The sequence below is a fragment of the Nicotiana sylvestris genome, chromosome 3 (genome assembly GCF_000393655.2).
Source record: "Nicotiana sylvestris chromosome 3, ASM39365v2, whole genome shotgun sequence".
Lineage (NCBI taxonomy): Eukaryota > Viridiplantae > Streptophyta > Magnoliopsida > Solanales > Solanaceae > Nicotiana > Nicotiana sylvestris.
The window spans coordinates 56858884-56930972 of NC_091059.1; the positions used below are offsets into that span (position 1 = coordinate 56858884).

Below are 72089 nucleotides of genomic sequence, written 5' to 3' on the forward strand. Positions count from 1 at the left end.
TTCAACATAGTAAGAACAACCCTATCATGTCTCAAACAAATAAGAGAATAGCCTAGACATGATTCCTCGCATGAAAATTAACTCATGTAGTCATACAAATGGACAAAATATGATACAAAGAAACATGATAGCAATACAACGCATATAAAGCCTAAGATCTATCCGGATTATGAATAATCATGGTGCACGCATATACACTCATCACCTCGCATATATGCTACCCCAAACACATAACAAATATCATAGCCAACGGGAAAATGACCTCAAAGCAAACTTAGGCAATGCACCTCATTCGGGCTTGTCTTCAACCTCGAATCGCATCAAAACCTCGATCAAGCCCTCAAATCGCACAAATCCAAGCCAAACATCATCCAAGGAAGTCCACAATGTTATAGGAAGTGATCCCAATCCATAAAGTTTCAATCTTTGAAGAAATTTCCAAAAGTCAGCCCTGGCCCACGTGCCCGAAATATGAAACCAATACCAAAATTTGATGACCCATAACCTACCGAGTCCAAATGTGAAATTATTTTCCAAAATCGGGTCCAAATAGGTACTCAAATACCTAACATACACTCTCTTAAAGTGTAGGCAAAAACCCCAAATGACCAGTCGCGAACGCGAAAGGCTGTTGACCAGCCTTCTCCAACACTTTGCGAATGTGAAGTTATCTATGCGAACACGATAGCCATCATCTACAATACTCTGCGAATGCGATGAAAAAATTACCAGCATCCTAGAATACTCTACGCTGAATGCGCTATATTGATCGAGAACGTGAAGCACATCAGAACAACACAAAAAATCAGCAATGCAACACAAACAAAATGGTCCGAGACCACCTCGAATAACACCTAAGCCCCACGGGACCCCATCCAATCAGGCCAATAAGTCCAAAACAATTATCCAAACTTATCCAAAGGCTTAAAACACCACAATTAACATCAAAACTAAGAATCATCGACCAAGATCAATCTCTTAAGTTCCCAAACTTCCATCTTCGAACCAAGCGTTTGATTCAAGTCTAATCAATCCGAAATGAATTCAAACTTGCAAAGGACAAAATGGACCTATTCTAGTTTTGGAACAACAATCTGAGCCCGATAGCCTTAAAATCTACTCCCGGCCGAATTTGTGAACTCTCAAATTCTTCAAATTTTCAACTTTCAACATAGAACCAAGACCTTCTAGAACATCCAAATTCAAATCCAAATATACGCTCAAGCCCAAAATTACCATAAACCTATTGAAACCATCAAATCCTGATTCCAAGGTCGTTTACTCAAAAGTTGGACCTTGATCAACTCTTCCAACTTAAAGCTTCTAAATTAAGAATCATTCTGTCAAATCAATCCCGAACCCTACGAACATCAAACTAATCATATATGCAAGTCACAATACATCATATGAAGTTGCTCAAGGTCTCAAATTGCCGAATGAAGTGCTAAAGCTAAAAATAACTAGTAGGGTCATTACATATACTATTGAACATCAACCAACAAAACGTCATCAAAGGTAAACATATGAACCTAGATGATATCATGAGTGGAGTGTTTACAACGAGAAGTTTCATTAAGCTTTTCTTTTAGAAAAATTGTCTTTTAGGAGAATTCATGCCGAAAGGGGTCAAAAGGGATAGTCATTACATACCTTGATTAGAAGTCCTCCAAAATAACACAACAATAACAGCAACTACAAGTTTACTCTACACAAAACGACAACCATACTAGTGTCAAACAGCCTGAAAATGTAAAGACGAATGACCAGCCCACCACCCAACTATTATGTGGCGTTTCTCTACGCCTTTCTCCTCCCAAACTCCACATATACAATAGAACAAGAGACAACCCAATGACAGCACGAAACAACCCACAAAACAATCCAAAACAGTTCACTACAAGTTGAACAACTCGAACTCACAGCTTCCGATCACCGTCTCGTGAGTTCTTATTATTATGGAACAAATTTCTCTAGTTTTCCAGCAGAAAAAAAATGATGAAAGAGGGAAGTATACTTACCTTACTTGTTAAAGAGCTTAGTTCCGGGTTTTATTCTTATTCAAGAGGAGCTTGATTTGGGGATCTTGTCTCCCTAAATAAAGATATAAACAAGAGAATTAGTATTTGTTATAGGAAACGAGAAACCATATGTACTCAAAGGATATAATTTGCTCTTATATTATAAAATTACTTGCTTTCTTTTATTCTTAACTGTAAAATATGTTACGCTAGGTGGCCACTTGAAAGAATGACACGTGGAACCTAAGGCGAGGGATAATCAGAATCGAAGGCAATTATCTCGTTTGTTACCGGAAGGAATGACACTCATAAAGAGGCAATAAATACCCTCCGCCTAGTAGCATTAAATGGAGAATATTCCACAGCATCTAGTATACTATTAGTTATAAAAGGATATGGCATTCATGTTTGTCGTTACACGTTATTCAATGGCACTCATAATTGGCATTGACGAGGGCTTGATCCTAGGTTCTTATTCCCTAGATGTAACTATAAATAGTGAGCTCTATTACCATTGTAAGGGGACAACTTTTCTGGCAAACAAATACTATAATCTATTCAAAACTCTATACAATTTTATCTTCTTACTTTTTGCTCTTATTATTGTTACGCCCGTAGGTCTCACTACCAGAATCATTATTTTCTATTATTTCGTCTTCATATCAAGGCTAAGTGTTACATACTTCTTCAATTATTTTATTATTTTAGGATCAAATTAATTTACTTATCTAGAAACCACAAATAAATTCAACTGTACCGCTTTACTAGCAAACAGTTTGGCACCCACCGTGGGCCTAGACACTCGTGTATTAAGTTGATCCTTGCCTTTATTACTAACGTATTTTGATTGTTTGTCTTAGAAAAAATCATATGAAATGGCAGATAACGGTGTTAACAGCACACATAATACTGAGGTTCGAGGAAACTAGCCTTATTTCAAGAGTTCAATCAGTGACACCCACAATGAGGGGAACGATGCCATGTCGGTCCACGACAGGTGGTACCCACGACATGTTCGAGAGGCAACTCTCGATGATGTTGAAGAAGAGCATGTTGTTGATGCGGTAAGGGTCCTACAAGAACAAGTGATGATACTAGACCACCTCACATGGCAAGATAAGGTTATGATGGAGTTGAACCGGGCATTATCGGGAGCTTCCAATAATGCAAATAGGCTATATCTAGTTCTTCCCGACGCTCCTACAACAACACCCCGAGGGGCGAGGTTGGTTCTGATGGAGCTGGGGGAAAGGGATTTGGCCCCAATAACGAAAATGATCATTTTAAGAATGAACTTTTACGGTTTATAAGAGAGGTGAATGCCCGCACGGACCAAATCTCGGGTGCACCACCGGTACTGAAAGGACCAGACTCAAAGAAGTATACTCAGTGTCCGTACAAACCAAAAGCGACACTAAGCTTAATCTCGAAGCGGTTTAAAATGCCTGACGTGCCAAAGTATGATGGAACTTCAGACTTAAAGGAGCATTTTATCACCTATACAACGGCCGTGAAGGGGAATAATTTAGCTTCTTACGAGATTGAATCTGTTTTGCTAAAGAAATTTGAGAGACTCTCATGAGGAGAGCTTTGACGTGGTATTCATTATTACCCGAGCATTCCATAGATTCCTTTGAGATGCTCGCGAATTCTTTAATTAAGGCTCATGCCGAGACAAGAAAGGTGCAAGCCTGAAAGGACGACATATTTAGAATTGCACAAGGAGAATCCGAGTTGCTGCGAGAGTTTGTTACTCGGTTCCAAAAGGAGAGGATGTTGCTCTTGGCTATTACGGATGAATGTGCGGCTGAAGCATTCACTAAGGGTCTGAATCTGAGAAGTTCGGACGCTTCTAGAAAATTAAAGGAAAGATTGCTTGAGTTCTAAGCAACAACTTGGGTGGATGTCCACAACCGGTACTAGTAAAAGATAAGAATCGAAGATGATCAAGTTGGTTTCCCATCATCGGCAAAGAGATGGGAGAAGAACAAAGAAAAATCAAAAGATGATTTTGACACGGACAGACGGTCTTCGAGGGGCCGATTTTTGCCATACGATCGGACCGAAGTCTGCGGCAGAGGCTTCCAATCAGCAAGCAGATTCGCTACCGACAGAAGGACTGATCGCGGTCGGAACTATAGATCATTGCAGGACAAAGAAGTGTCAGGTATGCGGGATCCTTCTTACCCCAGGCTATCATAATATAATTTCAACATCAATGTAGTAGAGTTGGTATCAGCTATGTCAAAGAAGCACAGTTCCCGAAGCCGATGAGATCTGATCCCAGCCAGAGGGATCCCAACTTGTGGTGTGAATATCACAGGACAAATGGCCACCGGACTGGGGACTACCGACATCTCCGGGAAGAAGTGGAAACGCTATTGAAGAATGGTCATCTCAGAGAATTCTTAAGTGACCGGGACAAGAACTACTACGGTCGTAACCGGATAATGCGGAACCCTCAAAATTAAGGAAAGATCCCCCGCGTCAGATGATTAACATGATCTTTGGGGGGAATGAGATCAACGGGGTCACCTTCTCGGTAGCAAAAAGACAAAAGTATCAATAACCCATTGCAAGAGACTTCGGGAAGTTGCCGAAGACAATATCACTTTCACGGAAGAATACATACTAGTAATTTCTTTAAGTGCTAGACTTCAAAATCAAACATGTTCTAGTGGATCCAGGAAGTTTGGCCAATATCATACAATGGAGAGTATTGGAGCAAGCTAAACTCACCGGAAGCATTATTCCGGCCACAAAACTCATCAGCGGATTCAACCTTGCGGGCGTAACAACCTGAGGAGAGATTATATTGCCCACGAACACTGAATGAGTGAGGAAAATGACTCTTTTTGAAGTGGTAGATGGTGATATGGGTTATAATATTATTCTGGGAAGACCATGGTTGCACGAGATGAGATTGTACCATCAACATATCATCAGTTGCTAAAATTTCTAATGCCCAAAGGATTTAAACAGGTAAGGGGCGACCAACTGGCTATAAGAGAGATAAATGCGGATTTCAGTCTCCGGTAGCAAAGGTAGGGAGCACACAGCATAGCAACTATAGGAACCGGCACCCGCTTCGAATCGAATGAAGTTAGTCCGGGGGTAAAAGCATCAGAATCTTATCAGGTGCCAAGGTATTTTCAGGTACCAGAAGAGACAGATGCAACAAAATCCATGGCAAAAGAGATCGAGCAAGTTTCCTTGTTTGATGAATTCTTAGAAAGGAAATTCTACTTGAGGACACGACTGCACCCCGAGCTCAGGTCTGGCTTTATTAATTTTCTAATGTCGATTTGTTTTGTGTGGTCGCATGCAGATATGACAGGTATCCCGATGGAGGTAGCCATACACAAGTTAAGTTTGGATCCCAACATACCTCCGGTAAGACAAAAGAAATGCCCTATTGTGCAAGTCAGGAATAAATTCGTCAAAGAAGAGGTAACTCGCTTACTTGATATCGGTTTGATCCGAAAGGTAAAGTATCCAGACTGGCTAGCTAATGTAGTCATAATTCTTGAGAAGAACAATAAATTTTGCATGTGCATAGATTATAAGGACTTGAATAAGGCGTGCCTAAAAGACTCGCTCCCACTGCCAAATATCAATCAAATGATCGATGCGACAGTCGAGCATGAGTTAATGAGTTTTATCGATGCTTATTCTAGGTACAATCAAATTTAGATGAACCCGGAGGATCAGGAAAAGACTTTGTTCATAACAAATTTCGGCACATATTGCTATAATATGATGCCTTTCGGGTTGAAGAACGTCGAAGCCACTTATCAGTGGCTCACAAACAAAATGTTTGAAAAAAACAAATAGGGAAAACTATGGAAGTTTATATAGACGATATGCTCGTTAAGTCTTTGAATACTAGTGACCACCTTAAGCATCTACAAGAGACCTTTGACATCCTAAGGAAGCATAACATGAAGCTTAACCCTGAGAAATGCGCGTTCGGGGTCAGTTTTGGAAAGTTCGTGGGATTCCTGGTATCACAAAGGGGGATTGAGGTAAACCCCGATAAGATCAAGGCCATCAAAGACATTTCGGTCTAGCTGTCAAGTGTGAAGGACGTCCAATGGCTCACGGGAAGATTGGCCGTTTTAAGCAGGTTCATTTCCCGGTCGTTAGAAAAAGGTCACCGTTTCTTCGCACTGCTCAAAAAAACAACAACTTCGAATGGACCTCGGAGTGCCAGCAGGACTTGAGAGATTTGAAAAGGTACTTGTCAAGCTCTCCTTTACTTTCGAAACCAAAGGAAGGCGAAACACTATTAGTCTACCTCGCAGTCTCAGAAGTAGCGGCAAGTGCACTTTTATTCCGTGAGAACGAAGGTACGCAATCTCCCATTTATTACGTTAGCAAAACTTTAAACGGGAGCAGAAACTTGCTACCCGCATTTGGATAAGTTGGCCTTAGCTCTCGTAGTCGCCGCTCGAAAGCTAAGGCCCTACTTCCAATGTTAAACGATAGCTATGGTGACCACATTTTCTCTGCGGAACATCCTTCACAAATCCAAACTCTGGCATAGGTCGGCTAAATGGGCCGTCGAAATGAGTCAGTTCGACATAGAATATAAACCAAGGACATCGATTAAGTCACAAGTCTTAGCTGCCTATATGGCCGACTTCAGTCCGAGATTGCTACCTCTAGCAACCAAAGTGGCAGTAATGGTGTCAAAATCGACATCGGGGGTTTGGACCTTATTTACGAACGGAGCCTCTAATGTAAAAGGGTCCGGGCTATTAACACCTTTGGGAGAAACCCTAAGGCAAGTCATCAGAACGGTCCCTTTAACTAACTGTCGCGCCCCCTTTTTCCTCGCGAAATCGGGTTTATGAAATTTGGAGGGACAACTCATTCCTTTTGGGAATTGGGTCTGATTTGAAGAGTTGCCACCTAATGATTAGGGTGCATTAGGACACCAAGAGGGTTTGATTTGAGTAACCAGAGATTGGGTAAGGGCTTGAAATTATTTCAAGGGGAAGGTGTTAGGCACCTCTCAGAATCCACTAGTGTGGCTCCCGGCCAGACAATTATTGTGAGTTTAGGGTACAATTAACATGTAGACAAATAAAGCTCAAATAGGAAGGGATTTCACATATAAAGGTTTGAAAATAGACAAAGTTTAAAAGAGCAATTTTAGGAAGCGGATTCTAGAATGAAAATGTTAAAGAAATAAGAGTAATGGAAAGGGGAGGTCCTAGGTTTACTAAAAATATGGATCACCCCACACAACGTCCGGTAATCACTCCTCAATGAGGGGCTACACGTGACGTTATCGCGTGGTCATCATATCCATATCTACCCTTCCCACCCCGTTAATATATTTAAAGCGCGGGTTGGTCTCGTTTACTTATTGCATGTTATTACCCGTCCCTATCTTGTCAGTCCCAGAGGCATTTAGGACTACTAATCCTAAAGGGAGGGATATTGGGCTTATTTGTAGTTTCAAAGGTAAAAACTCTAAGACGACATATAAAAACACATATTGCAAATTGGGGGAAAGCATATAACAAACAGAGGCTCAGATATACCTCCTTAAATAATGAAGCACGTAATTAGCATGACTTACACATATTGTTTTAGGTCTAATTTTAAAAGGTATTAAAGATGAGTGAGAGGAAATTGTTGAGACAATTTCAGCTTATCACATAATTCAGATAAGAAGTCTGAATTAGGCCTGCCTGCTGGTTGTAATTATTAACAGAAGCAGATTCAGTTTATAATTATTACCCTAAGGCTTGACTAAGTGTTGGACAAGGATCCTATAGGCATGGTATCTACTGGATTCAGAAAACAAGGAAACAACCAGGCTCGAAGTAAACTGTTTTGAATACATACTCGTTAAACTTGCTAAGTGATAGAATCATATTGTTAAAAGAGAGGCGGGATTTAACGAACTGATTAAAAGTCCTGCGGCTGATAGTAGACATTATTACTGGGTGAATCAGATTTTTTATTAGAAACCCCTATAGGCGTGCTTTCTATACATTGCTGTTTTTTTTTAAACCTTATAGACATAGTATCTAGATGCAGAATTTGTTTTAAACCTATGAGCATGGTATCTAGATGTAATGGAATATGCAGAATTGAACAATCTTATAGGCATGACTTCTACATGTATTTGAATATGCATAATTCAAAATACCTATAGACATGATTTCTATATGAGAATGGATATTCAGAACGACCTATAGGCATGATGTCTATATGCATTTGAGTATGCAGAATTCAAAATACCTATAGACATGGTATCTATGTGACAATTGGGATATGCAGAATTAAAAACGAACTATAGGCATGATTTCTATATGCATTTGAATATACAGAATTCAAAATCCCTATGGTATCTACCCTTTGCATACTTAGTTACCCACCTTTTTCACTAACCATCCCCAAGAGTTTATTACAAATTATTACATCCCGGAATAAAATAAGAATACATTAGAAAAATATAAATGAAAGTACAACTAGGATTGAGTGTGTCAAAGTTCCCTAAGAGCGTCAATGAGACTCTAGGCAATGCTCACACCCAAATGTATTAGAACAGGGATAAATGTAGTGTGGAAGGGCCATCCCTCAAGTGTCCAAGTTCAGAGGGAGCTCAAAGGGTCCCAAGGCAAGGCTCACAAGAGGGGAGCAGAACTTAAAGACTAAGAAAGTGTGCAAGTGAAGAACAGAACTTGAAGAACTAGGGGAGTAAAGGAAAAGGGAAAGGGGTGCTACAGAAATAATAACTTCACACAAAAGGGATTCAGGGGTTGGGTACTGATTGCAGAGAGCCTTTGTGCCTGGGCATTAATTGATTTTGAGCATACGCAGCAATAGGGAATGTTGTTATGCTCACAAAACCAACAGAATATACAACATACAATGGTAGCATGAGGTTATGATCCAGGGGATCAAATTTGAGTCATAGACAACAACACTTTAATGTTGTCATGCCTCAAACAACCATCATTATCAAACACACTTAGAATACACAATAGGGGCAGAACAGGCAGAAGGAGAATGCTAAATAAGTATTGAACTAAACACAAGCAGTAGGCAGACAGGAGGAAAAAATGTTAAACAAACACATTATTGTGGTGCTGGATCTTAATTAGAACATACCAGTTCAAAGAAAGCAAATAGAGAGAGAAGCAGGCAGCAGTATTTGCAAACATGCCAAAAGTAACAAGAGAGAATACTTTTAAGTGTGAGTATGAGTTCAGAAAACTACGAGTGTTGGTGTCAATGAAGAGCAAGTATTTATAGTGTGAAGACAGGCGGAGAGAAGGCAAGAAAATAATTAAGGAACTGAGAATCAATTAAAATCAATTAGTATGAGACTTCCTTTAATTAAGGAGTTTAAACTTAAACGATAATGAACAAAATTATTTAAGGAAAGGGATAAAAAAAGTACATTGTGCAAAGTAGGCAATTAGGGGTAGATACATAAGAGTTTACTTAAGGGAAGAATTTTGAAATACATGATTAAATAAATAAGGTAAAAATCAATTAGTACATAGTAAATCAAGGAGTCAGAGATTTGTAATTACTGGTCCATGAATAAACCAAGCCAGAAAGGCTAAGGAAAGTTTTCGACCAAGTAACAGGGAAATCAGCAAACAAGGAAAGAAATCAATCAGGCTTACACAAAGGAAGTCTGAAATTAATCAGAAATTGAAAGCCATTTTATAGGGAAGTTCAGCACATATAAAGAGCACACAAGTATGCGAGGCTGAATTTAGGACAAAGAAAAATGTCATGCAATTGCAAAATCAGTAAGTAGTAGAATATAGGAACATGATAGTCACATAGGTCAATCTTAGTAACTCAGCAATGTAGAAAAGAGAGAGTATCAAATAGCATACAAAGGGTCCAGTAGAAAGACCTTAGAAGAGTTTAATAGGGAATCAAAACCATATAAAGAAACAAAGGTTGAAACAAAGCTTTGGAAGCCTAATCGAGTAGTAGATGAGATAACTTCAGAAACTCGAAATAGGTTCAAAGAAATTAGGGCTTTTTTCTTTTGAAATCAAACAAGTTCAGAGATGAAGAACAAACAAATCACATAGCCAATGGTCTCAAAACTCGAATGAATCCCCAAATTCTAGGGTTCTTGCCATCAATCGAGTGTAGAGATGAAAGGACAAGTAATCAAGGAAAAGATACTAACGAAACAAGTTCAGAGATTTCAGAAAGGAACTGAGACCTTTAACATGCATCTTTCAGTAGAAGAAACTCATGAGAAATATAGTAAAAGAACAATATGCGAAACACAGTAAAAGAACTCAAAAGAACATAGTAGAAGAAACACATAGGAAGACACAGTAGAAGAACTCGTAAGAACACACTAGGAGAGACACATAAAAATCACAGTAGAAGAAACTAATAAGAAACATAGTAGAAGAAACACACAAGCGAAAAAGAAAATCAGAGAAGCATCTATATAACTTAACAAAAACCCTAAATCGGAAAGATAAAGGCTTTGAAAGCATAGTTTGTTGAAAGAAATCTCGAGAAACCGTTTAAAAGTTTAGGGAAAACATGGGTCTAGAACAGATCTAAAGAAATCAGAAGAACCTCAAAAGTTAGGGTTTCAGAAGAAGCCAGATGGTGAGAAAGGCTTGGATAGTCGTTGATCTGAGCAGGAGAAGTCGAGATTAGGCTCGAATAGCCATGGCTTGCCGGAGCAAGGCCGGAGGTGGCCATAGAACTCGAATCAAACAAGCTCTGGGCCAAGCTTCTTCGTGGTCAGGCCTTGAAACTTCAGTAACCAAACTTGTAGGAGTTATAGGAGGCCGGTATAGGACTTCTATGGCCTTGGAAGCCATGGATTCCGGTGGTTTTAGGGTGGAAGTGGAGGGAGGCAACTAGTGTTTCTGAGAGAAAATTTGGGAGAAGGGGAATCCGGGGCCGGCTACCGGTGAGAAATGATTAGGGTTTGGGGGTATTGGGAAATTAAAAAGGAAAGGGTGAGTATGATCTGTTGATCTAAATGATCAACGGTTGGGATTGAAAGAGGGATCCAGGCGGGTTATTAAGAGGGTCGTGGGTCAGGTAAACTTAAGATTTGGGCCGGGTAATGGGATCTGAAATTGGGTTCAATTAGGGGTGCCCAATCTGGCGAAAATTGAAATACAAATGGGCTATCATTTAAATAGCCATTTTTCCTTATTTATTTTATAAAAAATAGTAAAATAATTTTTGGAAATAATTTAAAGGTACTAAAATGATTAATAATATATAATTATAAAAATAAAAATACTGGAGTCAATTTTATAATTATAGACACAATTAAATCTTAAAATAGGCTAATATTGCAATTATATGCAATTTAGCTTCTTAAAAATACTAAATGAATTTGTAAAATTATGCAAAAATTATGTTAGCTATATTTTAGTATAAATATGAGAATATAACAAGTGAATTGCCAAAATGACAATTTTGGGAATAATTATTGGGTATTGCTTGATAAAATAGGGCAATAAATTGATCTAATTTTTTTAAAAAATTAATGAAAAATAAGAAAACCCTTAGACATACTTATATATGCATACATATGCTATTTGAAAGGTAATTTGCATATAAAAATATACAGAGAAAAATTGGGTATCAACAGCTATCTTTCTTTATGCGGGAATGATGAAAGAGTTGTCGGGTAAAGATATGATGGCCAATTTTGACCGAACGAAATGGTTCGAGGAGACTTAGGTCATACTCTGGCTTCTGAGCTGCCTACATATCCCAGGTCTTACAGGAATCGGGTCATATGTAGTTCAGGATCCGCTGACGGAGTATGCCGATGGAGATTTTTCAAATACGGACGCGATATTGAGGATGGGGTGTATGGTCAAAGTCTAATAGGGCTGCGGGAACTGGAGCGGGATCGTTCCTGCTGAGATGGTCGTTGCTCGTCGGTTTACCTGCAAATGAGCAATGCGAGCGTATATTGTGCATAAATTTAAACATGATGCAAGTTCCCGTCAGACCATGAATGCTGTCTTTGGACGGTTAGGATGACGTCCTCAGACCATGATGTCCTGGGCCATGAAGCGTATAATAAAGGATTCGTAGGTCATGAAATGATGCTTTCGGGCTATGCGAATGATGCCTCCGAACTATGATGCCTTTGAATAATGATATGCAAAAGATTAAAATGGGTCCTCAGGCCATGATATGGTGTTCTCGGGCTATGAAAATGGTGCCTCCGAACAATGACACCTTCGGATGATTTGGCGATCTTTCATCCCATGAGATGCAGTAGGTGATGATCTTTCACCCGATGGGATGCAATGGGTGGTGATCTTTCAGCCATGCAAGTGTAAAGGTGGCGATCTTTCAGCCATACAAATGTAAATAGGGCGGCGATCTTTCAGCCATACAAATGTAAAGGTGGCGATCTTTTAGTCATGCAAATGCAAAAGGTGGTGATCTTTCAGCCCTGCAAATAAGGTGGCGATCTTTCAGCCACGCAAATATAAAGGTGGCGATCTTTCAGCCATGCAAATGTAAAGGTGACGATCTTTCAGCCATGCAAACAAGGTGGCGATCTTTCAGCCATGCAAATAAGGTGGTGATCTTTCAGCCATGCAAATGTAAAGGTGGCGATCTTTCAGCCATGCAAATATAAATAGGGCGGCGATCTTTCAGCTATGCAAATGTAAAAGTGGCGATCTTTCAGCCATGCAAATGTAAAGGTGGCGATCTTTCAGCCATGCAAATGTAAAGGTGGCGATCTTTCAGCCATGCAAATAAGGTGGTGATCTTTCAGCCATGCAAATGTAAAGGTAGCGATCTTTCAGTCATGTAAATGTAAAGGCGGCGATCTTTCAGCCATGCAAATGTAAAGGTAGCGATCTTTCAGCCATGCAGATGGAGGTAGAGCTTAACCTCGGAAGGTAGAATGGTAGCCTTATGCAATGCAAGAGTGCATACGGAGGTAGAGCTTAACCTCGGAAGGCAGAATGGTAGCCTTATGCAAGAAGTAAAAGGGCAAAATGATAATAGAATTTCTTAGCTGATAGCGGATTGCGTTATTGCGACTGCTGGGGATACTGTGTCAGCTGGGGACACTGTGTGCGGATAGAAGCTGTGAGTAAGTGCACAGTTCTGAGAGTTGTATTTCTGAGCAATGTGAGTCTCGTGAGTGTATAGTATATTCGATGATTTTGCAACTCAAGTTCCTGCATCCAAAGAAAAATGGTGAGTTTTGTAAAGAGGGGAGGTTATTTCGTATTCCCGCTAGCTCTGCTTGACCTGCTCGACTTTAATCTGGTGATATTGCATGTATCATTGGGGTAGCATTGCCAAACAAGGCAATTTTGGTAATAAACATGCATGATTTAGTAAAGGCATACATAAAAACATAATCAAGAATAGTTTTCTTTTGATAAACCAACGACTGCGACGTGGTTCAAGACATTGCAACCCTTCTTGTTACGGAATTTTGAAGGTCCTCCTCAAAATTCTGCCCCAGTTTACTGGGTTGATGCTTTTAACTGTTGTTTGCGACGATTGGCTGAAATTACTTTGGAATTTTGAGGGTCCTCCTCAAAATTCTGCCCCAGTTTCCAATTTCGGGGGAAATAAAAAATTTATTGCATTGTGACCGAACCCATAGGGCTGCCTACGTATCCCCTCTTAAAGGAGAATCAGGTCAGACGTAGTTCAAATTACATCATATAGGAAAGCATAAAGATTACACATAGTAATGCTTGACTGTATCCGAATTAATTGACTTTGGCCAGACTTCTCCGTCCATTTCTGCAAGTATTAGGGCTCCTCCTGTCAAAACCCGGTGAACCATGTATAGACCCTGCCAGTTGGGAAAGAATTTCCCTTTAGCTTAATCTTGATGTGGAAAGATTTTCTTTAACACCAGCTGCCCCGGTGTGAACTGTCTTAGCTTGACTCTTTTGTTGAAGGCTCTAGACATTCTGTTCTGATAAAGTTGACCATGACAAACTGCATTCATCCTCTTTCCGTCTATGAGTGCTAGCTGCTCATAACACTTTTTCACCCACTCTGCGTTGTTGAGCTTAGCTTCCTATATGATCCTCAGGGAGGGAATTTCTACCTCGGCAGGAATGACTGCTTCTGTACCATAAACCAGCATATAGGGGGTTGCCCTAGTTGATATGCGGACTGTGGTGTGGTACCCTAGAAGAGCAAATGATAACTTCTCGTGCCATTGTTTATGCTTCTCTATCATTTTCCTCAATATCTTCTTGATATTCTTATTGGCGGCTACTGCTCCATTCATCTGGGGTCTGTAGGCTATAGAATTCCTGTGTCTGATTCTGAAAGTGTCACACATGGCTTTCATCAAGTCACTGTTGAGGTTGGAGCCGTTGTCGGTAATGATTGACTCTGGAATCCCGAATCGACAAACAATGCCGTCGCGGACAAAGTCTACCACGACCTTCTTGATTACTGCTCTATAAGATGCTGCTTCAGCCCATTTGGTAAAATAGTCAATTGTTACCAAGATAAACCTAAGCCCGTTTGATGCGGCACGTTCGATTGGTCCAATAACATCCATTCCCCAGGCGGCGAACGACCATGGTGAGCTTGTTGCATTAAGCTCATTTGGAGGTACCTTTATCATGTCTGCATGTATCTGACAGCGGTGGCATTTCCAGACATACTGGATGCAGTCCGTTTTCATAGTCATCCAAAAGTAACCAGCACGGAGTATCTTCTTTGCTAAGACAAAACCGTTCATATGTAGATCGCAGGTCCCTGCATGAATATCCTCTAATAGCTTGGATGCTTCTTTTGCGTCGACACACCTTAGTAATCCCAAATCAGGAGTCCTCCTATACAGGATTCCTCCACTGTGAAAGAAATTATTGGATAACCTCTGAAGTGTGCGCTTCTGGGTGGGATTTGCAAGTTCCGGGTATTCTCCTTTCGCCAAGTATTCTTTGATATCATGAAACCAAGGCTTTTCGTCTGCTTCTTCTTCAACTTGAGCACAATAGGCTTGCTGATCATGGACCTTTACCAGAATATGATCAATGAAGTTTTTATCTGGATGTTGTATCATAGAGGGCAGGGTTGCCAATGCATCGGCGAACTCATTCTGGACTCTGGGAACATATTGGAATTCCATATTTGTGAACCTCTTTCTCAATTCTTGTACATAGTGCAGATACGAGAGTATCTTGGAGTTCTTGGTTACCCATTCTTCCCGGATCTGATGTATAAGTAGGTCTGAATCTCCGATCACTAGCAAATCTTGAATGCTCATGTCAGTGGCCATTTTGAGCCCTAGGATGCAGTCTTCATACTTGGCAATATTGTTGGTGCAGGAAAACCTGAGCTTGGCGGACACCGGATAATGCTGACCGGTTTCTGATACTAGGACTGCTCCTATGCCAACTCCTTTGAAATTTGCTGTTCCATCGAAAAACATTCTCCAGCCGTCATAGGATTTCACAATGTCTTCTCCTATGAACGATACCTCTTCATCAGGAAAATACGTTTTTAGGGGTTCGTATTCTCCGTCCATGGGGTTTTCAGCAAGGTGATCTGCTAGTGCCTGTCCCTTGATTGCCTCCTGAATGACGTAAACAATGTCAAATTTGCTCAACAGGATTTGCCACTTGGCTAGCTTGCCAGTGGGCATGGGCTTCTAGAAGATGTACTTTAAATGATCCATCCTTGATATGAGATATGTAGTATAGGCACAGAAGTAGTGCCTCAACTTCTAAGCTACCCAAGTCAAAGCACAGCAAGTGCACTCTAACAGAGAATACCGGGCCTCATACGGGGTAAACTTCTTACTGAGGTAATAGATGACCTATTCCTTCCTCCCTATTTCGTCATGCTACCCCAGAACGCAACCGAAATCTCCATCCAATACTGCAAGGTAAAGTAATAGAGGTCTACCTGACTCTGGCGGGACCAAGACAGATGGTGTTGACAAGTACTCCTTGATTCTGTTGAAAGCTTTTTGGCAGTTATCAGTCCATTTGGTAGCGGCGTCCTTCTTCAACATCTTAAAGATTGGCTCACAGATAATCGTAGATTGTACTATGAACCGGCTGATGTAGTTAAGTCTCCCCAAGAAACTCATCACGTCCTTCTTGTTCTTTGGCGGCGGCAATTCTTGAATAGCTTTGACCTTTGATGGATCCAGTTCTATTCCTCAGCGACTCACAATGAACCAAGTAGTTTCCCAACAGGAACCCCGAATGCACACTTTGCGGGATTCAGTTTCAGGTTGTACCTTCTCAATCTATTGAAGAACTTCCTCAAATCTTCCATGTGATTAGTGGCCTTTTTGGACTTGATGATAACATCGTCTATGTATACCTCTATCTCCTTGTGTATCATATCATGGAAAATGGTAGCCATGGTCCTCATGTAGGTGGCCCCAGCATTCTTTAATCCAAACGACATCATCTTGTAACAGTATATCCCCTATGGTGTAATGAAAGCTATTTTCTCAGCATCTTCTTCATCCATCCAGATCTGATGATACCCAGCAAAACAATCTACAAATGACTGCAGCTCATGCTTGGCACAATTGTCGATCAGGATGTGTATATTCGGCAAAGGGAAGTTGTCTTTCGGACTGGCCCGGTTGAGATCCTGGTAGTCGACACAGACTCTGACCTTCCCGTCCTTCTTTGGTACTGGCACGATGTTGGCTAACCATGTTGAATATTCTACTACCTTGAGAACTTTAGCTTTGACCTGCTTAGTGACTTCTTCTTTGATTTTCAGACTCATATCAGGATTGAACTTTCTGAGCTTTTGCTTTACTGGTGGACATGTTGGATTGGTTGGCAGTTTGTGAGTCACAATAGATGTAATCAGACCAGTCATGTCGTCATATGACCAGGCGAATATGTCCTCATATTCCCTTAGAAATTCTGTGTACTCTTCCTTTTCTGATGGTGACAAATGGACGCTGATTCGTGTTTCTTTGACATTCTCTGCATCTCCCAGGTTAACGACCTCAGTCTCATCCAAGTTGGACTTAGGTCTGTTCTCAAAACTTTCGATTTCTTTAACAATCTCTTCTGGTATATCATCTTCATCTGAATCTATGTCTGTTTGTTGTGTTGTCTCGTTGCATGTCACAGTTATCGATTCATCAAGATAAGTAATAGTAATGTTGTATAAGTAAAGTAATGAGAGAAAACAATAGTAATAAGTGTTAATTCATAAGAAAAATCAAAATCCTTTGATAAATTGCATAATTGTTTTAAACATTGGAGATCTTATTGCAGGAATTGAAAACATGGGAAAATAAAATCTTTCAGTAAATTAAAACAGTGCATGTTTTAGCCTAGCTACCCCAAGGCTCGTCGGGCTCTGGTTGTCTTGATGGTCTAGTTATTGAGGCGGGCCCTTCTACTTATGGCTTGTATGGAAGGGCCTTCCTTCCCCTTCTCCTCGAGAACAACATAACAGTCCATGTCATTGTCTTCTAGGAACAAATTCCTCACCGTTGCAAGTGCTTCTTCTTCTTCTAACCCATAGATAACTCCGGCCGGTTGGAAAGTCCGCTCCAAGTGTGGTACTGGCTGCTCTAGTGGATAGTAAGGACCGCGCCATGGTGGCGACCAGTGGTTGAATTCCTCCCAGGTGCACTCATATCCCAGACTAAAGGTGGTGCTATGCTTCTTGAGTTTTATGGGCTTAACGATTCCTTGGAGGCTTTTACCGAGCCCTTTGCCAGGTTCTTACCCACACCAATTCAATATACTCTCGATCTTGTTATCCCATCATTTGTCTTTGTCAACAGAATTTACCCTTTCGATGTGATGGTAAGTTTCTCCTCCTAGCTTCCTTCTTCCTTCGATTAACGAAATGGTCTGGCAACTGTATATAGGATTGCTTCCGTCGCCGTGAATGATTACCCCTTAATGGTTCCATTCGAATTTCACTGCCTGATGCAGTGTCAATGCCACAGCCCCAGCAGCATGAATCCATGGTCATCCTAGCAGCAGATTGTAAGATGTCGGTACGTCTATCACTTGGAAGTCAACATCAAACCAAGTTTGCCCCATTTGCAAACACAGACTAGTCTCCCCAATGGTGGATCTTTGGGAGTCGTCGAAGGCTTTCACGTTGATAGCTCTGTCCTTTATTTCGTGCAATCCTTTGCCCAATTTCTTAAGTGTTACCAGTGGAAAAATGCTGAGGCTAGAACCCCCATCAATCAGGATCCTGGTGATAAAGTAATCCTCGCATTGCACAGTGACGTGCAGTGCATTGTTGTGCCCCAACCCTTCAGGCGGTGGCTTATCCTCATGAAAAGTAATTTTGTGACTCTCCAATACTGTCCGACCATGTTAGCCATTTCTCCGCCAGTAATGTTGTTTGGCACGTATGCTTCACTCAGCAACTTCAACAGAGCATTCTTGTGTGCCTTAGAATTTTGTAGCAAAGCAAGTATGGAGATCTGCGCCGGTGTTTTGTTCAACTGGTAGATGACCGAGTATTCCTTGACCTGTATATTTCTCCAAAGATCGTCTGGACCTGTCTCAATTATGGATGACCGATTGGAAGCTGCTTTCTTGACTCAGCTAGGTGTTCCGGGGTATAGATCCTACCAATTCTCGTCATACCCTATGCGACAACAGTTTCTTCGATCCTAACCTTGCCTTTCCTCCTTGCCTCAACTGTATAGTCCCATGGTATAGCCTTTGTGTGGAATGGTATCGTGGTCGACATCACCACTGGGATCGGCGTGGCTATCTTCACTCTAACGGAGCATGTTTCTTGGGTGGTAAAACTGCAACTTCGAATGGTACAGGTGCATTTGCTAGAGACACGAATTCAACCTCAATTGGCACTGGTGTCTTTGCAAATGATGTTGTTTCAAATTCCAGTGGTACTAACATATTTACCTCAGCATCCCCAGAGGGCTGAATCTGGATCACGATCGGGTTAAGAGTAACTATTGGTTTCTTTGGGTCATCACCTTCTGTGATCAAACTGATCAATCCCTCGGGATCCCAATCATCCTCTATTTCAATCATGTGAATGCCTCCACCCTTGTGGTATGGCAGCGGGTTATTGCGGATATTCGGAGCGTGTTCCTTGTCATAATAATCTTGTTGTCAATCAAAGCCTGGATTTTGTCTTTCAAAGAGAGACATTTGTCGATGGTGTGTCCTTTCATGCCGGAATGGTATGCACAGAATTTGTTTGGATTAACCCACTGAGAAGGGTTCTCAGGGGTTACCGCAGGGATAGGGGTGACGTAACCAGTAGCTTTGAGTCTTTCGTACAACTGGTCAATAGGTTCAACAATGTCTGTGTATTGTTTAGGAGGTCTATGATCGAAATTTGGTCGAGCTCTAGGAAAGTTTTGGCATGTAGGAGGTGATTGATAACGGGATGGTTGAGTATTGTAGGCTTGGTAAACATGTGCGGGTTGGGAATATCTGGGTGAAGTAGACTGATATGTGGGAGGTGGAGGTGATTGATAAGTGGGTGGTAGAGCTTGGTATGCGATGGTGCTTGGTAGTTCGGAGTTGGTTGATATGTGAGTGGAGGTATTGGGTAAGTTTGGTATTTGATAGAAGATTTGGTTCTCTGTGCAACCATTACGGACCCTACGTCCTTTTTCTTGGACACGCCACCAGACTGCAAAGCCTTATTTGTAGCTTGCAAGGCCTCGAAGTTCGTAACCATACCGCTTTTGATGCCCTCTTCGATCCTTTCAACCAACTTGATAATGTCAGAAAATTTATGGCTCTCAATCAATATTAGTCGTTCATAATATTGCGGGTCTTGAGCCCGAACAAAGAATTTGTTCATCTGTTCCTCCTCTAAGGCAGGTCTGACCTTAGCAGCTTCGGACCTCCAGCGAGTAGCATACTCGCGAAATATTTCTGTAGGTTTCTTCTTTAGATTCTGAATATAAAACACATCCGGCGTATTCTCGGTGTTGAACCTGAACTTGTCCATGAAGTTGGACGCCATGCTTACCCAATTTGACCACTTCTTCGGATCTTGACTAATATACCAAGACAGAGCATCTCCCTTCAAACTCCTCATGAACAGCTTCATGCGGATTCTCTCGTCTTTCCCTACTCCAACTAGCTTGTCACAGTAAGTTCTCAAAAGGACCCTTGGATCCCCTGTACCATCAAACATTTCGAACTTTGGAGGTTTGTACCCCTCGGGCAGTTCGACATCGGGTTGTATGCAAAGATCTTCATAGTTTAGCCCTTCAATTCCCTTACCTCCTTCAACACCTTGAATTCGTATAGTCAATTTCTTAAGTTCTTTATCCAGGTTCCTGATGAACGAGTCTTTATCATCAGACTCGGGTGTGTTTGAGACGGGTTAGGTAGAGTGTGACATAGTCTCCACATAGATGGGGGTATTATGATGGGTGTGGAAGTGGTCATTTGTGGAGTTCAAGGGTTCTGGGATGAGCAGTGAAGCGTTGTTTGCAGTATGGCAAGTGTTGCAGTGGTGGTGAAGAGCGGGATGGTTTTGTTGCTTTGGGATATTTTGTGGAGGTGTGGGATTTTGAGCATTTGGGAAGTTGACATCCGGAGTGGTGAGGGAAAATGACAGATTTGCCAGATTCCGAACCTGATCAAGTTCCTCTTGGAACTTCAGCAGCTTTTGTTCCAGTTGGGATGCATTTTCTTTGGAAACCTGAGTACCATGGGCATGAGTGACCTCTACCCGTTCAGTTGAGTTCTCCTTTCTGGTGTTGTTCGGATCTTCCATCTTCCCTTTGTTCTTGTTTCTGACAGGACTAAGAGGAGGAGTGGGTGGAGGGCCCCTGGATCTCGTGGAATAAGATGATGTTGTTAGAGTACACGAACTAACCTTTAGGGAGGGGAATAAATAAACAAAAAGGTAACAAGTTAGTGAGGATTATAAGAAAATGTTGCGATATTTAAATACATAGTGAGAATGTAAATCGTGTCCTATTTGGGAATCTCTTTGTGCCCGATGTAGGCTTATCGACAAGTTGATTTGGAGAACTTAGAATGCTAAATGCCTCATTTTATTGATAAAAAGTAGACGAATCCCAAATCGGCACTAAATAACAGGAAATAAGATATCACTAGTGGTCGTTGGCCTTATACATTGTATAAAGCAAAAGAAAAATCCTATCTATTTGGTCCCAGAAGGACCTTCCCCAGACTCGGCATCTTTGGCTTCGTTAAACAGCTTTCCCAACTCTCGAAGTCCCAACAATAGGTAGGCTCTGGCTAGATGTCCGCCCTCATTTCCCTCAGCATTATGGCAATCCTCGATCCTTTTGAGAAATTTCCTTTCTAGCTCTACTATGCACCGCTCCAAGTATCCCAGTCGCTTGTTGGCACTGATAGCCATGTCTTTCCACTCTTCAATCAGCTTTTGATTGGCTTCCTGTATCTCACGGTGTTCGCTTTCGCATTCCCGAATCCTCTTGCGCAGTTGATTGTATTTGACATGTGCCTAGGCCCTCTCATCTATGATCCTGTGGCCCCTAGCAAGTCCTAGCTGACCCAGACAATCGTGATTAGATTCTATCCAGCCTGAATAGTAGGGAGCACAACCATCGTGGTATCTATCTGGCTCGATAGTATCTCTTCCCTGATCTTGCAATGCCACATATGCTGAGCTTGACACTTATAAGGACTGTCATCAGCTTGGAAGTCAGCCCAGAAGTGACTCATCTTGTCGACCCTTGGTATAACCTGCTTCCTACCAGCCTGTCTCATAACTCGGAGAGGGACATAAAGGTAAGTTCCTCTCAGACCGATTAATATCAGAAACGGCGCATCCCTGGATCGGGCGATAAACTCCTCGGTAGGGAACCATTCGAACATCCATTGTATTTGATCCTCAATTAGGTTTTCAAACAGCTCTAACCATCCCTTGGCGTCTTCTGGTTGGGCGAACATGTTGGGCATGTAATTCATTCGCCTTGGATGATGAAAAGCTATATGATCATCCTAGTCCCTTCGCTGAATCTCTTGCCGGTATTCACCCCTTTGGAGATGCTCTATGAGCCAGAGCTGGAGTAGCAAATTGCAGCCCTCGAAGTGTTTGGCTCCTCGTTGACACTTCTCCAAGGCTCGGTATATCTCCGCAATCATGGGCACAATGCTGAAAGGTTGCCCACCAATGTCCTCCATCAGAGTTTTAATTACCATAGCCAGCCTGGTATGGATCCTTGCTTTCTTCATTGGAAACACTATCAACCCCAGGAAACAAAACATAAATATAAAAACCCTTCGGTGAATATGTCCTAATGATGTGATGGAAAATTCGCCAGGATAGGTACGGTAGGATTTGTTGTGACCGTACCTCTCATACAAGTAGTCGAAGGGGATATAAGATTTCTTCAGACATGTCAGTTCTGGATTCTTCTTCAAACCCATCATTTTGAGAAAACCCCTACCCTTGCGGTTCTCAGGCATTAACAATCTCGGTGTTTCCCATGGTATACCGGTCAATCCTCCTATTTTTTCTAGCAAGGGTGTCATTTCAATGTCCCCGAAGCGGAATACAACCCTCTCACAGTCCCAGAACAAAGTAACATCTTCTATGATCTTGCTGTTGGGTTGAATCTCCAGAAGAGAAGGTAGATTGCCCAGATATTTCCGGACAAGAGTTTGATCACTAGAGTGAAGATCCTCCCATCAGCTTAATAATTTTGGGTGGATGTTGGTGACCATGCCGAATCTGGGGACTTCGTGCCTCATTTTCTGCAAAATAAAAGGGTTAGACCTTTACCCCCACCGGACTCGACTATTTAATATCAACAATTGACATAAAAACATTTAGTTCTCCAAATTAATGCACAGAACGTGGTAGTGTCCGTTTGGGTTTTGGGGAAACCTAGTGGACTTTGGACAAGGCTATCTTAAAGAGTCATTATGCGGACAACATAACTGACTCGGCTAGGTTTGACCATGATGCATGCACAGTTAAACAGAGTAAGGTTTCTATGGGGTTTTAGACCGGTACCCTTGAGCGGACAACTCAAGGGGGAAAGGCACGAAACCGACGACTACACCGTTGATCGAATGGTTTTACCGTAAATATGCCTTTTCCGAATTTAGAGGGTGATAATATCGGAAGAGCGCAACCACTCATTATAAGCGTTGCTATGGTATTTTGTTTGACACGAGTGGAATATGATGTTGAGCATGATTATGCAATAATTAAAGCAGGTTGTCACGTATTTGCACGTTATGAAAGCAGTAAATACAACAGTTCTTCATAATTTAAAGCAGTAGTAAGGGAAAGCAATAAAGGAAAGTAATAAAGGAAAGAAACAAAAGACAAGTCAGTTTTGCAATCGAAAAGAAAATTGAATGCTTGAAAGAAATAAACAAATAATTGCGCATAAAGAAGCATAAATTCACAATAATAATTTGAAATGGTAAAAGCCTAAAAGTCCCCAGCAGAGTCGCCACGCTGTCGCGCCCCCTTTTTCCTCGCGAAATCGGGTTTATGACATTTGGAGGGACAACTCATTCCTTTTGGGAATTGGGTCTGATTTGAAGAGTCGCCACCTAATGATTAGGGTGCATTAGGACACCAAGAGGGTTTGATTTGAGTAACCAGAGATTGGGTAAGGGCTTAAAATTATTCCAAGGGGAAGGTGTTAGGCACCCCTCAGAACCCGTTAGTGTGGCTCCCGGCCAAACAATTATTGTGAGTTTAGGGTACAATTAACATGTAGACAAATAAAACTCAAATAGGAGGGGATTTCACATATAAAGGTTTGAAAATAGACAAAGTTTAAAAGAGCAATTTGAGGAAGCGGATTCTAGAATGAAAATGTTAAAGAAATAAGAGTAAAGGAAAGGAGGGTCCTAAGTTTACTAAAAATATGGATCACCCCACACAACGTACGGTAATCACTCCTCAATGAGGGGCTACACGTGACGTTATCGCGTGGTCATCATATCCATATCTACCCTTCCCACCCCGTTAAGGTATTTAAAGCGCAGGTTGGTCTCATTTACTTATTGCATGCTATTACCCGTCCCAATCCTATCAGTCCCGGAGGCATTTAGGACTACTAATCCTAAAGGGAGGGATATTGGGCTTATTTGTAGTTTCAAAGGTAAAAACTCTAAGGCGACATACAAAAATACATATTGCAAATTGGGGAAAACATATAACAAACAGAGGCTCAGATATACCTCCTTAAACAAAGAAGCACGTAATTAGAATGACTTACACATACTATTTTAAGTCTGATTTTAAAAGGTATTAAAGACGAGTGAGAGGAAATTGTTGAGACAGTTTCAGCTTATCACATAACTCAGATAAGAAGTTTGAATCAGGCCTGCCTGCTGGTTGTAATTATTAATAGAAGCAGATTCAGTTTATAATTATTACCCTAAGGCTTGCCTAAGTGTTGGACAAGGATCCTATAGGCATGGTATCTACTGAATTCAAAAAACAAGGAAACAACCAGGCTCGAAGTAAATTGTTTTGAATGCATACTCGTTATACTTGCTAAGTAATAGAATCAGATTGTTAAAAGAGAGGCGAGATTTACTGAATTGATTAAAAGTTATGCGACTGATAGTAGCCATTATTACTGGGTGAATCAGATTTTTTATTAGAAACCCCTATAGGCATGCTTTCTATACATTGCTGATTTTTTTTTTCAAACCTTATAGACATAGTATCTAGATACAAAATTTGTTTTAAACCTATGAGCATGGTATCTAGATGTAATGGAATATGCAGAATTGAACAATCCTATAGGCATGACTTTTACATGTATTTGAATATGCAGAATTCAAAATACCTATACACATGATTTCTATATGAGAATTGGATATTCAGAACGACCTATAGGCATGAAGTCTATATGCATTTGAGTATGCAGAATTCAAAATACCTATAGACATGGTATCTATGTAAGAATTGGGATATGCAGAATTCAATATGACCTATAGACATGATTTCTATATGCATTTGAATATGCAGAATTCAAAATACCTATGGTATCTACCCTTTGCATACATAGTTACCCACAATTTTCACTAACCATCCCCAAGAGTTTATTACAAATTATTACAGCCCGGGATAAAATAAGAATACATTAGAAAAATATAAATAAAAGTACAACTAGAGGAAGCCTGATTCTGACTTCCTCACCGAGTTATGAGGTAAACCAACTCCAAGAGATCATGATCCAAAGCCTTTATCCCATTTGAGAGTGTCAAAGTTCCCTAAGAGCCTCAATGAGACAAAGCTTTGGAAGCCTAATCGAGTAGTAGATGAGATAACTTCAGAAACTCGAAATAGGTTCAAAGAAGTTAGGGCTTTTTTTCTTTTGAAGTCAAACAAGTTCAGAGATGAAGAGCAAACAAATCACATAGCCAATGGTCTCAAAACTCGAATGAATCCCCAAATTCTAGGGTTCTTGCCATCAATCGAGTGTAGAGATGAAAGGACAAGTAATCAAGGAAAAGATACTAACGAAACAAGTGCAGAGATTTCAGAAAAGAACTGAGACCTTTAACATGCATCTTTCAGTAGAAGAAACTCATGAGAAACATAGTAAAAGAACAATATGCGAAACACAATAGAAGAACTCATAAGAACATAGTAGAAGAAACACATAGGAAGACACAGTAGAAGAACTCGTAAGAACACACTAGGAGAGACACATAAAAATCAGAGTAGAAGAAACTAATAAGAAACATAGTAGAAGAAACACACAAGAGAAAAAGAAAATCAGAGAAGCATCTAAATAACTTAACAAAAACCCTAAATCGGAAAGATAAAGGTTTTGAAAGCATAGTTTGTTGAAAGAAATCTCGAGAAACTGTTTAAAAGTTTAGGGAAAACACTGATCTAGAACAGATCTAAAGAAATCAAAAGAACCTCAAAAGTTAGGGTTTCAGAAGAAGCCAGATGGTGAGAAAGGCTTGGAGAGTCGTTGATCTGAGCAGGAGAAGTCGAGATCAGGCTCAGATAGCCATGGCTTGCTGGAGCAAGGCTGGAGGTGGCCATAGAACTCAAATCAAACAAGCTCTAGGCCAAGCTTCTTCATGGTCAGACCTTGAAACTTCAGTAACCAAAGGTGTAGGAGTTATAGGAGGCCGGTATAGGACTTCTATGGCCTTGAAAGCCATGGATTCCGGTGGTTTTAGGGTGGAAGTGGAGGGAGGCAGCTAGGGTTCCTGAGAGAGATTTGGGAGAAGGGGAATCTGGGGGTGGCTACCGGTGAGAAATGATTAGGGTTTGGGGGATATTGGGAAATTAAAAAGGAAAGGGTGAGTATGAGTCGTTGATCTAAATGATCAACAGATGGGATTGAAAGGGGGATCCGGGTGGGTTATTAAGAGGGTCGTGGGTCGGGTAAATTTAAGATTTGGGCCGAGTAATGGGATCTGAAATTGGGTTCAATTAGGGGTGCCCAATCTGGCCAAAATTGAAATACAAATGAGTTATCATTTAAATAGCCATTTTTCCTTATTTATTTTATAAAAAGTATGTAAAATCATTTCTGAAAATAATTTAAAGGTACTAAAATGATTAATAATATATAATTATAATAATAAAAATACTGGAGTCAATTTTATAATTATAAACACAATTAATCTTAAAATAGGCTAATATTGCAATTATATGCAATTTAACTTTTTAAAAATACTAAATAAATTTGTAAACTTATGCAAAAATTATTTTAGCTATATTTTAGTATAAATATGAGAATCTAATAAGTGTATTGCCAAAATGACAATTTTGAGAATAATTATTGGGGTTTTCTTGATAAAATAGGGCAATAAATTGATCTAAATTTTTTTAAAAATTAATGAAAAATAAGAAAACCCTTGGACATACTTATATATGCATACATATTCTATTTGAAAGGTAATTTGCATATAAAGATATACAGGGAAAAATTGGGTATCAACACTCACAATGAAGTAGAGTATGAGGCTGTGATTGCAAGACTCAAACTAGCTTGGGACTAGATTCCGAGGTCATAAAAATCAAGTGTGACTCATAGGTGGTGGTAAATTAGGTCTACGAGATCTTCGAAACCAAAGAGGAGCACATGCAATAATACGTGGTAAAGGTCCAGACTCTGCTGGCTTGATTTCAGGAGTGGTCGATTACTCATATCCCGAGGGAAGAAAATGTAGAAGCAGACACACTAGCTAACCTCTGTTCAACAATGGAAATGAAGGAATTAAAGTCCGAGATAGTAGTACAACTGATGCAATCGGTCCTGGATGCAGACAACTACTATGAGGTAAATACGACTAATTTGGTCTGGGACTAGAGGAATGAAATCATCGATTATCTCAAGAACGGGAAGTTGCCCGAAGACTCCAAGACGTCACGGGCGCTGTGAGCCAAAGAAACACGATATAGCTTTAAAGGAGCACAACTGTACAGAAAATCTTTCCAAGGCCCGCTAGCCTGATACTTGGGGGCATCCGAAGCTAATTATGTTGTGCAAGAAGTCCACGAAGGGATATGCGAAAACCATTCGGACACAGATTGCTTAGTTCCAAAGCCTTCGCACAAAAATGTGATAAGTGCTAACGCTACGCACCACTGGTACATCAACCGGCAGAACTACTGCATTTGGTTCTGTCTCCGTGGCCGTTCATGAAATGGGGATGGACATCATCAGATAGTGCTGCCGGCTCCCGGTAAGGCAAGATTTCTTTTGATTTTGACTGACTACTTTTCTAAGTGGGTGGAAGCAGGTCCTTATCAAAAGATCGGCGAACGCGAAGTGGTAGATTTCTTGTGGGAAAATATAATTTGTAGGTTCGGAATACCAAAATAAATTGCATGCGATAACAGACCACAATTTATTGGCGCAAAAATCACAAAGTTCCTCGAAGTTTTTTAAAACAAAGGATCACATCTTTACCCTACCATCCGAGCGCAAATGGTCAAGAGAAGTCAACGAACAAAGTGATTATACAAAACCTCAAGAAAAGGTTGGAAGCGGCTAAAGGTAAATGGTCCGAGGAACTAGCTGGAGTTTTATGGGCGTACCGAACAACGACCAAATCAAGCACAGGAGAAACTCCTTTTTCCTTTGTGTACGGAGCAGAAGCTTTAATTCCGGTAGAAGTAGGGGAACCCACTTTGAGATATTTCCAAGCAAATGAAAAGTCAAACAACAAAGCAATGTTAGTCAACTTGAAGCTACTCGGTGAGTGCAGGGACTTGGTACATATAAGAATGGCATCCAAAAAGCAGAGAATGGGTTTTTCTGGCAAGGTTTTTGTCCCACATGGGAAGGCCTCTATCGAGTTTCATTTGTCACCGGGAAAGGTTCGTATGAGTTGGAGAATCAAGATGGAGAAAAGTTGCCCAACAACTGGAATGTGGCATACCTCAAAAGATATTATTGCTGATGAACATCACTTGTACTGAGAGTATGTGGTGCACTATTTTTTCCTTCGTCCAGTTTTTATCGCAATTGGGTTTTTCTGGAAAGGTTTTTAACGAGGCAATAATGAAAAGCATACTACGAAGAAAGTTTCAACGACAATAATAAGACCTTTAATAACAAGGCACACAAGCGAAGAACCATGTGGATGGTTAGATAATCTTTCGCTCGATAGCGAAATTTCTATTGGGAAATTAAGTTTTCTATCGGACAAAGGTTACCCGACTGTTCACAAGTGCAAACCACTAAATAATTATTAGATAGTCTTTTGCTAGATAGCATAAATTCCTAAGGGGAAGAGAAGTTCGTTACCAAGCACAAGATTGTCTAGAAATTCATTAGTGGGGTCCTCGAAGGTGCAAAACTTCTAGTGTTCCAATTCGCATTCGAACACGGGGGGGGGGGGGATGATATGACGCATCGATAAACAAAAATCGGAAACATAGTTGTATCATCGGGATGGGGGACAATATGGCCAGCCTCGTAGAAATAAGTTGTACAAGTTAGCCACAAGTATTGGCAATTTTTTTAGCATAACAAATGCTTATGCATTTTTTGAAAATGGAAGGGATAAAATGAAGTCCTTTTATTTCTATCTTGTTTCTTATCTGAACGATGAATTAACTTTGTCATTTGAAAGTTAAATAAGCACTTCAAATACTAGTGCCATAATGAACATGAGACGCCCTCTTCAAGAGCACCATAAACATAAGAGGGCCCTCTCTTATGAAAACCTTCACGTTAAAGGGTTGATTTTGGAAGAACTTATGCCTGAAATCAAAATACCTTCAGGCAAAATGCACCCGAAGCCTTGCACAAAAAGATGCGAAAAGCAAACTTGTGCAAATACTTATGAAAAACCTCATGTTAAAGGGTTGATTTCGGAAAAACCTTTGCCCAGAATCAAAATGCCTTTGGGGAAAAACTCACACAAGCCTTACATAATCAGATGTAAATAGTAAAACTTGCGCAAAACACTTAAGCAAAAAAGAATGTAAAGGTTAAAACGTGCATAAATGTCCAAACGAAAGAACACAGAAAGACTCGTGCAATACTTGAGCAAAAGATGTGTTTATAATAAACGTGCCAAAACAGCATAGATACAAAATTTGGGAAAAGAAAGGAAAAGCTAAATTGCTGCATCTCTGGAGCCTGGAGGAAGAGAAGCATCCGCACTCCCGGGGGAAGTGGATAGATCTGTCGCCGGTTCGATATCTTTTCCTTCATTATTTGGGCCCTCAGCATCATCATCTTCCAGTTCCTCTTCAAATCCCGAGAACTCAGAACCGGAACCAGAAGAAACAAAAGCATCAGGCCCTACCGGGAGACCACTTTTAGCACCTAACTCAAGCTCACGGGCCTTAGTAATTTCAGCATCAAAGTCAGTAATACCAGCTTTGGCCTTTTCATAGATTTTTTTAATCATGCTGTACATAACGTAAGTTTTCTCAACAATGAGGGAAGCCACTCGGCGCTTAAGTTCTTCTTTGAGTTGGGTTACCTCGGCAGAAAGGTTTTCCCGGGTGGATCTAATGGACTTAAGGCTAACATTAAGATCGCGGACAGTAGAGCTGAAAATTCTGTTATGCTAAATGGTCTTCTTATACTTCTCCTCCAATTGAGCGCATTTCATCCCCACAACAGCAAGCTTTTCAGTCTTGGAATTCAAGGCTACCTTTAAATTGATCAATCTTTCAGCGGAGGCAGCCTCACAATCAGATGTATCAAGAATGGCATTATGAACTTCAACCCATTTGGCCTTAGCCTCTTCAAATTGAATCCTCAACGGGGTGGTCTCTTGGATAAGAGTCTCCATTTCGTGCTCGCTTTGCTGCGAATGAGTTTCTAGCACAACAACTTCAGCAGCTTTGGTTTCTAGCTCCGAGAGGCGAATAACGACTTGATCTCGTTCAACCAAAAGTTGATCCCGCTCGGAGGTAAGTCCCTTTTTCTCCCGGATCAACCTCTGAAGGCCCCCAGAAGCAAGAAAGTTGGCCTACGAAACAAGAGGGGAAAATTTAGGATATTTTTGGGAAAAATAGAAGAAATAACAAAAAAAAAGTAAAGAATGTACCACTGCGGCATTGTGCATAGAGTTGTTCAACAAGCACTCTCCAGAGAGAGCCTGTATCTTTCCCAATCTTTCTCTGAAGCCAAAGGCTTCAGATAGTTAGCAAGTTCCACCGGTCGGGATAGCAAATTGCATCCGGTGGAGATCGAGAGAGTAACGTTCCTCCTCCTTTGTGGATCTTCTGAGGGGGCAATATAACTTTGCCCCAAATTCCCATAAACTGGGGACTGGGAAGAGGAACATCTTCTTTTCGGATGGACGCAGCCGGTAGAGATGATGTGGTAATTTTTGGAGAAGAGTTGGTGAAGAAGGTGATGAAGCTGATGGCAATAAAGGATGCGAGGCAGTTGCGGCAAACACAGTACTGGTTGTTGGTTGCTCATCAACCGAAGACGGCAGGGGCCCAGTACTCAACCTCATGGTACCAGGCGCCACAACTGGGATTGGGCAACAAGAGTTGGCATTTTCCACCATTTCAAACTCCCCAGAGTGCCGAGACATCATCCTTAGTTGATGTAACTAACTCAATAGGTTGAGCATCTTGTTGAGATGATAAGGATCATCGTCTTCTATGTAGAGAAGCTCCATCATCACTAGCTTCTCCATCATTGTCGATCATCATGGTGTCTATGACCGGCTCAGGTGGAGGGCTCATCATCACGACTTTCGGAGATGACTCGGGGGCAGCATTATTTGCCCTCTTATTCTTTCCCCAGCAGTGGATGAACTCTTTCTTTTTGGTTGTTTTTTCTCCGGTCAGGGACTCTGTGACACAACACTTGTACCCGAAGTAGGCCTGGAGACACCTGTTCGAGTAAGTGACTCCTAAAGCAGCCTCGTCGCGTCAGCATGATCAGCCAAAACATCCTCCTCGGGGATGATAACCGAGCCCGCGGGTAGACTTGATTCCATAAAGGGGAGAAAAGAAAGATCAATCAATTTCATCACATAAAAAGCAGAAATAAGATGAGTCTAAATTACCATGATTTTTGGCCTTCCACCCGTATTTGAGGGCCAGTTCTTTCCACGTACGGGTTTTGGGCGTAGTGACGTCCAAGATTTTTTAGACCCACTTGTCCAAGCCTTCAACCCTAGGTGGAACCCATCGCGTTGCTGAAACAGGCGACGCACGGAGGATCAATACGGATATGAAAAAATTTCTTATGAAAGGAATATTAAACAAGGAACTTACGAGTTCGGTTCCACGATCCGGGAAAGGATGAAGCCGTTGCCGGAATGATATCATCAGTGGAAACTGCAACGAACCATTTCATCTACCCACGGTCGTTGTCATCACCCATGCTTGATTAAAAAACATAGTAGCCACGTTTACTGAAGTTTATCATTTCCCCGCGGAAGACTTTGGGGGAATAGAGATTTATCATATGAACTAAAGATAGCTCCTCTCCCGTCTCTTGGCACAAACGCCGAAGACAAGCAATTGTCCTCCACACAGAAGGACATACTTGTGCCAAACACACTTGGTAGCGGAGGCAGAACACTGCAATAACAGAGTCAAGCCTCTCCATTCAAAGAAAAAGCTCCCAAAGTAAAAGGATACGTGTAAAAGTATGTTAAAACCCTCATTGGGTAGGGTTACTCGCTCTGTTATATCAGGAGTAACAATATCTAGATCATGACAGTGGCAATCTTCTTTCACAATAGAAATACTGGAAGGATTGATGGAAGAAAGACATTTGCCAACCGCCCATGTGTGAGGGTTAGCCGAAGGGAATTTCTCTTCGAATTCTTTTGTTGTAACAAGACTTCTAGGGATGATGGAACCTATTGTTGGAGTAGCAGCGTCCTTAGCTTTGCTTTTGCTCTTTGAAGCACTGGTGTTCTTTGAAGAAGAAGCCATTATATGTTTCAGATGAAGGAAAAACTTTTTCGTTTGAAGGAAGTTAAAGAAAGGTTGAAGAACAATAAAGAAGGTTTTGGGAAGTTTGGAGAATTATGAAGTATGAGTAAAAAAGATTGATGCGTATAAGTAAAGATTTAGGCGTCTAAATTCGTGACTATGATTACCTCGATAATCGGCGAAAGCTATGATGAATTGTGGGATGACGTGTGTTCGGAGCATTAAATGTGGAGAGACATGCGTCTAATCAACCGCCAGAAGCTTTTCAGAAGGAATCATAGTAGTTCCCGCAAAAAATAGTGTTTCTACCAACTTTCCAGTGACACAAAGTTATGCCACCGGAAAGCAGGGGGACTATCTGTATACGGTAAAATATGTTATGTAGGTGGACGCTTAAAAGAATGACGCGTGGAACCTAAGGCGAGGGATAGTCAGAACCGAAGGGAATTATCTCCTTTGTTACCGGAAGGAATGACACTCATAAAGAGGCAATAAATACCCTCCGTCCGGTAGCATTTAATTTCCACAACATTTAGTATACCGTCTGTTACGAAAGGATATGATATTTATGCCTGCCGTTACATGTTCTTCAATGACACTCATAATTGGCGTGGTGCCATTGAAGAGGGGCTTGATCTTAGGTTCTTATTCCCTAGATGTTATTATAAATAGTGAGCTCTACTATCATTGTAAAGGGACGATTTTTTTGGCAGTTTAATACTGTAATCTATTCAAAGCTCTATATAATTTTATCTTCTTACTTTTTGCTCTTATTATTGTTACGCCCGGAGGCCTTGCTACCAGAATCATTATTGTCTATTATTTCGTTTTCATATCAAGGCTAAATGTTACATACTTCTTCAATTTTATTATTTCAGGATCGAATTATTTCACTTGTCTAGAAACCACAAATAAATTCAACTGTACTGTTTTACCGGTAAACATTAACACTATCATATTATTTCTTTCGGAGAGGCTCACCATATAACCAGGCTTGTATTTCTTTTATAATCTTGACTCTATTCTTATTTATTTCATATGTTTGGATCAGTTAATTTACGTATGCATAAATCACGTTATAAATTCAACTGTACCATTTTACGGGTAAATACACTACATTGTTTTGTCTATTTTGTACTCTTCATCCACAAGTCAAAAAATGCAATGAACGATTTCGACATTTTCACTTGGGTTCGGCAACTAGTTAAAGTAAGAGCAGCAATTACATTCGTTTCTTTTGCTTATCTCCCTTTGGTACACTTCCAAAGGCAATTCCAACAACTAGGGCTGCATATCGAGCGGATTGAACGGTTATTTATTCTTAACAGTTTGACTTATTAGTTATCGGCTTTTAAATGTATTAATTCGCTAGCCACCCGATAAGATATCGGATGGATTAGTATCGATTTAGCTCTTATCGGACGGTTTATCGGTCTAATTCAATCTATATTGGTTTCACGCAAGTCTCCACTCACAACTTACCGTAGGAAGCAGAAAATTTATTGCCCAAGCGAATGCAAAAGAGGCAATCTTTCTGGATAATGCATTGCCACAATCACAGCAATAAGTATACACACCATCACTATACCAATGACGAGGGTCTTTATCAACTCTTCCCTGTTGCCATTCGTGTTGGAGCCATTATTATGATCAAGCTCGAGGCTTATGTTCACATGATCAGGTGCAGGTTCTGTCTAAGTGACCTCATCAGATTTATTCACATGATCAGGTGCTGGTTCTGTCCAAGTATACGTATTTAGGAATTAGGCATTAGAGATAGAGTACCGAAAGTGGAAAGGTTTTTGATATTTAATATATATATATGGATATATATATATTCTTAACGCGTTAACGGATTATCCGTTAGGAAAATTGAATAATCCAGCCCCAAATCGATAAGCCGTTAATAAAAAAAATTCAATCTGTTTCCCATCCGTTGAACCGTTAACCCAATACCAATAAGCCATTAAGCTTCGATTTTGGTTCGGTTTTGAACAACCCAAATTCCAATAAAAAAGACCCGGATCGACCCCAACTAACACCCGTTTTCTGTTCCGGACCCACTTCGGGGACCCGAGAAAGAAACCCAAAACTCAGGTGTATCCGGAGCCGGTCAGTCTCGCAGAGGAAGAAGTTGAAGCACAGTGTTTGATAATGTAATATCTCTACTCAAGCATATACATACACGAAAAATGGAAGTTATTTTGCCAACCTGTTATCTCTAACTATCACTCCAATTGCAAATTCTTGTCGAAAATGAGGGTAGTGACACCTACATCCCCATCACCCGCCGATCAAAACCGCCTTAGCTCTACCCCCGTCGCCAGAAACCAAGATGCTGAATTACTCTTCCGCACAAAGCCAATTGCCGAAATCCGAAATGTGGAAGCCGCCACCAGAAAACAGATCCAAGAGAAGAGCGAAGAGCTCCGTCAACTCGTCGGCAATCGTTATCGCGATCTAATAGATTCCGCCGATTCCATTGTTCTAATGAAATCCTCGTGCGAGTCTATTTCTGCCAATATTGCCGCGATACACCAGGGCATTCTTCATTCTCTTTCTTCCACCGTCGCTGCCGGTTCCCCTAAGTCCATTGTCTCTTCTGACCCTGCAAAAGCTCGAATTTACGGGATTGCCTGTCGGGTTAAGTATCTTGTTGATACGCCGGAGAATATCTGGGGCTGTCTCGATGAATCAATGTTTCTAGAATCTTCTGCTCGCTATGCTCGTGCTAAACACGTTCACCATAGCTTGAATGTAAATAAGGATCACAGAAGTGTGCTTTCGAAATTTCCTTTGCTTCAGCATCAATGGCAGGTCGTGGAGAGTTTTAAATTTCAGATCTCCCAGAGAAGCAGAGAGAGATTGTTGGATCAGGAACTTGGCCTCGGGATAAAAGCTTATGCGGATGCTCTAGCTGCAGTTGCTGTCATTGATGAGCTTGATCCCAAACAGGTTCTAACATTGTTCCTTGATTCGCGGAAATCTTGTATTTCTCAGAAACTAAATGCATGTTCCAATGTTAATGCTACTAGTTCTGATGTGATTTTAGTTTATTGTGAAGCGTTAAAAATTATTCAGGTTACAGTGGGACAAGTAGGAGAATTATTCTTGCAAGTATTGAATGATATGCCTTTGTTTTATAAGACTGTCTTGGGTTCACCTCCTGCCTCTCAATTGTTTGGTGGAATACCTAATCCGGATGAGGAAGTGAGGTTGTGGAACTCTTTTAGAGATGATTTGGAATCGCAAATGGTAATGTTGGATAGGGATTTCGTTTCCAAGGTATGTTCAGATTGGCTGAGGAATTGTGCCAAGGACATCATGAACAAGATCAATGGTAAATACTTGATTGATGTTATCAGCAGCGGGAAAGATCTTGCATCTGCTGAGACATTGATACGGGAAACTATGGAAAATAAACAGGTTTTGGAAGGGAGCTTGGAGTGGCTTAAGAGTGTTTTTGGGTCTGAAATTGAGTTGCCGTGGAAGAGAATACACGAGATAGTCCTGGGAGGTGATTCAGACCTATGGGATGAGATATTTGAAGTTGCTTTCGTTAGAAGGATGAAAGCAATTATTGATAAAGGATTTGATGAGTTGAGTGGATTAGTTGATGTTGTAGTGTCAGTGGGGGTCATATCAGGAACTCCTGGCGAGCAGGTCAATTTCCAGGCGTACTTGAATAGATCTTTAAATGGTGGAGGTGTTTGGTTCATGGAGCCAAATGGTAAAAAGGTTACCGCCATTCCTGGTGCCAAGTCACAGCAGCCTGAGGAGAATGATTTTCGCAGTTGTCTCACTGCTTACTTTGGGGATGAAGTCAGCAGGATAAGAGATGCCGTGGACAGCTGCTGTGAGAGTGTTCTAAAAGACCTACTAAGCTTCTTGGAGTCTCCCAAGGCATCCTTGAGACTGAAAGATATGGCCCCACATTTACAAAATAAATGTTACCTAAGTATGTCTGCTATACTAATGGAACTGAAGAGCGAGTTGGATGCATTGTCTGCTAACCTTCAAAACAAAAACCCAAAAGATGAGTCAGTGCCATCGCCTGCTATACTTGTTGAGAGGTCACTATTTATAGGGCGGCTTTTGTTTGCATTCCAAAAGCATTCCAGACACATTCCTGTCATACTTGGTTCACCAAGGTCATGGGTGAGTGAAACTAGAAGGGCTGGCTCGCTTAGGACCCCAGCTCTACAAAGGTACTCTATGCCACCCATGGACTCCCCAACCTCTGAAGGTCCTGGAAAGACAATGTTTGATTCACCTAGAAGACAAAGTTCGACGGCATCTGCTGCTTTGTTCGGGGTGGATGACAGTTCTAGCCCACAACTTGAAGAGCTAAGTAAAATGACCCAAGATCTTTGCATCAGAGCTTATAATATGTGGATATCTTGGGTTTCTGATGAACTTTCAGTTATCTTATCCCAAAATCTCAAACAGGATGATGCCTTATTTGTAACAACAGCCTTGAGAGTAAGTGCCATTTTCCTATTACATATACTGATGCAATTCTTGATTTCTTTTAAAACAATATGTGATTCTCAATTATTTTTTTATGACTTCTTAAGCTGCACATAAAGTAAGTCTCACAATTTTATCAGGAAAAGAAAAAAAAAAATTAACTTTCACAAAGTCTGGGAGTATTCATCACCCTTTTCTTTTCTTACTTTCTTCCTCCTTTTCAGTGTTCTGTCAGGTGTAATGCTGTTTGTAAATTCAGTTTAATTTTTGGATAGATAGTTTCGTTGCGGGCCAGGGCTCCTTTTGATTCTGCTTTATCTCAGTCAAACTCTGTTTGCTAAATAGAAGCACATTTAATGCCGCTCCGCGCGTGAGCAGCGACTAAGAAACATCCAATCTTTCTTAACACTTTGTACGCTTGAAGGCCAGTTTTAAAGAGAGAATGGTAATATTGATAGGTGCCTCACTTGATGGTGTATAGTGTACTTGGCCATGCCATATCATGAGAAGATTTTCGCTTCTGAACATGCCTACTCAAAACAGAGGAAAGAAAAAAGGGGGTGGGGGGGGGGATAAGGATTCAAATTAGGTGATTTCTTCCATGTCATAAGTTTGGTGGGTATAGTAACCTGATATTTTTGTTGGTGGAAGTAGTATGTGCCGGTGGATAGGTCGAGGGTGCACGCAAGTTGGCGCATGCACTACAGTTATAGTAAAAAGGAAAAAGAAAAGAAAACATGCCTATTCCCAAAACAAGAAGAAGGTTTTGGTTTTCTTTTGTGTAGAGCGGGTTTTGTGTCCTGCACGGGGTGTAAGGCACCTGTGTGTGTGCTCTGGTTTACGTGGTCCTCTTTCATCGTTCTTTTACGTCATGAATAAAACTTGCATTTCTTATTGATAAGTGAACACCATCCCAAGTCTGTCTAAAAAAACAAGTGAACTATCACAAGTCAGTCATGCTCAAATAATATGCAAATTTCTTCTTTGGTCACTCTAAATTAGTTTATCAAGTTGATATCATCTCCTCTTAATTGCTAATTGATTGCTGTAAATTGGTTACACAAGCTTCTTCATCTTAAATTTTTGACTTTTTGGCAGGGTTGGGAGGAGACCATTGTTAAGCAAGATCAGTCAAATGAAGGCCAGTCAGAGATGAAGATATTGCTTCCTTCTATGCCTTCTTTGTACATAACCTCGTTTCTATTCCAAGCTTGTGAAGAAATTCAGCGAGTAGGTGGACATGTGCTTGATAAACCTATTCTGAAAAACTTTGCCTCAAGACTGTTAGATAAGGTATTGAAAAATTTAAGCTTCACCTTTTCCTCAATTTTCTAAGCTTTTGAGAAAACCTCACTTGTTATTTATCATGAGTTATCTGCCAAAGTTCTGACCTTTTGTCAACATATGCCTCTTTTAATTGTGGAAAGGTATGGAAAGCAAGAAAGGACTGAATGCCCTTTTCTGGAATTATTTTCTGCTGGAATTAATGGACCCTGAAAGGTTCCTCATTGAAATGACTATCTGTCTGAAACTGACCTTGAATTCAATGTTTTGTTTTTCTTATTGCGAACATCAACCTCTTATTAATCATCCTTTCATGTCTTGTTGCTGATCTCATCCTCTTAGAGATCTCTATTATTGAATATTTGAATTTGGTTCATGATACATTCATCTCTTGTTGATAAAAACCTGAAAATATGACTCACCAGCATTGGCGATCTTATTCACTTCATAAGGATTTTATTTATGTCTCTATAGTTGGAAACTTATGTTCTATTTTATTTAAATCGTCAGCTGTTTCGAATATCTACTAAATTATTTTAGCAGCTGATCTCATAGTGTTGCCTGTTTTGACATGGCTCTCTGGAGCCTTTACTGAAAAAAGGAAGAAGCTGCTATATTCAGTCAAGTTTCTCTTGCATATCTGATTATCTTGTCCTGATGGATTTACTGAATATCTGCTCCTCAAAGCTTGAACTAGTTATAAGGTTGGATTGTTCTAGTCACGTTAACCTCTATCAAGCAGTAAGGAAACAGGGTTTTTTATTGATTGTAATATGCTGTAGCTGAATACATCATTTCAAGTTGGGCGCATCTGACAACCTAGTCTTTTGATTTTGTGTCTCAGAATTCATTGGTTGAACAGTTATTAAGACAGAGACTTTTTTTTGAGAATAGTAACAAAGTCTGAGACTTTTTGTAGATCAATTACGCAATTCTGTAGTTAGAAATCAAGGTTTTCACTAGTTTTCAGGAGCATGACGTCTGCAGAAAATAAATATTTATTAAGAGGTGGAGGGCCCTTACCACTAAGTTCTTCACTTGTCTAAACCATTCAAAAGACATGACTAGGTTAGCTGATAACTGGGGTTGCCTACCGTCTGCTAGACAAGTCTGTAAAGTACTTTTAACTTTTTGGTGTACTCATATAGCCCCTATTTGTATAGAAGATTGGGCGTCTTTTGTAGAGAATCATGTTATGATGTAAATTCTCTACTTTTTGGTATACTTCCTGTATACGGGAGTTCTCTCCGTTTTGATTAATACAATTTACCTTATAAAAAAAAAGTTTGTAAAGTACTTTTAACAATTCAGAGTTTTTAATATTCTCGTTCTCTGCTACTATTTCTATCAGTGTTGTCAAAGGCACGCTTAAGCCCTGAGGCGAGGCGCAAAACATGTTGAGCGCTTCCCCTCGCTTAGTAGGCGCTTTAGTGTCATCACCAAGGCCTTAAAACATACTTTTCCTTGCCAATGAGAGTAATCCTGAAGAGGTGACGCTAAACAATTGATATTTCAATTTATCGTAATGTTTTTTTCCAGTTTTTTTGTCCATATTAGTGCTATCAAAGGCAAAAAGCAAAAAAGCTCTAAGGTCCTTCGGATATTTAAGTGCAAATAAAGTATGGGCTTTAATGATGAAAGTCAGAAAAGGAGAATAACTACAAATATATAGGTGTAGTCCAAGACTAATAAGTATAAGTATGATTAACAAATATATGAACAAAAAAATTGAAAAACAATAACGATAAAGTTAAATATCAATTGTTTAGTGTCACATCTTCAGGCTTATGCTTATTGGCAAGGAAGAGTATGCCTTAACCTTAATGACGACACTAAAGCGCCCGTTAAGCGACGCAAAGCGCTCAACATGTTTTGTGCGTTGCTCCAGGGCTTCAACGTTCCTTTGACAACACTGGTCCATATGTTATTTATGCTTATAGTTATTAGTTTAGTACTACACATACATATTTGTAATTTTTCTCCCTTCACGCATTTTTTCATAAAGCCCATACTTTATTTGTGCTTCAAGCCCCAATGAACCTTAGAGCTTTTATGTACTTTTTGCCTTTGATAACACTGATTTCTATTTGGCTTGTTTTTTCCTTTTGAAAGGGATTTGAATTTGATTTGCTTTGAGTGAGCTACTTTTGTTTCTTAAGCTTTCTAACAATTTCACCCTAGAAAAGCTTTCTGGCAATTAATGCTTCTGTATACTGATGACTGTGGCATATTGATAGGTGATTCATATTTATGGAGACTTCCTTTCCAGTCAAGAAACTCAGGGATCACAGATTTCAGAGAAAGGAGTGTTGCAAGTTTTATTGGATCTAAGATTTGCTTCAGATATTCTCGCTGGTGGTGATTCTAATGCAAATGAAGAGTCACTGAAAATGCCTAAAATGAAGCATCCTTTTAGAAGAAAGCATGATGTACAACTAAGTAAATCAGTAACTGAAGAGCGTGTCAATGGCTTGATAAGTAGCTTTGCACAGAGACTGGATCCTATTGACTGGCTCACGTAAGCTTTTCCAAATCAGATAAACTCTATGAAAATATTCATGCTGCTATGTAAATTTGCTTTCGTATCTTAACTTCAAACTGCTACCCCCTCTTTCCCATTTTATGGGGCTTTTCTGACTAGGCATGAATAGTAGTAGGTTAATTTAACCTGCACAAAATGAAATGATGAAGTACTTTTGAAAACATCAAGGTCGAACCATATTTGGATTCTTGAAACTTATGAATGTCATGTTAAAGTGTTTAGCATCTCTCTAAATGGACAAAAAGATTACAATCACCTCATTTTCTCTCTACCTTTTTTATTTTTGTCCTTATCTTTGCAGCTAATGTGCTAGTTTATAATTGAAAAATTGTTTACAATTTTAGTTATTAGAGTTTTCATTTATTAAGATTTGTAACTTTTATAATTGAATTATTGTTCAAAATTTTAATTATTAGAATTTTCATTTATTAAGAAATGTTTGTCTTTTCTATGCTCTTTTTCTCTCTGGGTGCCTACCTTGTAAATGGAGAAACAAAAATAACGGAACAATGGCAACAGCAACAACAACATCAATAACAATAGACCTAGTGAAGTCCAACAAGTGGGGTCTGGGTTTGTTGTAGTGCCATTGGGTGGATAGTAGATTGATATATTGTGCCTTCTTGATCTTGTTAGTTGACACTTTTATCCGATTCATTTCCAGCTATGAGCCATATCTCTGGGAGAATGAGAGGCAGTCATACCTGAGGCATGCTGTGCTCCTTGGGTTCTTTGTACAGCTTAACCGGATGTACACAGACACTGCCCAGAAACTGCCAACCAATTCAGAATCAAACATCTTGCGCTGCTCCACAGTACCTCGCTTCAAATATCTCCCCATCAGGTTGATATTGTTGTAAATTTTATAAGTTCACTTCTCCGCTCAGTTCATTTTCTGCTCCGTTAGTGGTACTCTTTAACTTCTACCAGGATTTTCCCTCCTCCTTGATTGTCTCGACGGATTGATTACATTTCACACATTTGTATAAATCGCACTGCATTCTTTCTGTTGGATCTATGATTTTGTTCTCTGAAAGTAATCATCCTTTAATGTTTCTCATGTGGAATGGGTTTACTACAATTTGTCATGTATCCTTCCATGAATGCGTAAATTTATGCTTGTATCCAGTGCCCCAGCATTGTCTTCGAGGGGGACAACCAAGGCATCAATCTCAGCATCTATTGATGATGTTTCATCGAGAAGTCCCTGGAAAGGTTACACGAATGACGAGCTGTCTCGAAAGGTTGACATCGATGAAAATTCAGCTTCTGGGATAACATCGCCTTTTTTGAAATCATTTATGCAGGTAAACCATTTCCTCTTTGCCTAGTCTCTGTAGAATCTCCTTTGTAATATTTTTTTAATGCCAGTTCCTCGCATACTCTTTCCGTTTTAAACCAAAGGAGGTGAATTTTCCTTAATTTCTTAGATCTGAAAATATGCAGGAGTAATCAGACTCGTGCAGAAAGAAAGGAGAAATCTAATAAATTTTACGTCTTACTTTGTGGATCTTGATTTGATAGCTGCCGTTTTGTTTTTATTTGTAACTAGTATAGCGGATCGTTTCAATGTAAAAAAGAGCGGAGGAATATATATTACACACTAAATTTAGCGACCGCATCCAAAAAATTAAATATTCATAAGTTATCTCAATCTACGCCTTTCTCCAATTTTTATTTTTCTTCATATTATAATTATAATTTTTTATTTAATATGTCACATCCATATTTCTAGTGAATATAGAAGAAACGTTGATGACTAGGTCTATCTATAGATATAGATAAATAGATATAAACATTGAATTTATTAAAATAAATTAAATTTTATCCTAAAAGTGCCAAGTGACTTTTTTCAATACTCTTTTAAAGTTTTTTTGGAGAATTCTATCATATAATATTATATCCTACCATTTAAAATAGTATTCTGGACCATAAATTAGATATAGAAATATCAATTAATAATATATATTAAAATTTAAGCAAATAGAATCCAACAAATAGATTCTCCTTTTAATAATATTTAAATACTCTTCTTTTAATATAATAAAGATATAGATTATAACTTTGTAATCAATGACCTATGGCCTAATATCAATGAGCAAATAACTATATATTAGGTTTGATATTTTTTACGGCAAACACGCGCATTCAGTTATATTACGTGTTGATAACTTCCCAATTTAAAATATAATAAGTCTCAGAATAATTAATTTCTAATATATAGAAATCATTACTTTCTTGATAAAATATAAATATTTTTTTTCTATTTTTTGTTCATTATTACTTCTCATTATTGCACTATTCATTATTTAGTATTTTTACATTTTCATATGACTTTTTATTAGTTCACTATTTGATGAAATATCCTTTCTTAACATAAAAAGTATAATATAGATTTTTCCTACTCCTGAAAATCTAATTTATTCACTTTGATTGTTTTGCCAAAATATTCGGGTATTACTTAAATTTATCAATATATTTTTTTAGTAATATTAAAATATTCTCGCATTACCTCTATAATATAGATATTTTATTTAATATCTTATTTTGGTATTGAAATTATTTTAATTTTTAAAATCATCAAATTTTAATATCTTAAGTAAATTTATTTACTTTATTTTATATTTCAACTTATTTCAAAGTATAATCTACGTATTAAGAAAAATTGATATTATATGTATCTTCTCAGAATTGCAGATTGAGCTCAATCACAAAAAACAATTTTAAAAAAAATAGAAAATTAAATCTCAAAAATTGCAGATTGAGCTTGTCTCACATTTCAGTTTATGAATTTCATAAGATGCATTTTATGTTTTCTTAAGATTTTACTTTGTAACCTCGGAATTTTAGGTGAATAGCAAAACAATCGTTTTTTTATTTTGAGAAAGGTAACATTGTACTCATCAACACAAAGACTCACCTGGCAGCCAAATTTACAATTCCAAAAGTTACAGTCAGTCCTTGTTCTTCTTACAAGGATTCTGAAAACTGTAAATAATGTTTCTGTATCCTCTACAGAAGATTCTGTAAGCCAAAAATGAAAAGACAAAATATAGTTCAGTTTAACTTTCTGTAAGGAGTTGTGCTTATCTTCAAAACATCTAGCATTCCTCTCTTTCCATACATCCACCATATGCATGCTTCTATAGCTCTTCACCATCTCCTGTTCCTTAAATTGCCACCTACACTGTTCTAGCACTTCAGCAGATTACAAGTATTCCTGGGCTTAATCCATTTAATGTTTGCTAAAGCAAAGAACAGCTGTCACTACTGTGTACTGACACCGCAGTGCAAAATAAGATGGCTGTTCTCTTCTTGATCTGCTTGCACAGGAAACATCTAGAGGTCAGCTGTACTCCTCTTCTCTGTAGCTTCTCATTGGTTAGACAAGCTTTTTTAGCTACTAAACCCAACAAAACAGGATACACTGAAATGAACTGTAACTTTCCAACAAGGTCAATACGCATGTTGCTGTCCAGCATTATTTAGCAAATTGTATGCTCCTTTGACCGTGAAGCCCTTTCTACTTCCTCTTTCCAGGTGAGAGAATCTGCTATTTCAGTTGTGCCTTTGGAGGGTTCTAGGGCCTTCAAAAATTCAGCAACTCTACCAATCTCTCAATCATTCGAAGATCTTCTGAAGTTTATATTCGATCCTTGTTGACTCCATAGTCCCCCTATTGATGAATCTTTACTGATGCCAGATTATATAATTCAGGGAAGCTGTCTCTAAGTGGCCCATGCCCAACCAATTATCATTCCGAAAAGATATCTTTCTGCCATCTCCAGTTGTGAATCCAGTGTTAGCAGCAAACTCCTCCCAATGGTTCCTGATTGCCCTCCAATTGCTTACACCAAAAGCTGCCCTTACTGGTTTTAAAAAGGGCAGCCTGGTGCACTAAGGTCCTGTTATGCGCGGGGTCCAGGGAAGGGCCGGACCACAAGGGTCTATTGTACTGGTTTTGAGCACCAATTATCCTGCTGTCCATATTTCTCAGTGATCACATTTCTCCATATTGCCTGTTCTTCTGTGTTATGCCTCCACAACCAATTCATTAGTAAGCTCTTGTTTTATATTCTAAAATTCCTGATACCTAAACCACCCTCTTTTTTGCTAGTGATGACTAAGCTCCATTTAACCGAGTCTTTTTTTTTTGTAATTAAAATTTTATATTAATCACCAAGTAAGGCTGCGTACAATAGACCTTTGTGGTCCTGCCCTTCCCCGGACCCCGTGCATAGCGGGAGCTTAGTGCACCGGGCTGCCCTTTTTAATTAATCACCAAGTAGGGAAGTTACAAAACAAGCATAGCTATTCTCAGCTAGCTACTCTGAACAAAGCAAACAAACGACCTCCTATTTAGTTCTACTTTCCAGCAGTCTAAGTCCTATACATATAGCTGGTCTATGGATTGCCAAATTTAAAGTTCAGCTTCTGTAGCTGGTTCTGCATGTCACTAGTGCCTCTAATATTACACACACATGCTATTTCTCTGGCTATGCTTTCTTGATTTCTGGCTTCTTCCTTGAAGATTCTGCTATTTCTTTCTTTCCATACTGCACGGATGAATTCTACATGTCACTCTTATGATCTTTGCTGTTGATGTTCTCCCTTTAGCTTTGTGTATTATCCACCTGAAGAATTGAGTCCATGTATGTCCTATCTGAGCTTGTATTTGCAGCCACTTCAATAGTTCCACAATTCCTTTGAAAAATTGCATTCTCCAAAGAGGTGATCCCTGCTTTCATCCGATACCTGGCACAGTACACATATTAGTTGTACACTGATATCCTATTTGAGGAGTCTGTCAGTTGTTAATAGCTTCCCATGACAGTACAACCATAATGTAAACACAGCTTTAGGTCCGGCTCTGTTCTGGAATATCAAGTTCCTCCATTCAACTTTAGGATGATCCCCCAGTAGCTGATTGTAGATATACCTGATGATAGATTTCTTCTGTATAACATCTCTTTGTATATGACTGACAACATCCCTTGTCCCTAGTATCTTCTTCACCATCCAGCTTGCCTGGTTTGGTATGTTCATTTCATGAATGATCTGCCCTTTGATGGAGTACGTATGGATCCACCTTATCCACATTTTGTATGCTTTATGTGCTACATCCCACCTTATCCATTTAACCAAGTGATAGCATCTACTGTCTCTGTTCCCTTCCCACAAAATATTCCTTCTTAGGGCATCCCGTCTCTTTTCCACCTTCACAGGTTGGGGAAAAAGACATTACATAAGTGGGCAAAGAATCTAGCGCACTATTGACAAGAGTAATTCTGCCACCTAAAAAATAGGTACTAGGTCTTCCATATTGCCAATCGTTTCTCACATTTTTCAACCAACCTGTTCCAGATCTCCATTGCCTTGGCTTTTGCTCCAAGAGACGGCCCCAAATAGGTTGTTGGCAAGTGTCGCACTTCACATCCCAAAACCCTGCAAGAACTTGAAACTCTTTCCACCTTATTTACTGGGAATAAATGCTCTTTCTCCAATTAATGTGCAGTCTAGAAATAGCCTAATTATATGACCAGGATCATTTTCAACTGTCTCACCTGCTCTAGATTGTCTTCACATAACACCAATGTGTCATCAGCATAAAGTAAATGTGAGATTTCCAAACCATGTGGTACCCTGTTATTAACTTGGAACCCCTTTAGCCATTCATTCATAGTGGCTCTTTTCATCATGTTGTCCCTCCATTGTTATGATGAACAGAAAAGGGGCAGCGGATCCCCTTGCTTCAAGCCCCTTATGGGAGGATTAGCTCCTGGAATTCCATTCACCAAAATAGAAAAACTGATTGTACTTATACAAAAGAATATCCACTTTAGTGATTTTCTCCTGAACCCTGTTGAGTCTCCCACATCAGATGGGAATGGGGGACTTGGTCCCTTGTATGGTTTGGGGAATCCTAACTTTATGAGCTAGCTTTTGAGATTAAGTTAGTCCCAAGGTTCATTTCTTTATCATGATATCTGAGGCAGACCATCCTAATTTTTTGTTTCACTGATGTTAAGCCCACATATTATATTGTCAACGCTCCAGGTGGCTTGGGCGTGAATTTGGAGGGGGGGGGTTGTCTCCGACATCGGATGTGGATGGGAGACTTGATGGAAATATCTGTAAGCTGATCATTTGACTTTATAAACTTTGTAACAATATCTTTTGAGAATATGTATGCCAACTTGATTATCACACACTAGTTTTATCTGATTGATTTTACCAAATTTCAATTTCTTGAGCAATTGAAAAAACACGGAAGGCACCAAGTGGTGTATCAAAGCTACTGCTACAATCAAGGACAACACTCGACCACCTAACCCTTTACCTTATTTCTCAACCTCCACACATTCCTATCTATGGTCATGTCCTTAGTGAGCTGGAACAATGTCATATCTTGCCTACTCATCTCTCCTCAATAGTTCTTCGGATTGCTACCTCTCCATTGGCCCTCCTATGCCAACCTCTCACACCTCCTCACCGGAGCATCAATGCCTCTCCTCTTCACATGTCCGAACCATCTAAGTCTCGCCTCCCGCATCTTGTCCTTCACAGGGGCCACATCCACCTTGTCCCGAATAACTTCATTTCTAATTTTATCTAACCTAGTATGACCGCACATCCACCTCTAACATTCTCATCTCCGCCATCTTATCTTCTGGCCATGGGATGTCTTGACCAATTAATGTATTTTGTTAGCTCCTTTGTCTTAGAATGACAAGATGTAAAGGGACTAACATTTAGTATTATTTATGCCTTTCAATTTTCTGTAATCGTGCATCTTCTTGATGCCTTTTGTTAATGAAACAACTTACTTCATCAAAAAAAAAAAAAGACTCCGCCCCATACAACAATGTCGGTCTAACCACCGCTCTAACTTACCTTTAACTTTTGGTGACACATTCTTATCACACAAAACACCGGAAGCGAGCCGTCATTTCATCCATCCCGCCCAATATGGTGTGTGACATCCTCGTCAACCTCCCCATACCCTTGTATAATAGACCCAAAATCAAGCCTCACGTCTTCGTCCTCTCCTAAGTCGCGCCACTGAACTTGCACTCCAAGTATTCTATTTTGTTCCTGCTCAACTTACCTTTAGACTCCAAAGTATGCCTCCAAACCTCTAACCTCTCTTAACACCACAACGCTTCTCGTCAATCAGTACAATGTCATCTGCAAACAACATGCACCACGACACTTCCCCTTGAATGTGACACGTCAGCGCATCGATCTCCAGGGCAAACAGAAATGGGCTGAGGACTGACCCTTGATGTAACCCCATCACAACCGGGAAGTGATCCGAGTCCCCTCCCACTGTCATTACCCGAGTCTTAGCCACCCTCGTACATTCTTGAATAGCCCTAATGTATGCAACAGGAACACCTCTAGCCTCCAAACATCTCCACAGCACCCCCCTCTGTACTTTATCGTAAGCCCTCTCTAAGTCGATGAACGCCATATGTTAATCCCTCTTCCTCTTTCTATATTGTTCCATCAACCTCCTAACAAGGTGAATAGCTTCTGTAGTCGAACTCCCTGACATAAATCCGAATTGGTTCTCTGAAATTGACACAATCCTCCTCACCCTCAGCTCCACCACCCTCTCCCATATTTCCATAGTATGACTCAGTAGCTTGATACCCCGATAGTTATTGCAATTTTGGATATTCCCCTTGTTCTTATACAACGGGATCATTGTACAAGGAAATCTAATTGCTTGTTCGCATCAGCAATTTGCAAATTACCACAGAGTAGAATATGCGACTAATTCAGTTAGAGAGAAGGTAACAAATCCTTGTGATTGGTCAGCTTCCTCTGTTAATAGCAAGAGAATACAAAACTATTCTTGTCAGAAAATTAGGTTCCACTAATTGAGAGAGAGCCTCAAAGAGTAAAGTGATAAGATCTCTCACCGAGAACTGGTTTAGTCGACCAAGGTTTTAGGGAACTCCTATCTCCGTTCTTAACTAGACTTCGCTTGCTGGTATCATGAATTGATGTTCAGAATCGATCTTGATAAATATATAATGTATTGAAGTAAATCAGAAAAGAGCAAATGTAAATTCTTTGTTAAGGTGTTCCTCCTGAAGATATATAGATTATACAAGACAAATTGGCCTCACACAAGTTCTGCGTGCCAAGAAGTAATAATATGTTATTCTTAAAACAGAAGAATTAACAACTTATTAGAATGTATGTATATCCAATATGTACTGGGTGTACTTAGTTGTTTTTCCAATGGCAAATGATATTTTGGGTGTATCAAATGATATCTTAGCTTTTATTTTATCTATTGGCAATAGAGATGAGTCAGAATGTCTAAAACTAGGACTTAATACCTTTTAGTTTTCTGCTGTTAAGACCATCGTTACTAGGAAGAGTAATTCATTATGTCCATGAAAAAGATAAATTTGAGCAAAGAATGTTGCTTCCCACATAATCTATTGGAGCAATTAAATTTCGAAAGGAAGATATATCAAAATTTAATTGATAGATGGCTAGAAAAACAGAGATAGTTTTGTCGGAGAGTATGATTTTTGATTTTATTCATAAAAAGTCTTTAGGTTATGTCACGACCCAATTCCCACTATAGGCCGTGATGGCGCCCAACATCGGCGTTAGGCAAGCCAACGACGAACCATCAACTTAATTATCCATTTTTATACTCTTAAAATCTTGTGATTCATTAAGTGAATGAAGTTAAGTGAATGAACCATAGAGATATACTTACATTCTTACTAAGCCTTAAAGTATAAACGAAACATCAAACGAAATGATGATAATATTTGGAAAAACCATAATTTTCTACTAGGAATTCCCAAAACCCGGTGTCACAAGTGCACGAGCAATCTAGTAGAATATACAAACCACTATAGCTACTGTCTGGATCAAAATAGATAGATGATAAATATAACATGAAGAGACTCCGGGTGCTGCAGATCGGAGCATGGAGAGCAGCTCACCACTAAGTCTCCAGATAGTGCGTATGCGCGCTCGTATGACCGCCTGGAGTACCTACCTCAGTACTACCTGCACAATTAATGCAGAAGTGTGGTATAAATACGTAAATCAACGCGTTCCCAGTAAGTATCTAGTCTAACCTCGAAGAAATAGTGACGAGGGGCCGACATCGACACTTACTAGTGGTACAATAAATAAAGTGCATGAAACATAGGCATGCATGCACAATAAGTAGTGATGGAGTAAGTAACTGTAACTAACATGATCCTTTGACATAATAATAATAATAAGAAATCCTCAAATACCATGTGCTTTCTCGAACAGATAAGGAACATCAAGTAAATGTCAAGTCTAAAGTCAAGAAGGAAATTTCATATATAGTCTGACTCCTAGTCATATTATGCACGGATTATGCCGAGGTCGTACGGCCCGATCCCTAATAATAGTGTACACTGCCGAGGTCATACGGCCCGATCCAGACTCATCTCAAATATACTGTCGAGGTCGTACGGCCCAATCCATAGGAATAGAGGGACTTTCCGAACTACGGGTCACATAAATACAATACAAGGATAGGAACATAAAGAAAGCATGATTTTTACCGGCAATCAAGTATCCCGCCAAAAACTCAAGGTAAAGAGGTTCGGCCTAACAAAATCTCTGATCAAATCTCAATTATAAATTTAAGTAATTAAACTAAAAAGTTGAGTTCAAGTAATACAAATATTGCATGGTAAAGTCCTAACTGTACCTGGACATAATCATTATATTAGCTATACGTATGAACTCTCATCACCTCATATGTACGTATCACCCATAAAAAATAGCTCACAACAATTAGAATACCTACATGGATAATTTCCCTCTTACAAGATTAAGCAAGAGACTTACCTTGCTTCCAAGTCCTCTATTCGGCTCTCAAACCTCACTAGTCGCCTCAAAACATCGAGCAACCCGAAACTAATCAAATGACGCATAAATCAATTAATATATGTTCAAAAGTTTATAATTTAACTATTAGAGTAATTTCTCAACCTCGCTAGGGAAGTCCATAAAAGTCACCCCCGGGCTCATGTGCCCGGATTCCGGAATATTTTGTAGATAAATGTTACCCATGACCTTACAAACTCAAATATATAAATTATACCCAATTCCATCATCATTTTCCTGGTCAAACCTCATTTTTACTAAACCCTAGATTTTTCAACAAAATTTCATAATTCTACTAATTTTCAAGTTAAAATCTACCCATAACCCATATATTTAATTCACATTAGGTAGAAATCACTCACTTTATAGTGCTTGATGAAAATCCCCCTCCAAGAAGCTCCAAAATCGGCTAAGCCAAGTGAGAAATGGGAAAAACGAGCCTAAGTTCCGTTGCTAAAATGATGTTCTGCCCAAGCATTCCTTCTTCGCGATCGCGGAAGCCTCCTCGCGATCGCGAAGGCAAAGCTGCCATCGCCCCAAAAATACTCATCGCGAATGCGATCGGGGCTCCGCGATCGCCATGGCTAACCTAGCTTACCCTTCGCGAACACGGACGATCCTTCACGAACGCGAAGGCCAACGACATGCCATCCCTAGCCCCAACTCCTTCGCGATTGTGTCATCCCTCTCGCGAACGCATAGCTTTACTGACCTAAGCCTTCGCGAACGCGACCCCACCAACGCAAATGCGAAGCACAAAAATGCCTCCAACCCAAATCCTTCATCGCAAACACGAGACTCTCTCCACATTCGCGAAGAACAAAACCAGCACCAGGAAATCAGCCAACTTAAACATTGCTCCGGGTGGTTGGAGACACACCCGTGCCACCCTTGACCCCAGTCAAATGTACCAACAAGTCCATAAACATAATCCGGACCTACTCGAAACCAAGAATTGCACCTCAAAGCCAAATTAACCAACATTTTAACTTTAAACTTCTTCCAAGTAACTCCAAACGGGACGAGCCATACTTAGACAATCGGAATGACGCCAAATCTTACGAACAAAACAAATCACAATACAAGCCTATTCTAAGGCTCGGAGTCCCAAACGGACATCAAAAACACTAAAAGCTTGTTTGGAAATTCACTTACGAATTGGATTTGGGTGTAATTAGGTGGAATTACACAGTTTGACATGTTTGTTTGGCCAAAATAATTACTTGGTCCGCATGAAATTGAGTGTAACTAGAGAGGTTAATTATATTCTCCAATTCTTAAGGGGATGTGAGAATTGGTGGTAATTACACTATGTAATTACAAGGTTACTTTTGAAATTCTTTCCTTTTTGTTTTTATTGTAATTTATTTTCTTTATAACTTTTTATTTCCATTATTTTAATTTCTTTTTATTTTATTACTTTTTAATTTCTTTATTAATTTTAATATATTTTTCTTTGTACATTATTTATCTTTTATTTCTCTACCTTTATTTCTTATGATTCCATGTAATTGCTCGTATATTTTATTTCTTATATGTTTTATTTTCTTCATTTTGCGTTATTATTCTAGTTTTTGAAACTACACCTCCTAATATTAGAAATAATAAGTCATTCAAACTTGGCATATAATGAGTAATGTCCTTAAAGTAGAATTCCGTTGTTGAATGATATGATAAACCTATTATGTTTCTTAATCTTAAGTTGTATTGGAACTTATTTTTATTATGTTGGAATTTGACATATGTTAAACTATTTTTTTTTATTATTTTGAAACTGTGATTTTATTATTTCACATTGCATGTTGTTCATTTTTCAGTTAAAATTGATAGATTAGTTTTGTCAAATATTTGAATAATATTATGATATTATATTTATAAATTTTAATTTATTTTATCAAACATGCATTCCATGATGTTCTTACAAAATGTATGTTTTTAGTTTTTATAATTAACTAAACTAGATATTACTCCATTAATTTAGAAAATATATATTAATTATTTTTACAATATTAGTTATAAATATATGATTACTAATTAATGTATATTCAAGAAAAAATATGCATCTTGAATGCTACCGGTCCACCCAAAACTCGATCCGAACACATGCCCAATTCCAAAATCATCATACGAATCTATTGGAACCTTCAAATCCCGATTCCGAGGTCATTTACTCAAAGTGTTGACTCAAGTCAAACTTGGCCACTTTATGCCATTATTATGGAACTAAGTGTTCCAAATTCAAGCTGAATCTTTCCAAATCGAAACCAACCGTCCCTACAAGTCGTAAAATAGTAAAAGCACATACAGGAAGTCTTAGATAGAGGAACAAGAATCTAGAAAGCAAAACGACCGGTCGGGTCGTTACATTCCCCACTTCTTAAACAAATATTCGTCCTCAAACGGATTTAAAATCATACTTGGAGCGCGGAATAAGTGTGGATATCTGATTCGTATGTCCTCATCGGTCTCTCAAGTCGCCTCCTCGACTTGTTGAGCCGCCCACTGATCCTTCACCGCTAAAATCTTATTAGACCTCAACTTGCGGACCTGCCTATCAACAATGGCAACTGGCTCCTCCTCATAACCCAAGCTCTTATCTAGTTGAACTGTGCTATAATCTAACACATGGGACCTGTCGGCATGGTACCTCCGGAGCATAGAACGTGGAATAACGGATAAAGCTTTACAAAATGCCACATTAGAATGATCAGCTGGTCTGTTTACTTTAAGCTGCCCACTTTCGTACCAAGTGAATACATGACGATAGGGAGAAACAGATCTGAGAGTTGCTTTTCCTTTTTTGGTTCTTTCTGAAACATTTTCTCCATGATTCTCAAGACCGGACATGTCTTGTTTTTTTTTGATAAGTAATTAAAGATATTATAAAATTTATGCACTAAGCCAGTGCATCAGGCATAATTACAGGTTGTGCAAACCCTCTATTGTATCTGGCATTCCATCTACATCATGTTCAATTACCAGATTGCACCAAAAAGCTAACAAAAAAATACATCTCTGTTTAAGGCTGTGAATATTGCTCGATGTGCCTTCAAAAATTCTATTGTTTCTTTCAAGTCAGACAGTCCACCAGATGGCTTGAGGTATGGTATTCCAAGTTCTTAGAGATTTCTTACTAATCCCCTCTCTGCTCCAACCTTGCAAGAGCTCAACAATTGATTTTGGCATGGCCCAACTCATGCCCAAAATTACCAGAAACATATTCCACAGCTGCCTAGTGACCCTACAATGCAAGAAGAGATGGCCAACTTATCCGGATGCTCTCCACACAATGGACATCTACTGCACAGTTGAAACCCCCTCTTTGGAGGTTTGATGGTAAGACAAGCCTCCCGAGCAACAATCTAAGAGAAACAAGCAACCTTTAAAGGAGCCTTGCTTCTCCAAACCTTTTCCCAAGGACATAATACCCTGTCGCTGCTAGAATCCAGCATGTGGTAACAACTTTTGACTGAAAAAAGACCCTGTTGATCGCTTTTCCAACCTATGGAGTATGTTCTGTTGTGATCCAAGGTTATGTTGTTTAACCTCGAAGCAGAATACATAGTCTTTCCACTTCCCAATCATTAAAATCGCTTCTTGGGAAAAGATTCCACCCTTGTGTTGAAAAGAATACTGCAATTTCTCCTTTTTGTTGAGAAGATAAGCTGAAAATGTCGGTGAATTGGTCTTTTAGTGGGGTGTGACCCAACCATGCATCTTCCCAAAATCTGATTTTCCTCCCATCACCAAGAATAAAGCTTATATTTGACTTGAATTTGTTCCAATAACCTCTGATATTTTTCCATACTCCGGTACCATGAGAGGCTGTAGATATTTTTGTACTCCAGGGGTTCTCAATTGTGAATTTTTCCACCAACACCCTCCTCCATAGTGCCTCTACCTCCTTGTTGAATCTCCAATGCCATTTCATTCATTGTGACCTTTTAGGTTCTTAATACCAAGACCGCCTTTCCTTCTATCTCTAGTGACTGATTTCCAATTCACTAGGCAGAAAGCATTGGATTGTTTCTTTCCTTGCCAAAGGAAGTTTCGTCTCAATCTGTCCAATCTTTTCAAAACTGAGGCAGGAGCCGGGAAGAGAGACATGGTGTAGGTAGGGAGTGTGCTGAGCACACTGTTGAGCAAAGTGACTCTGCCCCCTAAAGAAAGATATTGTCTCTTTCAGTTAGCCAACTTCATCTCCGTCTTCTCAATCACCTCATTCCATATTGTCACTGATTTATATTTGTCTCCCAAAGGTAAGCCCAAGTACTTTGTAGGAAGAGTTCCAATGTTGCACTGCAAAATGTTGGCAAGTTGACTGATATTTTGCACATCATTTACTGGGAAGAGAGAACTTTTCGTGAGGTTGGTGTGTAACCCCGAGACTACTTCCAAAAAAGTTAGAACCATCCTCAAAATCAAGACTTGGTGTTCCTCTGCATCACACATGATCAGAGTGTCGTCTGCATATAAAATGTGAGTGATTTGGAGATTCCCAGATCCTCTACAGTCCGCATGAAAACCCAAGATCCAGTTTGCCTGTACTGCACTGTATAACATCTTACTAAGGCCCTCCATGACAAGAATAAAGAGAAAAGGAGAAAGAGGATCGCCTTGTCTTAGTTCTCTTTGCGAAGAAAAGAAACCATGAGGATTGCCATTTATGAGAATAGAGAATTTTACTGAGGAAATACAGAATCTGATCCAACTAATCCATTTGCGGCTGAAGCCCATTTGCCTTAATAAATTCAGCAGAAAACCCCAATTGACATGATCAAAAGCTTTTTCGATGTCTAACTTACAAAGGATTCCCAGCTTTCCTAACTTCATTCTTGAATCCAAGCATTCATTAGCAATCAAGGCCGCATCTGTGATGTTTCTATCGCTAAGAAAAGCCATTTGAGAGGGGCTGACTAGACTAGGAAGCACTTTTTTAAGTCTATCCGCCAAAGTTTTTGATAGAATCTTGTAGAAACTGCCTATCAAACTGATAGGTCTGAAATCTTTAAGTTCCTTTGCACCAGTTTTCTTGGGAATGAGAGCAATATAAGAAGCATTTAAGCTTCTCTCAAAAAATTCAAGATTGTGAAAGTGGTTGAGAGCATTCAACAAATCAACTTTTATTACTCCACAACACTTTTTGTAAAATCCCATGGAGAAACCATCCGGACCAGGAGCTTTGTCACTTTCACAACTTTTGATTACCTCCAGAATCTCCTCTTCCAGGAATGGATGATGTAGCCATTCTTTTTCCTCATTAGAGATACAGGGAGCATTTGCAAACTCCCATTCTGGCCTCCAAGACTCATTCTCTCTGTATAAGGACTCATAAAAACTAAGAATCTCATTAGAGATGATTTCCATGTTATCAGTAGTGTTACCCCCAACTTCCAGCTTGTCAATTTGATTGAACCTCCTGTGGGAATTAGCCATTTTGTGGAAAAAACCAGTGTTGTTATCTCCTTGCTTCAACCAGAGGCATCTAGACTTCTGCCTCCATGAGACTTCTTCCAATCTAAAAATCTCCTCAAGCTCCATTTGTAAGCTTGGTTTGGAAAGAAGTAGATCATCTGGCAGAGGTGTTTCTTCAGCATACTGGTCAATTTCCAGAATCCTATTCAGAATACACGATTTCCTATTCTTCAAATGTCCAAAAGAGGCCTTGTTTCATTCCTTCAACTCGAGTTTCAGCAACTTAAGTTTCTTTGCAAAAATAAAATCTAGTCTGCCAAGAATGTTGAAAGAACTCCAGCAGTTTCTGACTATTTCCTCAAACTCAGGATGTTCCAACCACATATTTTCGAACTTAAAATAAGAGACATTATTAGACCAGTGCCCGCACTCGAGAAATAATGGACTGTGATCCGAGACCATACGAGGAAGAGTAGATTGTTGGATTACACCGAATAGATCATCCCGCTCGGCAGAAAACAAGAATCTGTCGATCCTAGGAGCCACTCTGCAGGAGTTATCTTTAGACCAAATATACTTTCCCCCAAATAAAGGGGGATCTATCAAATTCAAGTCCTCGCTGAAATCTGAGAATTCCTTCATGCCTCTGTCAAACCTTGAACAATGTATTCTCTCACAAGGAAACCTTGTGGTATTGAAGTCACCACCAATTTCCTCATTTTGAAAACTGGTGCTACCATAACATCTTCCAGTTAATGATGATAATGTAAAGTGATACTTTTTTAATATAGAATGTAAAGTGCTACTTTACATGAAGTGAATCTGATATTGTAGCTCATTATCACATAAAGAAAGTCCGGGTCTTTGCCATTTGGAGCATGTAGTTTCAGGGAAATGGTCCAGTTACTGGAGCTGCTATTTTAAACTGTGAATCATGGGATGACTTATTGATTTGACTGAATAAGCTTCTATTTCCTCACGTAAGGCTGAATTTTCTACCAACAATATCCAGGTTGGCAGCAAATTTGGAGAGAGCACACTGAAACTGGGATCAATACTAACCGATGGACAAGTGGGCAGGTTTGGTGACATATTACCTGTTCAAGCTGCAGGCTTTCATTCCTTCTTCACAGCTGCCAGATCAGAGTAACTACCGAGGAATATATAATGAGCTTTACTCTAGAAACAACCTTGAAGTTCAGCAGAGATGAGAGATGAATATTCTTTTTTGTGAGGAAGGTAGCATAGCCTTTTTTCATTTTTACTTTTTATACTTTTGCAGTCACGAAAAGAAGAATTTTACTCTGTAATTTATGATATGATTGGAACCAGCAGTCGATGAGCTTAATCTGCTTGTATAAATAAGTCATCAATCAAAAGATGTCGCAGCGGATGTAAATGATGTTATTCTTTTAATTACATTTCCCATATATATTATACAGAGGAGGAGCACTGATGCACCGGTGAGGAAGTGTGAGCGACTGGCTGTAGTGGGCACGCGGAGAGGTAGAGGGCGACCTAAGAAGTATTGGGGAGAGGTGATCAGACAGGACATGGCGCGACCTAGGATTACTGAGGACATGGTCCTTGACAGAGAATTATGGAGGTCGAGCATTAAGGTTGTAGGTTAGGGGAAAGTTGTGAATATTTCTACAGCACAATAGAGTGAGACCTAGCTAGTTAGGAGTTAGACTAAGAATGTCATTGGTCGTCTATTGATGCAGGGCTTTACGTGCTAGTTTTACTATACAAGCCATTTATTTCGTATTTTGTATTATGTATTTCATATCTCTTATATTGCTGTTATTGTATTATGCATTTTTATGGTACTAATATATCGGCTCCTGTTGCTTTTTTTTGAGCCGAGGGTCTCCTGGAGACAGCCTCTCTACCCTTCAGGGTAGGGGTAAGGTCTGCGTAAATATTACCCTCCCCAGACCCCATTTGTGGGATTATACTGGGTCGTTGTTGTTGTTATACAGTTGTTTTGAGCTTCTTGTGGGAGCTATTGTAGTCCTCCTACAGCACTTGGGCCTGCCTTTGTTTTGTCCCCTGGGTTCTGGATTTTAAAGTGAACCAATTTTTGGCTTTCTTGGATGTGAAACTTTCAAGTTAAATGGTAAAATTTTACGGTGATGTCTTAGTTGGTCACCCTCATTTAACTTCTACCAACTTTTTTAAAAAGTTTAATTGATATCCAATTTTTGGGTAACTACAGTTTCATGTGTCTCTAATTCACTGCTGCTTTCTTCTTCTCTGTATTCATCCATGTATTTAAGAGCTATACTTCTGCTTTCTTCTTCTTTGTATACATGTCCCCTGTATTCAGGAGCCGTTTGGTTTCTTCTTCTTCTTCTTCTTAGTTGCAAATGGTAGGTGTTTAGTGTTCTTCATCTTCTTCTTAGATGCAAAATAAGTTTGTTAGATTTGTTGTTGTTTTCACAACTTGATGATTGAGTTTGTTCTTTATTATATGTGAAAGTTATATTTCAAATTTGACCTCATTTGGAGTAGATTTGGTCATTGAATCATGTATTGGATTGTTGAAATTCATAGAACAGATTTATGTTTCAGAACTTAAAATTTGATTTATTAAGTTGCATTGAAGAGATAGAACTACTTAAGATCAGATTTTTTTTAAGTTGCATTGGAAAGATAAACGGAAATAGCCTCTCTACCCCTCAGGGTAGAGGTAAGGTTTGCGTACACACTACCCTCCTGAGACCCCACTTATGGGATTTTACTGGGTTGTTGTTGCATTGGAAAATAGAAGAACTTCAAAGCTGATTCTGAAGTTGCATTCAAGAGATTGAAAATTTTCAGACCGTGGTAGGTAAATTTTGCAAAGTTTTGAGCAATGTGTAAGGGCGACTCCAAAAGTAGGTATCTATGAAACGTAAAAATAGCACGGTATAGCCAGTTTTCGGACTGGTCATTCAAAAATAGCCAGCGTTTACGAAGTCAATGAAAAATAGCCATTATTTTGCTGCAACAGCGACCGATCCATCATAATATACTGGAGTTCGGTGCACCTGTGTATGAACTTCAGCATATTATGCTGGACCGGTATACTTTGCTGACTCCAGTATAATATACTGGAGACTGGAGCACCGGTGCTCCAAGCTCTAGTATATTATACTGGACAATTATACTTGCTGGAACTCCAGTATATTATGCTGGTGTTCTAGTGTACTTATGCTGGAACTCTATCATATTATGCTGGAGTTCCAACATACTTATCCTGGAACTCCAGTATAATATGCTGGAGTTCAAACATACTTATGCTGGAACTCCAGTGTAATATACTGGCGTATTTTTTGGGTTTTGAACAGTGTTTTCGTTCAGATTTATCTTTACATGAAAAGTGGCTAAATTTCGATTACTTTTGAAACTGGATTATTTTTGAACGACCAATTGTAAATCTGGCTATTTTTGAATTTCTCCCCTATGAAACTGCCCAGTTAAATGCGAGAGGTAACAACTCTAACATAAACAATTATTGTAATTCCCAGTACCGGTGATTGTAACTATTTTGATGATAAGTTTAACACTCATAATTTCATAAGAATTTGGAAGAGTTTAAGTTATATGCGTAGGCGGTCCAAGGCGAATTCTCGATTTAAGATTATAAGATTATGGGTGTGTCACTAGATTTAACGTAACAAAGATGTGTGTCATAATATCAAATGATGTAAAAAAAATGATATTTTATGAGTTATTATTAATTTTGCACAATATTTTCCAAAGCGATAAATATAATCTTGTTAATTTAAATTTGTGTTTTTCGTTAATATTATCAATTATAATCTGTATAATTATTGAATAATATTGTCTTGAATCTATTTAGTTTTTACCACAAAAATTCACAAAAAAGAAGGAAAAATAGAATACAAATTACAAGTTAATGCCATAAGAATTGAACACTTGTACAAGTTTTAGGAAAAAAAAGAAGCACGAAATGTAAAAAGCCTTAGAGCATATGACTAATTTTTTATATAAGAGCTTACCAAAAGAAGAGAACTATATTTCATTCTAAAAAAAATTGGAGATAAGAGTTTGATAACTTAATTGGAATAACAATACGATTAAGCAATAATTTGATTGAAAGAAAAAATAATCAAGAAAGTCTTTTTGTGCAACTTAGAATAGATTTTATGGTCACATAAATGATTTACAAATAAATTTATAGTTGCAGTTCAAAATTAAGATAAATCACAATTAAAAGCAATGAATAACCAATCTCTAAATTCTTAATTTATTATTTATCATGAAGTCTTAAGAGAATTAATCGCGTTGAATGCAATCAAGGAGAGAATAAGAAAAGGAAAACATTTATCTATGGGTGTGTTTGGTACGAGGAAAATATTTTCTGGAAAATATTTTTTAATTTTTTCATGTTTGGTTGGCTTAAATGTTTTGAAAAATATTTTTCTTATGAACTCATTTTCCTCCAATTGGAGGAAAATATTTTCCTTATCAAGAGAAGGAAAAACATGTTCCATAACTCCTTCTCAACCTTTCCCACCCTCACCAACCCACCCTACCCCCTCTCTTCAAAAAATGCTTCTTTTTTTTTTTCTTTCAATCAGTTTTTCCGTTACTACCTACCCTCCTCCCACAAAAAAAATTATTTTTTTACCTAATTTTTTTTTTTGCAATTTCTATTTTTTCGTTTTTCTGCACCACCCACCCCAACCCTCTCCCCCACCACCCACACGAAAAAAATTGTAATTTAAATTTCTTTTTTTTTTTTCGTTTTACTGTCACCCCCCTCCCCCCCAAAAAAATATTTTTTAAATATATTTTCCAGTTTTAATTTTTTATTTATCGGTTTAAAGGTTCAAAAGTTTACAAGTTCCAAAATTATGAGTTCGGAGCTTTATGTATTTGGAAATTTACGGGTTTAGAAATTATAAAGTTTACGGGTTCGAAATTTTGCGGTTTTGAAAGTTTAGCGGTTCAAAAGTTTATGAAATTTGTGGGTTCGGAAGGTTGTTGGTTTGAAAGTTTATGGCTTCATGTTTATTATATTTAAATTATTTATGAATACTCTTGAGAAGTCATTTTCCTTAATTTACGTACCAAATACCGGAAAATGAATAAAATTACTACTTGTTTTCTAAAAAAATATTTTCTTGGAAAATATTTTCCACGGAAAATATTTTTCGTTATACCAAACACACCCTATATCTATGTCTATATTACTACTTATTAAAAGAGGGAATACATGCACCTCTCCGTCAACATGCCTGCCTGGCAAAAGGGTATTTTTGAAATTACAACTTTTTTCAAACTGCATTTGTTATTTTCATTGGTCCATATAGGGTATTGCTGTAGCTATTTTGCTTTTATTTTACTGTACGGATATTTTAGCCCTAAATATGTGGACCGCATATGAACTTTCATTCATATCTCATTCTGAATTTGCTTTTTATAGTGGACACGTGGTCACACTGAGAGACCTATCTTCTCTCTAGGCTTGTGTTGCCTATTATAGCTAACAAATAAAAAGTAATGATGGCAAGTACTTTTTATAAATCAAACTCCAAATATTTTCATTACTATTATCACACCAATGTGTACTCCCTCCGTCTCTAACTATTTTTTTTACATGCCTACTCTAATGTAATAAATACTAATGAATTTAAATCATGATATGCTGGCAATTCATTTTTTACAAATTAATTAATCTTATTTGAAGAATTCACAAATTGTTTAGTAGTTATTATTTTAATTAGTAACGTTGAATCATAAATGCAGAAAAAATCTATAATAAATTAAAAGAACTCAACTTATAGATAAAAATTTCAAGGGAACACATATAAAAGAAGGGATTGGAGCAGTGAATTGAGACATATTTGGAGGGATGACAATGTGAAAATGTGTTGGCTAGGCAAAGTCTCGGTCCTGCTCCTAGCGTAACCATCCTACGCGAACCCCTACTGCAATCAGACAGTGGAAAAAATGATAACTTAGGCGCGACGACACATAAAGTCGTTACAGTAAGTTAGAGCGTAAAGCCTTAACATATTCCGAAAAAGGAAGTACACATGTCTTTCCCTCATGGATATTCTCCACAGGGGAAGAACTCAGTTTGCCGCCTGAATCAGTCCCTTTATGGACTTAAACAAGCGCCCCGAAATGGGTTTGAAAAATTTTCTTCTGCTTTATTGGATGCGGGTGTTCTTCAATCCCAGGCAGTCCCTTTTTACTCGTCGATGTGGAAACTATTCTTTTTTTTTATTTTAGTATATATTGATTAAATTGTAATCATTGGTAATGATATTAAATTCAGCATATCAAACAGTTGATTTGGAGATAAAGGTGACTGAGGAAGAGTAACGGGAGTGGTATATTTCCAGAGCCTTGAGATCTTTCTTTTGCTATTCTCCGGCCAGATCTAGGTGTGAACCAGGAGCTTTCCATTGTGGAGAGAGAATGGATATGGCAATTACTACTCCGCGTATCTGATGTGTGCTTCGGAGTATTGAAATGCTGATCAGAGGCGGGCAATGGTAGAAGGAGGCAAGAGCTGGGTTAGGCGCTCCAGCAGCTCTAGGAGTTCCTGTTCTCGCTTTTCTTGATCTTCCAAGCTTGAAGCTCGCCTGCTTTGAGAGAGGAGAGACATCCATTTGATGCATGACAATGGAGAAAAGTAGTATATGCTTTATGTTTCCTTTGCAGCTACTATAGCTAATAAGCTATGCATGATGATATGTGATGCATGCTTTGACTTCTAAGGCTTGACAGGTCCTTTGGTTGATTTCCAGTTGATTGCCTCAACCTATCGATTGAGTGAGTTGGAGAAGAAAGTCTTAGAAGGCTATGACTCTATAAGTTTCGCGTCTTACTTTTTTGCGTGTCTACTATTTATTTAGGTGCAAAGAGCCTAAGCGGTCAAGCTATTATATTCCGAGCCTGCTCTCCATTTCCACCATTGATGCAATAGAAGCTCTTAATGCAATATCTGGTGGTGAAGACATTTCCGCTGCTACAATTGGAGTTGACGGTCCTAGTTTTGTTACAGTAAGAGCTGTTGCTGGAATAACAAGTGCTAGTTACTTGACTGTTGGAGGAGAAACAATTGTAGAAATGTTCATGTAGAAGCTCCTCTTTCATCTGCAGGTATAGACTTCTTTGGATCTTATCCGCTTCAGAGGTTAATCAATAGGGAAATCCGCATTTTCTTTATCTTCCTCTAATTTTTTTTTCCATGGGCATCTTCTATTCAAAAGGATCTTACTCAATTCAATAGAAACTTAACTTCTACCCCACTTTTTTTCTTTTCAGACTAAATTGTTGGGACATGCTTTTTATAGGGATTCAAGCTTGCAAAATGCTTTATCATTCTTACTCTTGGGTGTGGCTAACAGGCGACAGAAGGATGACGGCTTTTTATTGGGAACGTAGCGTAGAAAGGGGTTCTTCCGCAGTGAAGCAAATGATCTAGCCAATCATTCTTCTACCGATTATCCAAGTTCGGTATTCTGTAAGTTCCTAGGTCATATCGAAATGACTCCATTGAGAGTAAGATCTGTTCGATATGTAAGTGGTATAGTCACTACCTGTAAGGCAAGCCCCATAGACACCTTACTACTTTCTAAGCTTTCTCTCTTGTCTCGCCAATCTAGTATTGCCATATAAGAGAACTGTCTTTATAGGTAGAATATCTTTGAAAGATATCTTTCCTGACGAATGTTACATGCTAAATGTTGAACGACTAAAATATCCTTAAAATATTGATTGACTTTTATGCCCTTAAATATTTGTATAATTTAAGGATCTAATAGTAATGATATAATGATGGAATTCTTTTTCGATTTAAACTATATACGATGACCCTACAAACTTGATTCTACTTGGATTAGAAAGGTCTGTCTATAATTTCCTCTTTCTTTCCTTATTTACGTAAGATTCCTAGTGTAAGCACGTGATTTTTGCTTTACCAGCAATCGCTCCAAAAAGAAAATAAAAAAATAGTGACAAATGACTGCGCTATACAATGTTTCGAGTTTTCCGTGACATGTGTTGTTAATCATTTGCGGGTCTGTCCATTTTGCATTTAGTCTTACCGATCAAAATACAAAGCATGTATGTCAGGGTAATTAAAATCATAATTCGGTCGTTAAAAGAAAATCCACAAAAAATATGAAATGCATCTAGGTGGTGATTTAAAACTACTTGAATATTTCAATATGCGAGTGATAACTGTGTTAAAGGTTTAAATTAATGATTGTTTTAATGTCATTGTTTTATTATTTCTATTTATTTAATTTTAAAATTAGGAAAAGGAACAAAAAGAAAAGAGTGCAAGATTAACCGGACTTGGGCCTATTTGTTTTGAATATTCTAAGCCCAAAAGCAGCCCAAATCAGCAGCCCAAGCGACCCATTCCCCAGGCCATCAAAACGACGTAGTTCAACACCAAAACTACGTCGTTTCAGGGATGATTAATCTGAGCCGTTCATTTCCAGTGATCCGATGGCCCTTATTAGCCCTCATGACCCGACCCACTCCCATTTTAACCGACCCCCTACTTAACCAAAACGGTGCCGTATTGATAAGCCTCCCCAATCCTGACCATCAATTGTGATCAATCCAACGGCCAGGATTCAGTCACCCTCCCCGTATATAAACCTGACCCCTTACCTCACGCCCCAAGCCACACCCCCCCTTCAGCCACTGTTCACCGTCTTCCCCAGGACCCCTTTCCTCTCAAACCCCTAGCAGCCTAGGTTTTTCCCCCGTGAGCCCGGTAACTACAGTTCCGATGACCACCAAAATAACATCCCCGATGCACCCAGCCACCCTGAACACAAATCCGTTAACCGCTCACCTCGAATCAACCCGTAGCTTCTCGAATCTTCAAACGAAGATTCGAGCAAAAACTAGATCTACACCGATTGACCCCAAACTCACACCACAGCCCCTCCTGACCTCCCTCACCCCCTGAGTGGCTTTGGTTCCGTTCGAATCTGACTGGAATTGAACGGTTCCCAAATCGAACCTCAAGAGCCCTAGGATTCAGATCTATGGGTTTTGTTCGAATCAGTGGCAGGATCAGGGTCTAGCAGACTTTTACCAAAGTGTTCTCAGTTGAGAACACTTCGGTTAAAGTCCATTAGACCCCAAAATCACCTGGCCCGAGTTCGAATTTGAATCGATCTTAGTTTCATTTTTCTGAGGTATTTTTCCTTTTTCTTTTTGCCCTCCTAAAATCTATCTGTCGTTCGTGTTCTGGTTTGTTTGTTCCGCGACTCGTCTGTCCATGTGTGTACGTTTTAAGTTAATAATGAGTTGGTTGTTGGTTTTATTGGTTGCTTGCTGTGTATGATAGCTTGTATAGTCATCTAAATAAGTGTCGTCAACTGAATTCACTTGAAAGATGTTATAGCTTGTGTAGTCATCTAAATGAGTCTACATTTCAGTATTGATTACTATGCCTGTTTCTTGTTGGTGTTACTTGTATCGGCATGACCAACTTGTACCCTTTAATTGACACCCTTGTTTGCTTAAAGTTTGAATCATTGCCTGAACTTAGGCAGAGAATTGACAATTAGCTTCAGAAATCTAACAAATCAGCCTGAAAGCAGTTTGAGTTTAATTAGCTAGTAGTCAGGTATTGGCTGAAATTAGAGAGGTCTATATACTAACTATTAAGAGTTAGGGTAATACAGTAATATGCAAGGTGTAAGGGTAATCTTGGCATAAGACAGGGTCTGGTTAGGGGATAATTTCAGAATGTGTCAAGTGGTAATTAAAATAGGATTAAATTAATGCTAATGGGGGACCAGACCTAAGAGTATGGGAATTAATGGAATACTTAACTAAACCCATAACCCTTGATTAGAGTAATATAGACAGGGCATGGGGGCTGATTAAGGATTCCAATAAAGATGCCTTTAGGCATGGGGAGTTAAGGGGTATGGGCAGTCTGCAAGTAGGAGAGAGGCAGCTTAGCTGCCCTTGGTCATTTGGCTTATAAATAGGCCATTTGATAACTTAAAGAGGGCTGGACTTTTAGTCTTCAGAAAAAGAGAGAAAAGGCTGGAAATTTTAGTCTTGAAGAGAGGTCTTGTGAGTTGAAGAAAACTGAAAAAAAAAACAGAAAGAAATTTCCAGAAATACTGTAACTGAACACTGTCCAAGAATTGCACAAAGAAACCAAGTTGGTTATCCTAACTGGGATTGTTCTTTGTTCCATTAAGAGAAGTCTGTGTTCTTCTGCTGTGATTGTTGCTACACTGAGCTTTCTGTGTGCTGTTGGTTTGAGTTTTAGTCTCCTTGATTGTCGAAACTGTGCTGGTTATTTGCTGAGCCTTGGTGGTTATTGAACTTCTGTGGCTATAGCACAAAATATTCTGTTTCCTTTCTCGACTGGTTTTGTTTCCTATCCTGTCTTCCTGGGATTATTAGTCTGTTGCTCGACCAACGTGTGAACTTCATCTTTGTGGCTGTTTGGTTGTTGCTGTGTTGTGCCATTTATCTGCTGCTGCTGTGCTTGCTGCGTACCACTCAGCTGATCATTTCCTTCTTCTTTTGTTTCTCTATACCAGGTACATGACTAATACTCTGTCAAATGTAATTGGAAAGTTGAGCATGAATACAAAAGAAAAGACCTGAAGAGTGACTTTTATACATAGATTGTTACATTAGATATCATGTACTGTATAATAATTTTCATTCCTGTTTTGATAATGGAAGTAGCCTGTATGCCCAGTATATATCAATGTAGATTAGCTGAATGTTAGTTTATATATGTATGTTGTTAGGTGAAAATATTCCCAATGTAATAGGTTGTATCTTAGACTTAGTTTAACTGTGTAGTATATTCTTTAATGTAGGCCAAGCATGAAAACTATCCACTACTAGTTAATTTCTTTCCCTTTAATAGGCGATCCCTTTATAACTGATAAACCACGCCAATAGAACCCAGAACAAGTTCACGGCCTCAACCTCACAAGGGTCGAGCCCAGGTCGAAGACAGACCAGGCAGGCCCGCATCGAACGAGCAGTGGCCCAGGTCTGGCCAACCGCGCGTGGGCTGGATTTGGGCCCATGATTATTCGTTTGGCCGACTGTGCACGCAGCTTCGGTCCTGATTTTTAAGCATTTCCTAATTACATTACAAACAACTTGCAAGCATGTAATTAATTAGGACTATCTACTATTTTTAATTGATAGAGACAAACACGACAAGAAACGTAGTTGCTATAGGATATCCTTTAAAAAATAAGAACGAGATGAGCCTCGACGAAAATAAACAAAACGCGCAGATGCGGGGCCCTTGTTAAATGTATATTATTGAAGCATTTAGTTTCCGGGACGGGTTGTTTAGCAAATCTCACAACCCTCCTAAAATAACAATACGTTAGTCTCTTTAGGATGCGCTTTAATAAGCCTTACCTTCTTAAAAACTCGGGTGCACATTTATGTGACCCAAATCCAAATCTCGACGGATTCGAAATGTATTTCTAATCACGGGTACATTGATTGTGACGTGATCCGAGAGGCATATCCATGACGTCGCTAATTCCTTTTAAAAGTAGAACGAGACGAGCCTCGTCAAAAATAAAAAATGTACACAGCTATGGGGCCCTCCAACTGTATATATATTAAAACACTTAGAATTCGGGACAGGTCATTTAGCGAATTTTACGGCCCTCCCCAAAACAACCATACGTTAGTTGCTTTAGGCGCGTCTTAAATAATTTATTTTTCTTAATTCGGGTGCACATTTATGTGACCCAAATCCAAATCTCAACCGAGTCGAGATATATCAATAACCACGGGTGCATTGATGTAACGTGGTTCGAGATATGTTTTCACGACGTTGCAAGTCCTATAAAAATAACAGTGAACGATAAAAGCGGATAAAAGATAAAATTGGCACATAGGTTCATAATTGTATTAAAAATCAGATAAATAAGCCGAATATAACAGTTGAGCGACCGTGCTAGAACCACGGAACTCGGGAATGCCTAACACCTTCTCCCGGGTTAACAGAATTCCTTATCCGGATTTCTGGTACGCAGACTGTAATATAGAGTCATTCTTTTCCTCGATTCGGGATTAAAATTGGTGACTTGGGACACCCTAAATCTCCCAAGTGGCGACTCTGAAATAATTAAACCAATCCCGTTTCGATTGTCCTTTAATTGGAAAAAACTCCCCCTGCGCCCTCGGGCGCGGAAAAAGGAGGTGTGACAGCTCTGGCGACTCTGCTGGGGATATAAAACCCAGAACCACTGGTTCAGGGTTAAGAATTCGAGCTTAGAATAATTGTTATTATTTGGCTTTATTTATTATCTGATTATTACATGTTTTGATCCTAATGTGCTAACTGCTGCTTTTACCGCTTTGATATTATTTGAACTGTACATATAAACTGTGCGGAAACCCTTCTCTTCTCTCTTGAGAAGCGCACGCTGGTCGTGACTTCTTTCTGTTAGTGTCATATGCCAAAATAGAACGAGGATTCGGAGGAGTTGCAAAATCGGATGGCCTTTTGGTTACCGGTACACAGCTCCCATCCTTGGCTCGAGTTGTCCGCTCGGGTAAGCCAGGTCTAGAACAAACACCTAGGTTTTACAGCTTAGCATAACATAACTTCATGCCGGATCCCTAGTAGGAACGCTTATTTGCATCATGTGCATTTGACTTAGGGGACTCAGCACAGGGGCTGGGTCCGTCTAGGACAGGCAACCTGAGAATAAAGACCATCCTGCTACATCCTGTTTGCTTTATGCATTTACTTGTTTCAAGGCTTGCATGCTGACCGGTTTCTGAATATCGGGAATGTTTGGAAAAGGAAGAGGAATAACGGTTAAGGGGGTAATTATTTATTCTTGAAAAGTCACAAAAATGGTTAAAGCTCTGCCAGAATTTTGAAAAAACGTGTGTCTTATTAATTTGTTTTAAAAAAGAAAAAAAGGAGTCTTTGATTCATTTTTAAGAGAAAAATAGGGTGTCCCCAAAATTCGATTTATGCCCGAACTACGTCAGTTTGATTCTCGCATGGTGCGGGATACGTAGGCAACCCCCATCGGGCTCAACTTGTTCTTTCAAAATAGAGGTACAAACCAAATAACGAAAGTTTTAAGGTAACATCGTACTTTTCAGAAACAACCAAAATTTCGTTTTTCTAGAAAATAGTGTGTCGATTTGTGTATTTGAGTCTAATGAGTCTGGATCTTCGCTTAATCACCCCAATAAACATGCAGAATGAGCATGAGTCCAAGTTTGCCGATAACAGTTAGAAGCAAAATCCCCCTGGAAGTGCGATTATGGTGGGAGGATTTGGAAAAGCCAGAGCAAGACAAGGTCAAACTGCACCTGGGGGGTTTGGTTGATTTGTTGAAAGTCAGGCCTCGGTGCGACATCATAAAGGCTTTGGTTACATTTCTGGGATCCGGCCCACAACGTGTTCCGTTTCTCAGATTTTGAACTCACCCCAACCTTAGAGGAAATGGCGGGTTACATGGACGTCACTGAAGGTTTGAGACACAAATACCTGATCGCTCCAAGGGCTGTGAATTCACACAAATTCATGGATCTGTTGAAGATAAGCAAAGGAGTCCCATACGCTGAACTGGATAGAGGTTTTTCTACCCTACAATTCATATACCAGAGGTACGGGAGCATAGGAGGACTCAATGATCCAGAAAGTGGTGTTTGCAGCAGGGGAAATCTGGTAAAATGGAATGAGCATAGGCGGTTCGCTTTTATGGTGGCATTTTTGGGCCTTGTGGTGTTTCCCCGAAAAGATAGAAATATCGACCTAAAGGTGGCTGGAATCGTCAAAATCCTGATTACCAACGATAAAAGCATCCTTGCTCCCATGATAATGTCAGAAATATACCGAGCCCTCACGGCTTGTAAGGCTGGAGCAGACTTCTTCGAAGGGTGCAATTTGTTGTTACAGATGTGGATGATCGAACACTTGTGTCACCACCCTCAGTATATGCGCTACATGTCTACAAATGGGGGCTGCATCGAGGGTTATAGCCTAAGGGTTTCAGGTTTCCGATCACCGGGAGGGTTTGAAGAATGGATATCCTATCTCCGGATCATCACCGCAGACCAAATAAACTGGACTTTGGGTTGGCTTTCTGTGGAAGAAATCATATACATGCCCGCCACTGGTCCTCACTTCCTCTTGATGGGACTCAGGGGTATTCAACCTTATGCCCCTTACAGGGTAATGAGGCAGTTGGGAAGATGTCAAGTACTACACCCGGACGAAGATCTCAGCACTTATGCAGTCGAGGTCAGCAGTGACGGCCAATTTCCTGAAAAGACAGTTCGTTGCATATGGAGTGAATGCCAGTACTTAACGGCAAATACCCGAGTAAATGATGTGTCTAGGGGTGAAGTCTCGCCGGCCTATCTCACTTGGCAGAACAAGAAGAACATCGTAAAACGGCCAACCAAACGGCCTCACCTCCGAAATTTTGTTGAGTCATCGCAAGAACAATGGGACTGGCTCGCAAAAGAGGAAGGTTACCTGGTTGAAATTAGGAAGCTGAAGCGACAAATTGAAAGGATGGTATTCGAAAACAACGTACAAGTCGCCCAAGAGCAGGCTGAAAAAGACAAGTTAGCCCAAGAAAACCAAACCCTGAGGGCCCGGCTTCGCCAAGCCAGTAAGAATAACATCGACCGACAGAGGCGTTGCTCCGACGAAAGATTGATAGCCAGTTTGAGAAATCAGGTCATCCAGAGCCAGGTAGAATTAGACCTATCAGAGGCTTGCATAGCAAGGATGAGGGTCAAATGGGCAGAAGGTACAATGGCCCGGAGAAAGCGCCTACAGCAAGTCATGAGGAATTGTGAACTGAGCGTCAAAGCAGCAAAGGAAACAAATTCCGCTTTGCAAGAGCGGATCTTCAAGCAAACACAAGATGCCCAGGCCGACCGGAGACGCTATTACAATGCAATGACAAGGATGGAAAGGCAAATGGATATATTCCAGGATCAGCTCGCCGCCAATGCACAAACGCTAGGATTAAAGAGCCGACAGATAAGGCAATTGTTCGCAGAAAGGGACAACATTCGGGCAAGAATTGACGAAGTCGGGCATTACATCTACCTAAAATGTTTGGCATGCGAGCAGACACCTCGGGAAAACCTCATTGCTTCCATCATGGGCTGCGTCCATCGGATTATGAACGAGTTGAAGGGCTTGCAAAGAGACCTTACACCTAGGGCCGCGAAAGGGCCGAAAGATGCCTCGTGGGTCCCTAAGTTGGAAAATTAGTTGTTGATCGAGTCCTGGTTATTTTGTTTGTTGTTTCCCCAATGTTGTTTTCTTTTCCTCAAACCAAGTTTAAAACCCTGGAGTCTGTACTATTGCTATTTTGTTTGAAGTAATGTGTAATAGCAAATTTTGATAATGAAATTAAGTGACTCCGGAAGAATTTCTATGTGTCTTTACTTTATGGCAGAACTACGCCTGGTCTGATTCACGCGGGGACGTGATACGTAGGCAATCCCCATAAGATTCGAAAAATAAAAATACAAAATAAAACACAGGGTTTCCCAAAGTACTTTAAAAAGGGATGAATGAGCAAACCGGGATGACGTATGTTGTTTGAGGCAAAGCATGTAGAAACGATTAACTGCCTAGGTGCATTGCATCCTCTATGTGTTATGATCAAATCTGTTAAGCTCTAACACTAACAAAGTTTGTTGTTGTCTGATATCAGACAGTTAGTTGTTAAAGAATTCTGGCAACACATTCATACCAAACCAGATCCAAAGGACCGGTAGCAACAAGCATGACTACTTCAGAGAATAGTAATGAGGAAGAAAGGCCGATGAGCCAGTTGCTAAAAGAGGCAATGGAAAAGATTGAAAGGATGGGACTAGAGATGCATGCAATGCAGCTAGCCCTGGCCAAAACACAAAAGAGCCCTGAGACACTGGGACACATGCCGGAGTACCCTCACTCTGGCCCTTCCACAAGCCGCCCAAATCCCCTTTATCATCAAGAAAGAAGCCCTCATGATTCCCAAGCTCCACCACCCCATCAACCTCTCCCAACACCCAATATTCCCATTTTTGTGGGACCTACATCAGCCCCTTTGCAGAGAACGACCAGTGAGCCATTGTTTCAGGCTCATGATACAAAATACTAT

General features: G+C 39.5%; 2 protein-coding genes across 2 annotated transcripts; one reads left to right on the forward strand and one right to left on the reverse strand.

Annotated features, from left to right (window-relative positions):
• Positions 1 to 14070: 14070 nt before the first annotated feature.
• LOC138887395 (uncharacterized) lies at positions 14071 to 17972 on the reverse strand. Its single transcript, XM_070169146.1, has 4 exons — positions 17792 to 17972; positions 16797 to 17086; positions 14709 to 15585; positions 14071 to 14471 (listed from the first exon to the last, which is right to left on the reverse strand). The coding sequence occupies exons 1-4, from the start codon at positions 17970 to 17972 to the stop codon at positions 14071 to 14073; spliced, it is 1749 nt and encodes a 582-aa protein (XP_070025247.1).
• Positions 17973 to 34476: 16504 nt separating this feature from the next.
• On the forward strand, positions 34477 to 57349 carry LOC104234247 (conserved oligomeric Golgi complex subunit 1). Its single transcript, XM_009787792.2, has 6 exons — positions 34477 to 36815; positions 37902 to 38096; positions 40325 to 40605; positions 41294 to 41473; positions 41759 to 41936; positions 56963 to 57349. The coding sequence occupies exons 1-6, from the start codon at positions 34590 to 34592 to the stop codon at positions 57098 to 57100; spliced, it is 3198 nt and encodes a 1065-aa protein (XP_009786094.1). The 5' UTR covers positions 34477 to 34589; the 3' UTR covers positions 57101 to 57349.
• The last annotated feature ends 14740 nt before the right edge of the window (positions 57350 to 72089 follow it).

Bases quoted from the DNA above. Each gene is read 5' to 3' on its own strand.
- LOC104234247 (XM_009787792.2), top strand. From the start codon at position 34,590: ATGAGGGTAGTGACACCTACATCCCCATCACCCGCCGATCAAAACCGC. The intron at 38,097-40,324 runs GTATTGAAAAAT...GCATATTGATAG, and splicing joins CCTCAAGACTGTTAGATAAG to GTGATTCATATTTATGGAGA. The intron at 40,606-41,293 runs GTAAGCTTTTCC...ATTCATTTCCAG, and splicing joins GATCCTATTGACTGGCTCAC to CTATGAGCCATATCTCTGGG.
- LOC138887395 (XM_070169146.1), bottom strand. From the start codon at position 17,972: ATGGATTCATGCTGCTGGGGCTGTGGCATTGACACTGCATCAGGCAGT. The intron at 17,087-17,791 runs GTAAATTCTGTT...CACAACAAACAG, and splicing joins CTTACCATCACATCGAAAGG to ACATAGATTCAGATGAAGAT. The intron at 14,472-14,708 runs GTTACTTTTGGA...GGGCTGAAGCAG, and splicing joins AAAGAAGATACTCCGTGCTG to CATCTTATAGAGCAGTAATC.